Source organism: Struthio camelus, chromosome 12 (genome assembly GCF_040807025.1).
Source record: "Struthio camelus isolate bStrCam1 chromosome 12, bStrCam1.hap1, whole genome shotgun sequence".
NCBI lineage: Eukaryota > Metazoa > Chordata > Aves > Struthioniformes > Struthionidae > Struthio > Struthio camelus.
The window spans coordinates 2,065,934-2,132,658 of record NC_090953.1 but is presented as its reverse complement, the minus strand read 5'-3'; the positions used below and the strand labels follow the sequence as shown (position 1 = coordinate 2,132,658).

At 60.0% G+C, this 66,725-nt stretch overlaps 1 protein-coding gene across 9 annotated transcripts; it reads left to right on the top strand.

Annotated features, from left to right (window-relative positions):
* The first annotated feature begins 16,443 nt into the window (after positions 1-16,443).
* Positions 16,444-58,264, top strand: CORO2B (coronin 2B). 9 transcript variants are annotated; one of them, XM_068958512.1, is made up of 13 exons: positions 17,071-17,274; positions 30,107-30,173; positions 36,600-36,800; positions 46,215-46,331; positions 50,076-50,225; positions 50,632-50,796; positions 51,374-51,490; positions 51,864-51,968; positions 52,335-52,431; positions 55,560-55,672; positions 56,381-56,471; positions 56,588-56,727; positions 56,989-57,160. In XM_068958512.1, the coding sequence occupies exons 2-13, from the start codon at positions 30,123-30,125 to the stop codon at positions 57,118-57,120; spliced, it is 1,479 nt and encodes a 492-aa protein (XP_068814613.1). In that variant the 5' UTR covers positions 17,071-17,274; positions 30,107-30,122; the 3' UTR covers positions 57,121-57,160. The 9 variants fall into 9 exon arrangements, with proteins under 9 accessions (XP_068814608.1, XP_068814614.1, XP_068814613.1 ...); XM_068958508.1 differs by lacking the exon at positions 17,071-17,274 and adding an exon at positions 21,354-21,527; XM_068958511.1 differs by lacking the exon at positions 17,071-17,274 and adding an exon at positions 28,659-28,795.
* Positions 58,265-66,725: the final 8,461 nt, after the last annotated feature.

Genomic DNA, 66,725 nt, shown 5'->3' with positions numbered 1-66,725 from the left:
GTTGGATTTTTAAGCAAAGGGTAGACAAAATAAGGTGCTTTCTTTGTTAATGAGATCTGAGCTTTTGCTGCAAATCTGAATGCCAGCACATTCTCAGTTTTTTTTTTCTCTTTCTTGCTTTTTTTGGAAAAAAAGCTGAAGTCATTTAAAAAAAACCCAATTCTTCACAGAAAATGCTGACCCTACCTTTTGCCATCCCTGCCCGCCCACTTGGCTCCTTCCATGAGATAGCCGAGACGTCCCTTGGCCGCGTTTCCTGGCCGGCGCTGCCACGCAGCATTGTCTGCAGACCAGGAAATGCCAGCAGAAGCCATCCAATTAAACGAACCAAGAAAAATGGAAAAAGGAAAATGTGAAAGAGTTTAATGCTGCAGCCATCAGACTGCTTTCGCAAAAAAACCAGTCTGAACGTCTAAACAAATGACTCTCCGATGCTGGAGATGCACATGAAAAATATTTCCGGCTAAGGAACTTATTACCTCAACAAGCAGGTGGTTTCTCTTCCTTCCGGCAATCCATAAAACTACCCCAGAAACATCCCAATGACAGGATTACTTTAAAGCCACGCTAACGTCAATCCGAGTCGGAGCTACTCGCCGCTGCTTTTGGCCGGGAATTCACTGGAATTTTAGCTCCCCCGCTTGCTTAAAAGCATATAACAAGTGTGCTATGTGTTTTCTCTTCCTCTGCGTGGATTTTGACACTCTTCACGGCATCTGTTGCCAAACGGGATGGGGGAAGGCGGGCTGCAGCCGCCACGCGGCCCCTCGCAGGGAGGCCGGTTGCCCCCAGCCGCGGGAACGGCCGCTGCGCCCCGCTCCCTGCTTGTGCCTGGGGCAAGCTCCCGGGCTCCTGCTTTCCCTGGCTTCCCTCGCCATTATTTTTAGTATTATCGTCTTTTTCAAGTAGTTTGCTCCTCGGGAGAGGGTCCCGGGCTTCGGGACGCGGCGGGGTCCGCCGAGCGATGCCCGCTTGCGCGGGGCGGCCCCGGGGCCGGCTCCCGGCACGGCCGCGGCCAGGGGCGGTGTTTAAGTGACTGCGTTTCAGCAAGCCGAGATGACTCAACGTCACAGAAACGCGGGGCTGCAGAGGAAGGATGCAGCATCAGCAAGAAGCCTGCCCCGGCTTGTAACAGCAAAAAGATGTTCTGCTGCCCGAATGAGCCCAAAGGGCAAATCGGGGAGCGGAGAAAGCTCGCGGCCGGGCGCAGCAGGGCACCGCCGCCGGGTGCCTTCATGGGAGAGACCCGCACCGAAGGCGAAGCTCTAGTGAATGAATGCCTCCACAAGCTAAATAAATCTGTTGGGAAACAGGTTTGCAGATCTGTCTTTTTGTGGACAAGTAGATTTTTTTTTTTATCCGCCATCTGCGTGCCATATTTGTATCGGAGTCAAGAATGCAGTATCTGCTAACGGCACCTCTTCCAATATCAGGGAGCGCTTTTGATCAAAAAGGTTATAAGCCGAATATGCAGCCGAATAGCGCACGTGGCCAGTGCCCTGCCGTCCCTAGGGGGTACGGGGCACCGCGTTCCCATCTGAAAGTGGGCTTGGTTTTCAGCTCGAAAGAGGATGTTACATAATTTAACAGCACCTTCAGCAAATCTCATTTTCCAGGGGATTTAAACCAAAAAGAATCAGTACCCACATCCTTTTCTGCAAGTGCTCTTGGCCTGAAGTCACACGTACTGTTTTTGGTATGTCCCAGCTTTCTCTGCCTTTGATTTCAGCTTCTTCTTAGTGAAAAGCTGCATTTTTAAAGCTCTGGACATCTTTTGGTGGTTACAGATTTTAAAAGGTTCAAAACGTTTTCTAAACCTGGGCTTTTAATTGCTTCCGCTTTGTTTGCATTTAAAACTAGTCTCTTTGGCGTGATGGCCTGACGCACGCCAACAGGAACCTGCTCTGGCTGCAAGTAAGCACAGTTTCCAGAGTACCCCCTTACTTTCTTTTTAGTTAAGCATGTAATAAGGAAAGATAAAGTTCAATTCCACAAGCACTATCTATACATATTATATATATGTATAAACAAATAAAAGAGAGAGATTCTCCTTTCTCTTGCAGCCAGGGCGCAGTCCATCCCCTGCTCCGCCACGGCGCGTGCGCTTCCCCTCGCACTCCTGAGCTGGCAGCAGCATCCCTGTCCTTGACTCGTTGAGACTCTTAAGTTTAGCACTTTAGCAAAACAAATACAATTCTGCAAACCGTAATTAGAAGAATATGTCATTTTGCAGACTTTTTCCTCCAGGCCAGACCACTGGGAAAAACATGTGTTTCATTAGACGCAGCAGCTCGCGCAGGTGGTCAGCTCAGGGTGAGCCAGCCCACTGGCAACCTTCTCCGTTTATCACGTGCAGGCAGGAGGAAGCGTCAAATGATGTCGTGAAACCTCTGGACGTTGCACTCCCGGTGCTCTGAAAAGAGAGGTAGGACTTGTGCAACCCTCCAAGGTGCTTTTTTCCAGCATCATCAGATTTCTCAGCAGTGTTACAAACACTGCAGAGAAACCGTAGGAAACCAGTGCATCTGGGTGGAAGCTGAGTCTCAGCCCACCTGGGTGGAGGTTCCTCGTGCTCTCCCCACCCACAGGCTGTTTGCACACCCTGGCCCGGCTCTCTGAAAAGCCAGCATGCTGATGGGCTTATGTTCCTCTGCTCACGTCCCCAAAACGTGCCTCACGATGGTCGCCAGTTGCCACCAGTCACCCAGCCCTGACCCACTTCACCGTAGCATAAATCCGCTGCTGATGCCCAAGAGCCCCAGGTCCAGCATTATTCTAGATTCTCCAGTCCAGAAATCCTGTTATAACCATCACTAAAAGACCTCTCAAGTGTAAAAAAAAAAATCACTGCATCGACATTTTTTCCACCCATACTCTATCATGTTCAAAAAAAAAAAAAAACCCTATTGCATGTATTCCAGTCTCTATTACTCTTAAGAATGAAGTATGGTTAATACATTCACGAAAGCAAAGCCATTCCTTTCGCTTGGTATCATAGCCCACGTAGCACTCCCTAGTCACACCTGAAAACCATTCAGGGGAACTCCAAATTATCATGCTGCTGCTGCTGCACTAGCCTAGCTCTGTTATTAAAATCAAACCAGAGCAGGTACATGGGTTTCTCCTCGGCAGCCTCTCCCAGGCCCCCGCTTCGTCTGGGCACTTTTGGAGGAGAGGAGGCTTTTACAGCCCTTCTCGCTGCATGCCCTGAAGGGAAGCTGCAGGCGCTGGAAGCATTCAGCGCAGCGCAGGCTGCGCCCTGCAACTCCTGCGGCGCCGGGAGGACCGAGCCGACTGAGGCTGGGGGTTCACCGGCATTTAGACTCACATCCTTGTGCCGGGACCCTCTCTAACAAGCTCATCATGACACATCAGCTCCTCAGGAGCCTCCTAGGAGGTGACAACCCCATGGACCATCAGCACTGCCAGCCCCAGAGTAGTGGGGGAGTCACCAGATTCCCCCCTACTTCCTGCCCCAAATTTTTCACTTTTGTCATTTAAACTCCTGCTGCTCTCCTCTTCCCACAGAGGTGGAAATTCAACAGGTTCATGCACCCAATAATCCTATTAAATCTCCCAAATACATGCACAGAACAATGTGCAATACGTAGAAGATGAGCTCTGGCCCCCTTGCCGTCCGCACACAGCTCTCCCAAGCTGCCTCCTCGTCCGCCTCGCTCACAGGAGGGGAAACCAGCCACCGGGCAGAGCCACCAGCTGCACCGGACCCCCCGGAGCAGGGCCACAGGACCAGCCTGCCCCACCAGGGCACAGCAGCCTGGAAAAGCCACTCGGCCTTTGAAACAGAGGCTGCTCGTTAGCACTTCCAGCCTAACAAGCCCATTTATCTTTTAACTCCCCCCTCCCCAACGAGGGACACCAGTGCCTTGTGGCCCCGGTGTTCCCAGTGGCCAGGAGCAGCTCTGGACCTGCTGGATAATCGCCCAGGCTGGTGCGAGCAGTCTGGTGTGGGCGTCCGCTGAACTCGCAGACAGGCTCTTTCCCACCGGTAGTGACCAAGGAAGGTGATGGAAATAAGCAGGGAGGGAGAATAATGGATAAAATTGGGTACCAAGGGGCAGGGAGAGCGCTTTGCTCAGCTGCGTTCGGCAGAGCGGTGCCTCGCGCAGGGACCGGCTTCCAGCGGGAGCCGTCGCACGGGAGGGGGAGCTCCAAATCCTGCCCCAAAAACACGTTTCCAATAGGATCCTGTTGAAACCTGCCAGAAAATCAGCCGGGGTCTGCACGTTTTGGGAACTGTGCGAAACATGTAGCGTGTGCGGGTGGGTTATGAGCGCTGCCGGCGCGCGCCCGAGAGAAGGTCAGCCGGCCTCTTAAAAGCGGCGAGGAAAGGCGAGAGCCGATGCACTTGCTTTCCATACGTCGTGCACAAAGGGAGATCTGCCCTCGCCTCCCCGGCTCAGCTTTTGCATCTGCTGCTCATCCCCGGCAGGCACAGCAGAGCGTGAGCCGGACCCATGCACCCGCGGGCCCCGGGCGCTGAGCAGCGAGCTCGGCACGGCCCTTCTGGGGCATTTAAATACATCACTTAGAAAATGAGCACATCTGCTAGCAACGATGCTCAGAAACGGGGGGCTGTGAGACGTGCTCCAGCCAGTGTGCCCAAAGCACGGCCGAAACCCTGCACCTGCCCAGGGCCAGTGCTTGCGCAGAGCGGCTTTTGGGGTCTGTTCGGGTAAACTGAGGCCCAGCAGGGTGCAGAGGGCCGAGAGCTCCCCGGCGGCCTCCCGGCGGAGCTAGTCCCTGGCCCGGTGAGCACCAGGCCCAAAACGCGTCTCAGCTCCCGCGGAGCTGGTGAAGCTGCTGGAAATTCGCCTGGCCACCGCAGCTCTTGGTTCACGCTTTGTGGCTTTCCTAGTCGGAGCTTTGTTTGCTTTTATTTGTTTTGCCCAAAAATGTTTGCAAAAAGCTCTGGAAAAGTAAATGGTCCTGTAGCTGCTGGGTCGGGTCCAGCGCGGCACGAGCCGAGGTCGGCGCTCGCTGCCGCAGGGCTTCACTGCCAGCGCCCTGCCTGGCACGAGCCGCACAGCGGCGTGTCCAGACGTCCTGTCCCGTCCCGTCCTGCCCTGTGTCCCATCCTGTCCTGCCCTGTGTCCCGTTCCATCCCATCCCATCCCATCCTATCCTGTCCCCTCCTGCCCTGTGTCTTGTCCAATCCCGTCCCATCCCATCCCATCCCATCCCATCCCATCCTGTCCCCTCCTGCCCTGTGTCTCGTCCAATCCCATCCCATCCCATCCCGTCCTGTCCTGTGTCCCATCCCGTCCCATCCCCTCCTGCTCTGTGTCCCATCCCATCTCGTCCCATCCCCTCCTGATTTGTGTCCCATCCTGTCCCATCCTGTCCCCTCCTGTCCTGAGTCCCATCCTATCCCATCCTGCCCCCTCCTGCCTTGTGTCCCATCCCATCCCATCCCATCCCATCCCCTCCTGCCCTGTGTCCCATCCCATCCCGTCCCCTCTGCTGGCAGTAGCTCACCCCACCGGCCCTGGCAGGGCAGAGCGCCCTGGGCACTGCCTGGTTGCAAATTGCTACCATGGATGGAGAGAACGTGTCCAACGTCCGAAACTTGTTTTCATTTCTAACTATGTACTCCAGACCAGACTTTTACCCCCACAAATGCGAGAGGCTGTCAAAAGCAAAAGAATTATTCCTCCCCTCCACCTTTTTGTCCTGGAAGTTAGGAAAAAAAGTCATTTGGCCGCTCACTTCCGTCTTTGCTCTTCCCCTTAACGGGTTTCCTTCTTCCAGCCTCCCAAACTCTCTCTGCTTTGGGCAACATGTCATGCAGCAGCAAAAGCAAAATGCATTAGGCAAGTGGGGAAAGACATGAAAGGAGGGAGTTTACTGCCTTTAAATAGCAACGTTCAAACCAAAAAAAATACTCGAGTTAATAACCCAATGGCAAATTTTCATCGTTTGCAAAACTGTGGAAAGGTGCTTCACAAACCAGCTCCCCCAGCAGCTTTGGCGGTTTTGGGGCTGGCGGCTGCAGGGAGCCCCGGCGGGCCGGGCGCTGCCCGGCTCCTTGCGCCCCACACCTCGGGGGCTGCCCCATCGCGGGGCGGCGCGGCGGCGGGACGGCCCCGAGTGGGGCGCGGGGGGCTGTTCCTGCGGGGACAGAGCCGCAGCAGCCCCCGCTCGGGCCAGCGCTCCGGCGCCGGCGCTGTGCTGAGCCGTTCGGGCACTAGAGGGCAAGCTCGGCCCCCGAAACGCTGCCCTGCACCCCGGCCTCGGCCCCGAAACGCTGCGCTCCACCCCGGCCTCGGCCCCCGCAGGATGCGGTGCTGCACCCCGGCCTCGGCCCCCGCAGGATGCGGTGCTGCACCCCGGCCTCGGCCCCCAAAACACTGTGCTGCACCCCGGCCTCGGCCCCCACAGGATGTGGTGCTGCACCTCGGCCTCGGCCCCCGAAACGCTGCCCTGCACCCCGGCCTTGGCCCCCGCAGGATGCGGTGCTGCACCCCAGCCTCGGCCCCCAAAACACTGTGCTGCACCCCGGCCTCGGCCCCCGCAGGATGTGGTGCTGCACCCCAGCCTCGGCCCCCAAAACACTGCACTGCACCCCGGCCTCGGCCCCCGCAGGATGCGGTGCTGCACCCCGGCCTCGGCCCCCAAAACACTGTGCTGCACCCCGGCCTCGGCCCCCACAGGATGCGGTGCTGCACCCCAGCCTCGGCCCCCAAAACACTGCACTGCACCCCGGCCTCGGCCCCCACAGGATGTGGTGCTGCACCCTGGCCTCAGCCCCCGCAGGATGTGGTGCTGAACCTCGGCCTTGGCCCCCAAAACACTGCACTGCACCCTGGCCTCGGCCCCCACAGGATGTGGTGCTGCACCCCGGCCTCGGCCCCCGAAACGCTGCACTGCACCCCGGCCTCGGCCCCCGAAACGCTGCGCTCCACCCCGGCCTCGGCTCCCACAGGATGTGGTGCTGCACCCCGGCCTCGGCCCCCGAAACGATCCCTGCACCCCGGCCTCGGCCCCCGCAGGATGCGGTGCTGCACCCCGGCCTTGTCCCCCGCAGGATGCGGTGCTGCACCCCGGCCTTGGCCCCCGAAACGCTGCCCTGCACCCTGGCCTCGGCCCCCAAAACATTGCGCTGCACCCCAGCCTCGGCCCCTGCAGGATGCGGTGCTGCACCCCGGCCTCGGCCCCCGAAACGCTGCCCTGCACCCTGGCCTCGGCCCCCGCAGGATGTGGTGCTGCACCCCGGCCTCGGCCCCCGAAACGCTGCCCTGCACCCTGACCTCAGCCCCCGAAATGTTGCGCTGCACCTCGGCCTCGGCCCCCGAAACGATGCCCTGCACCCTGGCCTCAGCCCCCGCAGGGTGCGGTGCTGCATCCCAGGCTCAGTGCCCCCCCGTCGCCGCCCAAAGCGCTGCCCTGCGCCCTGGGCTCGGCCCCCCAAAAATGCAGCTGTGGCCCCCCCCTTCCCCAGGCTTCGCCCCTCCAAACGCTGCACTGCGCCCTGACTCAGGCGCTCGGTCACGGCGCGGACTCGGCTGCGCGGGGCTGCGGGGCTGCAGGAAGATGTGGCGCAGAAGCGCCTCGGAGCAGCGCCCGCGCTGCGCTCGACCGTCCCTCCTCCGGGTGCGGGGATCATCCTGCAGCGCTTTCCCCGCTGCCACCGGGGCCGATCTGCCCTGCGGAAGTGCCCCTGCACTTCTGCACCCACCTTCAGGAGCCGGGCACAGGCTGCAGGGGGGCAGCTCCGCTCCCCCACGAAAGGCTTGAGGCCGTGCTGATGGGCTGCAGGCAGCCCACCGGCTGGCGCTGAAATCCCCGCACCCTGCACGGCTCCGGCCGCAGCGGCCACCCGGGATCCTGCATACGCTGCCGAGCTCTGCACGGAGGGGAAAAGACTGGCAGCGGGCTGGGAAGCCGAAGGCTGATGCTCAGCATCTCCGGGGTGTCGGATGTTCCCGGGACAGGGCTGGGTGCCGACACGGACTCGACCTGCCAAGCGTCCCCGGCTCCGAGCGCTGCCGTCCGGGAGAGGCCTCCCCTGCGAGCCCCGTTTGCCCTGCCCGGAGGGGGCTGCGTGGGCGACGCGGGGCTCGCGGAGGGCAGGAGGTGCTTTGCAGCCCTGCCGAACCCACCGCAGAGGTGGCTGCAGAGGTGTCGCTGCCCGGCGAGCCCTGCAGGACCTCTCCCCACGGACGTTCCCGCTCATCCCGCTGCTCCGCCAGCCCCTTTTCCCAGCTCCCCGGGGTCTCTCCCGCCCGGGGAGCGGATCCCGTTTGGAGCGACGTGACCAGCACGAGGATCCTTGGCAGGTCGCCCGCGGGGTGAGCGGGAGCGACTCGGGGGAAGAGGACGGGACCTGGGACGCTCTGGATGGCTGACGAGGAAACGACGGCTGATTTCTTGCGGTGCCAAACCCTACGGCTGCCTCGAGCCCGCGGAGATTTGGGGTGCCCGACCTGCGAGGGGACAGCGAGCGAGCGGGCCAGGCGTTTCAGGTTTCCTTTCAAAATGCACGCCGGGTGCAACTGCCAAACACACTCACCACACAAGAGAGGCGAGCTATGGAAAACCCTTCTCGAATGGCCCGGGCTGCCTTCCCGCAGGCCAGGACTCCTGCCAGGGCTCTCTTCTTAAAATGGAGTCCTATTTCCACGTCCTCCGGGCTGCAAGGAAAGCTCCAAGCCCTGCCACTCTCCGATCTGCCACTGTATCCTCCGCGTTTCCAACTTCAATGTAGGCTTTTCCCCAGCAGGAGATGTGGCTCAGCGCAGCCTTAAATCTGGACTCTATTTAAATATAAATCAATATCAGGCATTTGACTGTCGGAGCAGTCTCGGTTCTGCCAAGAAGAAGCAGGGAGAGATGAGCGTTAGCAAACGAGCTCCCCTTGGCGCTCAGTTGGGGTCACCAGCGGGAGACTTTGCACTGCAGCCGCCCGTCGTTTCTGCACGACGTCCCCGGCGGCGAGGGACGGCGTCTGGCAGCAGCGCGGCGACGCCGGCGGCTCGGACCCGCGCGGCGTTGAAGGTCCGAGCGCGGCAGCTGGGCGCTGCTGCCGGGAGGGCAACCGCGGCGGCGGGTCCGTGGGAGACCCCCAGCACTGGCAGCCGCGGGCCCCTCTTGCAGGCTGCAAGCTGCTGTGGCCCTGCATATACATCTTTCCTCGTGCTGCAGCGCGGAGACCCTGCCTTCGCTCCCGGGCAAGCCTTTTGTCGGAAATTTGGCAGGGGAGCGGAGCTGATGGCGAACCGATATGCCAGAGGCTCGGTGCACGGAGCAGCCTCTGAGCCGGGCCAGCCATTCAGCGTTTGCCAGCGCAAATTCGCCTGCTCCCGGGCAGCCCGGACGCACAAAGGGGCCAATGTCGCTGCGCCGCGCTGCACGCGGGGAGGAAATGTGCCGCGGGCGTGCGCGGAGCCGGGGCCGCGGCGGAGGGATGTAGGGTGCCAGCGGCGGCTCTGCCGAACGCGCACGGCCCCAGCCCGGAGGCGTTTTGTGCTCGGAGCAGAGTGCGGGAGCGGGAAGGGCAGGGCGGTATCCCGGGAATCGCGAGCGGAGCCTGCGAGCAGCAGCGCCTCACCCCGCAGCACCGGGCTCGGGGCCGGCACCCGAGGGGGTCTCGTGGCTGCACGCCTCATTGCGCCCAGGCGGTTAGCGAGGCTGAATTGGAGAAACTGGCTTTCCCAAAAACTTCCCCCACCTCCTGCGGACGGGCTGGGGAGGCTGGCGGCACAGGGCCGGGTGGGCGGTGCAACGGGAGGCTGCATCTGCCCCTGTCCGCGGCCAGCGCTCTCGACACAAATAGCAATTCTGCACGGGAGACGCTGCAAACACGCCCCTGCTCTGCCTGCCAGAGAGGTCACCAGGAGCACCGCGCGTTCCCTTGCTGGGACAGGAGCCACAGCGCGCCCAGCGCATCAGGAGACAACAAGCGCTTTCAAAAGGCTTCTTATTTCAAAATAACTTCAAAGTCTGTTGTGCTGCCAGCCACAAACAGCTGGGTTAGTGCAGAGAGCCTGCCCCCCCCCCCCCCCCGAAAGCCCAGGGGAAACCGCGGTAGCCTCCGGGTGTTTTCCACCCTAGTTAGCCCAGATCCACGAATCAAAGCAGCTAGGGGTGTGCCGAAATGCAGGAGGTTCCCGCGGTCCCAGCGCCGAGCCCCCGCAGGTGCCGCCGGCTGCGGCCCGGAGCGATGCGCTCTGCCACGGCCCGGAAAAACAATCGCGAGGTGGAGATCGGCTCAGTGTTTTTGGAGAAATCTGTCTTCCTAAAAGGCTGGTCAAGTGTTGCCACCAAGAAGTCAGTTTTTCTTTGCTCAGTAATTTGCTCCTGAAGAAGCTGAGTTCAAAGTGCTCCTCTGGCTGCAAAAGCCAGTTAAATATCTGAAGAACTGCAGTTTTCTCTGGGTCGATCGGCTGCGGGTGCTGGTGGAAGTCCTCCCTTCACATCCTCTTCTGGTTCCTCCACGTTCAGCTGCTCATTCCCATTGAGCGGAAAAGATAAAGGACCAGTGAATTTTGCAAAATTTGGCTGCTTTGCAATGAACATCTCAGCCACAGGCGATTTCAGACCCGCATCCAGGCAGTGACCCAGACGGCAGGCAGCACTTAGGCGTGTGCTTAACTTCAAGCACATCCTTATTTCTGCAGCAGGCGGGAGCTCGAGCACGAGTTTAATTGCTTTCCTGTGGCTGAGGACTCGAGCTCCCAGCTGCACGGAGTGACCGTCCTCTCCTCCCTGCACTGCCAAGCCTCGGCGCGCTGGGAAGTCCAAATATCCTGTGCTGCATCTATCTATAGTATCCTGCGCGCTAACGCCAGCGAGCGCTGCATCCATCCGAAAGGATGCTGCCTTGCACACGCCTGCTGCAAGCAGCATTTCGCCTCCCGGAAGCAAACCGGTCCCAGACCTGAGCAGCTTTCCAGGCGGATGCCCGCGTGCATCGCGAGGGTGGAGGGAGGCGCGCGGCAGGTCTCAGGGGTCTCCGGAGGGCACCGGGGCCGCGGCGGCACAGGGACGCCTTCCCATCGGATGCTGCGGCCTTGGGACCTTTGCTTCACGCTGGGTCTCTGCAGCGACGCTGTTGTTCCCTCCGCCGCCTGCCGCAGAGCGTTTCCCATCGTCACCTGCTGTCGCATTAGCGGCTCCGGCGGAGCCGGCTACGAGCAGACGCCGTGGAAACAAGAAGCCGCCGGAAGGGCAGGATGCGACTCGCTCGCTGCCTCCTCCTTGGCTGCCCTTACCTGCAGGAATCGCTTTCCCCGCTCGAAGGAGAAGAGGGCTCCCGACGGCCAGCCGGTCGAGGACGCCGGCATCCTCCCGCTATCCCTGAGCTCCGCGGGCATCCCCGTCCGCCGCCGGCAAGGGCAGCGCTGCGGGGCGGGAAGGGGACGGGAGAGCGCCGGCAGTGGCCAGCCTGGGCCCGGGAAGCCCCGGATGCTCCGGCGGGAGCTCCTGCCGCGCCGGGGACCTCTGCTACCATTCACGAGGGCCCTGGAGCGAGCGGTGCAGCACTGGGGTGGCACCGAGCTCCCGCCGGTCCACCCACCGTGCTTTTTGGCGTGATTTTTGCCCCGGGGCGAGCGGAGGTGTCTCCGGTTCCCTCTGCGTGCTGCAGCCCGTTCCCTTCCCGCTCGTGCGCCACGTTCGGCTCCTGCTCGAAACGAGTCGAAACAGCTCCAAGTTCCCCTGCTCGTTCCCTGAGCAAAACGGGATCCCGTCCAGTGCTAATGCGAAGCAGATGACTGCAGCGGAGGGGAAGAGCGCTGAGCGTCGGCAATAGAGAGATGTTTGTTCTTGCTAACAGTGCTTTTAAATGGAAACATCTTGCTTGCAGGCAGAAGGGCTTGGGCTGTCAGTGCGATCCAAGCACTGAGTCCTACCAAGTGTTGTTATTCCAGATGAACTTTCATCAGAGCAGATAAAAGCCCGTCTCTGGACTTCCCTATAAATTATCTGGTATGAAATACAAACATTAACTTCAGTATAAGTCACAGCTGCAGCAAGTCAGGGGATAATGCAGAAAAATCTGTCATGCACAGACTGAATGTACTATCTATACAATATTTACTTCAGTGTAATTTTAGCCAGTGCAAACAGTGAATTCAGTTTTGGCCGCTTTACTGCCCGGGTTTAGTGACGGGAGCGCCTCTAAGAACCGTAATTGGTTTTCAGCAGGGCAAGGAACCAACTCAGTGGATCTTTGCTTCACAGTCAAATAATCAGCTGTTCGCTAGCACGGGACCATACGTTCCTCCTTTCAGGGGCACAAGCGTTGCTGAGAAAGAGCACGGACTGGAAAACACGAACACTTGTTCCCGTCGGCAGCCAGCGCTGCCTAGCGAGGAAGAGCGTCCCGCCAGGGCAGGGGCGTTCGCCGCCGAGTGAACCAAGACCACCACCTCCACGGTGCCGGCGGTTGCCTGCTGATGCCGAAGAGCCCGGCCGGGCGCCCAGCGCCGAGCGTTTCGGCGTCCCGCCCGGGCGGACCTCTCGTGGGAGTTTTGGGGCTGACCTGGATCCCCGGAGCGAGCTGCACCATCGGCGTGCAGCGAGCGACTCATCCAGCTCCGTCCGCGATCCATCTCGTAGCGAGGGCTCTCTGGTGACGCGGTAACTCTGTGCCACAGCGCCGCTTCGTTACCCTTCTCCTGCGTCCGCCAGCTCAGACTGGTGCAATCGAGATGTTGCTTTCCAAGAGTTTCACCAAATGAGGGGCTAAATTCGTCGCTGGTGTAACGGGGCCAACCTCAGAGCTAGCCCCAGCCTGAGTCTGGCCCAAGCAAGCCGGATATCGAGCAATGGGTTGATGACTTACGGCTTTGGGGACGTTCCTCTCAGAAGCTGCCGCTGAGCAAGGTGACGCATTGCGCCAAGAGGGTCGCGTGTCTGCGGCGGGTCACAGCCACCACCCGCCACGCCGCTACTGTGCTCCCGGCACCAGCGTGGCAGGCAGGCAGGCTCCCATTTTCCTAATGACTTGGTTTAATTGCTCGCATTCAGCAAGGCCGCATCTCCCTTCCCCCTGCTCAGCAGCGACAGTCAATTAACCACAGAGATAACGAGAGAGATGGGCTGCAATGGACGGCGGGGAGGGCTGAGATGCAGAAGTGCTCCAGCCGCAGCCGCAATGCGGTCGGGCTCCAGCTGCCGGCGATGCTGCGAGACAGGAGCGGGGAGACGGGAGGGCAGCACCCCCCAAGCTGCTTCCGAAACGACTTTTGTTAATTACCGTTAAGGGCTCTGCAGAGCTGCAGGTGGCTGAGCCGAGCTGGGGACAGGGCGAGCAGGAGCCCTGCACTTCCTGCAATCTGGACCAGCACCTCTGCGCCCAGCTGTCCGAAGTTGCCGTGCAGACGACGCCGGGGCTGCTCCAAAACCCCAGGGCAAGCAAAGCCCCTTAACCACAATTGCAGGAAGGAGGCCCCAGAGCCCGGCATCCTGCCCGCCGCCCCACGAAGTGGCTGTCCGTGCTCTCCGGAGGAGCACGCGGCTCCCGGGGCAGCTGCAGGACGCGGCACGCTGCCAGACGGCGAGAGCTCCCGCGCAGCCCCGTGCGCGCGGCACACCGGGATCCCAGGGCCTTCGGGGTGGTCGCAGCCTGTTTTGCAATTATATCAGTCTTAGGAGGCATCAGCACAAAGCAAAGCTGATAGCGCTCGGTGCCACGAGGGCACCACGGCGGGAAACCTCTCCCGGAGAGGAGCAGGGCGAAGGCGCCGGCCGGGGGAAGCAGGGCCCGCAGACAGCCGTGAGAGGGAGCCCCAGCCAACGCAAATCTCCGCAGCTCTCCGAAAAGCCCGAGCCACCCGCAGCGGGAAGAGCTTGCCCAGGGAGCCGCCGGGTCACTGCAGGTTCCCGCTGATCTCGCCTGTCGGTGCGTTTCCTGGTGCGGACGTGGAGGATGTGCGCCTGCGGACGTGCCGGCTGCCGCAGCCGGCGCCGCTGCTCGCGGTTGCGGCTGCCGGAGGAGGCCGGAGCGGCACGCCGCGCCATGCCAGCGGGAAAGCGAAGCCGTTTGCCCATGCCGAGCGTCTCCCCTTCCGCAGAGCCCGCGGCCGGCGTGCCCGCGGTGCTGCAGCCCGCGGCGCGGAGGGACGGCAGCGCCGTGGCGCTGGGAGGCGAGTGGAGTGCTGAGATTGCAGCTCGCCGCCGCCAGGGCCGACTCTGCCTCCCTCCCCAGCCCCTGCGAGCTGCAGTCTCAGTCCGGGGCTTGAATAAAGACCCAGCAAATCTTCAAAGCAAAACCCAAGTAACAAAGCCCCTGCAGTCTATCACTGCCTTAATTTCCATCCAACATACAACACAATCCTTCCTGGTCTGCCAAAGGCCTTGCAATTTGGGTTTGGGCTCTGATTTGGAGCTGCACCAGCGAGGCAAGGAGCCCGTGCTACTTTCCTGAAACTGCTGTGCGGCAAAGCTAAGGGAGGGTTTTCTTCTCTGCTGCGTGCCGGCCCCCGCGAGGCCTCAGCGCTGCGCCCCGTGCGCTCGCCGACGCCGCCTTGCGCTGCCCCCGGCACCCGCGCGCTGCAGCCCGCCGCGGCCGCCGTCCGCCCCGGCAGGCTCCCTGCGCCCCGCGAGTTCGTCGCCACGGCGGTTCTCCCCCGGCTGCAAAATCTCGCCTCTCCCCGGGCCGGGCTCTGCCCTCGGCGGAGCCTTTCGGGAGAGCGCGGCTTTTCAGAAGCCTTTTCCGCCTTGCCCGACCTTGGCCGCCCGCCCCGGCTCACCACGCCAAGTGGCAAAAGCGCCGGGTCACTTCAATCAGTTAATTGGTGCTAATTAACTCCAGCAGCTCCGGCCGCACGCCCGAGAAGTGCCGCGGCGAGGAGCGCTCCGGGCGCCGTCGGTGCCACGCTGCCGGCGCCGGGGGCCGAGCGGAAGCAGGCGAGACCGGACGCGGGGCTCGGCACACCCCGGGCACGGGGACCCGGGGGCCTGGCAGGTTCGGTCACTGATTTTAAGCTCTTGCCCCATTCCGGCCCCAGGACCTGCCTCCGCAGATGCCTCCAGGAGCTTTCCACTGTTCCGTCAATAAAGAACATCCCGGTTCCTCCAAAACGGTGCAAGAGGCTGTTTTCCCCTCGTTTGGTGCCTTAGGGCCTCTGTGCCCTCTGCCTGGCTCGGTTCACAAGTGCTTTCTAGTTTTAAGCGTATCCTCCATCCACAGCCAGCCTTCCCCTCCGTTCACCGGCTTGCAGGGAAAAATGGGGTATTTGCTGAAAAGAGGTCATTCCTAGGCGCTTCGGGAATTAGGGGTGGCTTGTTCTGCTGGCTAATGTAATTAACTCTACATTAAAGGCATTAACCTCCCTCACCAGTTCAAATCCAGCTCACAGAACATATTTCACCTTTGAAAACCGAGCTGCTTTTTAGAAGAGAGCCAGAGGACAGCCATCTTTACAACGCGCTCGGTATGCACTTGTTATCAGATCCACTAATATTTTATGGAAAGGCTCGGCCTGAGAATAAAACCCAGTAATCTTTCATCAGACTCCTGGCTGCATAATCTCCTTATAAAAAGGAAATCCTCTGTTTATTGGCAGAGTGCTTTTCTTTAAGGGGAATGGGAAATGCTTTTTTTTTTTTTTTTGGCCTCAAGTATTTTTAATGCAGCAGCATAATTTTGTGTAAGGTCTAATGGCTGGATAATTCTGGGATGAGTTTGAATCGTGCCGTCTTCACCCGTGTATACCCAAGAGACAATGACTTGAAACGCTTCTTCCAAATTTTGCCTCTCTTAGCCTGAATGATGGGGAGCTTTAAAAAAGGGACAAAAAGCTGTTATTTCACAGCTGGTGCAAAACTCTTGCCAGCCAAGGCAGGCTAGGGCTCTGTGCCGCAGAGGGCACGGGCCGCAGCCTCCCTTTTTGGGTTTTTCTGTCCGATTCGACTGCGACATGCAGAATTAGGTGTGCTTTCTCTGAGGCTCGATGCTGCCCAAGTCACGGGCTGTCGCGCAGGAGCGCGGTGGCCATCACGCGTGCCCGTGCAGCCGAGCCGTCACTTCTCCGCTCCCCGGATTCTTCTAACATTAAAAAATTTTCACAGGCTAAAGTAGGAACAAAAAAAAAAAAAAAGAATCACGTATTAGATGCAATAAGACGTTTTGCAAAATTTTTTAAAATAGTGGCTAAGCTAAAAATTCTGAACAATTTTCACCGAATTGGAATAAAACCTGCAGGTACTGGAAGAAGTGCTAGCGCAGCCGCTCTTCTCACTAACGCGCGGAAGTTGCTGCAGTCCCGACCTTCACATGGGAGCGGGGCAGAAGAAAATGGAAAAGCAACTTATTTCCCCCGGCGTGGGCGGCGCTGCAGGGGGTAGGTTTATTGGGGCGCAGCCTGTGAACCATCTAGCGCTGAGGAACCAGCATTTATTTGTATTCCTGCGGGCAGAAGGGAACAATTGCGCTTCCAGCCTGCAAACCCTGGAACTCACTGGTCGCTACGAGGCCCGGGAGATCGGGGGCAAAGAGCGGCGTGCGGGGGATGCGCTGCCAGCACGGAGGGCAGCCCCTTGCTGCTTTGCTCCGGATGAGCCTGAATCCGACCCACGCAGCAAAAACCCACCCGCGGCGCAGAGCGCTGCTCCGACCAAGGGGGAAGGAGCTGCGGCATCAGCGCTTAGCGGGAGACATGGCTGCCTGGCGGCGGCTCAGCCCGTCTCGCCGAGGGCTCTCTCCTTCCATGCACGTCTTTGTAAGTGCTCAGCGCGGGCGCAGCCCGGAGCGAGGGGCAGGAGCCGGCGCGCTGCCGCCGCCGGCAGCGGGCTGGGATGCGCAGCAGGTGCCTGCCGGCCTCCGGCCGCCCGAAAGAGGAAGTTTGGCTTTCAAAGAGTTAAAAAATAAGATAAAAATTAAAAAAAAAAAAAAGCAAAAAAAAAAAAAACCCCAAACCAGCCTTTTTGCTCCTTGGAGCCGATTAGCAATTATTTCCTCGTCGCCTGCCCTACGCTGCGGCCTGGCGCCCCCGGCCGCCGCTGCCCCCGGCCCCCCCGGCCCGGCCCCGCCGCCGCCGCCCCGCCGGGCCCGGCTTAGCCCGCTGGCGCGGCCGAGGAGGCGGGCTGCTCCCCGCTCTTCCTGCAGCCACTGACGCCGATTCCTCTGCGGGGAGAAGCCGCCGCGGCTGCGCTCGCCCCGAGCCCTTCCCCGCCGTCTGGGGGGGGTCGGGAGGGGGGGGCTGTGCCTTTTTTTTTCCCCCCCCCCCCCCCCCCCCCCGCTTCCAGTTCCTGCTTTCTGGAGAGCTCGCTCACTTCTCCCCGAGTTTCTGCATGACTGTCACCAAGGTAAGGACCTGCCTGTCTCGCCCGCGCCCCCGGGACGTGCCACGAGCTGTCGGGGGCTCAGCCGCGCTGCGGCCCCGCTGCCCGCCCGGCGGGGCTGCTGCGGGGAGGGGGGGACGCCGGCCGGCCCCCTGCGCCCCCCCCCCCTCCACCTACCCCGGCAGCTTCTCGCATCTCCGAGTTGCTCCGTGCCCAGCTCCCGGCTCTGCTGCATTTTTAACCCTTTGGAGCAGCGGCGCGGGAGGGCCGGCAGCCAGGGCCCCCCCTGGCCCGGCGCCGGCAGCCAGAGCCCGCTAAGCCGCTTGGCCCGGCAGCTGCTGCCCGGTGTCCGCAGGTGGCGGCGGGCAAGGGGGGCCCGGACCCCCGCTTCCCCCTGCAAGCGATGCCGCCCGCACGGCGGGAGCGGCCGCGGCTCCCAAATCCTGCCGTTTCGCCCGCTGCCGGGGCTCTCCCGGACCCTAAAGCGGAGGCTGTGCTTTCGCAGGTGGCTGTCAGTGCTGCGCAGGGGACGGTGCTGCTCCCCGGAGACCGCTGCCCGTCCCCGCTTCCCGCGGCTCGGGGTGCCGGCGAGCCGAGCTCCGCAATCCCCCCTCGGCCCCGTCCTGCAGCGGGACAGGCCGGAGCGAAGCCGCCGGGGCGGCCCCGGAGCGGGCCCTGTCCGGGGGGGCCTGGGTCGCGCCGAGTTGGTTTCAGTGCTGCGGCTGCGTCCGGGGCGAAGGGGCTGCCTCGCAGGGCAGCAGCGGGACGCGGGCCCCGGAGCTGCCCAAGCTGGACCGATTTGGCCCAAACTCACCCGCTCGCCCCGTGTGCCCGGTTGGCGGCTGTGCAGGCGAGCTGACGAGCAAAGGTTTATACGTTGGGGCGAAGCAGCGATGTCCCCCGCTAGCGATCCCCTTGCAGAGCGGCAGGCCGCCTCGCGTGGGGCTGGTGCAGCCCCGGGGCTACGCTGGGTGGCTGGATGCATCCTGGCACGCTGCGATCGCCTCCGCAAGGGGCCAGAGAGCAGGTTTGCTTTCCCAGCAAACACAGGGCAAGAGCTCGGTTCCAGCAAGCCCAGTCCTGCGTGCAGCGAGGGTGCAGCAAACGGCCCGCCTAGCAGCCGGCGGACGAAGGGACTTGGCTTTCCCGGAGCTGGTCCGATATTAGAGGCCAAGCAAAGCCCTCGCCCATCGTTGCACGTGCACGACGCAGGTTCGGGGAGCCTGGCGCTGAATTAATCAGCGTGCGGCATCCAAGCACCCCGAGGGCAGCCGCCTGCGCGCACGTAGCAAACGGGAACGAAAACATCGTGGTTCTTCGCTGCGCCCAGAGACAAAAGGTGTTTGGGGAGGGAAGCCCCGGCGGTCACGGTGCAGCCGCCGTGCTCTGCTCGCCGCCTCTCGTGCCGGATGTCACCGACCTCCCGGTTCAGAGGTGGCACGGCACTGACACAAGCCTTGCACAGCCCGAGCGCTGGAGATGTTGCAGCTCCGGCCCGAGGAGCAGGAAGCCGAGCTCCAGGGCCGGGTTTGCTGGTGAAGAGGGTGCTGGGGATGAAGCGCTTCCCCCTAGCTTGCTCCTTAGCGAATAACTTGCGTATGGTCTGGTTTGGTCTTTTTGCTGAGCAGCCGCCAGCTTTTGCGTTTGCTGTTGTCTGTTTCTGGTGCACCTTGTGCTGCGTCGTGCTGTTGTGAAGCCTCTGCTGGCTGGACAAACGCATCAGTGCTTGTGCCTGAAAAAAGAGTGTTTCCAGCTCTTCTGGAGGTGGAGAGGGATTGAAGGAGTGACCCGGAACGTTAATCATGCTAAAAACCTGCAAACTTATTGATATTAAAGTGTCAGGTTTAACCCAGGCCGATTAATTTGTAGTGCTTGCTTACAGATTTTTTTTTCAGTGCAGATTTATTCAGTGTTAAATTGAGAAAGGCCTTGAGGTTGCAAGGAAAACATGCTTTGTAGTAAGATGAAGGACTCCTCTGTTTATTTTCAAGAAAATATATGTATATGATATATAAACTAAAAGGATCTATACCATGTGCACAGAGTATGCAATCATTAAAGCTCCGCAAAGCTCCAGTACCCCTTATTATATGCTATTTCCTGCAACATGGACTATCTTAACGCAAGCGAAAGGCAGCCCAAGCGCAGGGCCCTGAACCTGCTGTTGCGTCTGTGCCAGGATCCTGCCAGGCAAACCGAGACGCGGCCCTCGGCGCCGGGGTGGCTGACCCGCTCTGGCTAGGTGGTAGCGGTGCTCTCCTGCGGCAGGGTAAATGAGAGGGTTTCGGTGCGTTGCTCCACCGGCAAGGGGCAAGTCCTGGAGGACTTTGGGGTCCGTCACAGCCCATCCCAGGGCAGCTGTGGGGCCACTTTCAAGGTGTGCAAAGTTCAGCAGCAAGGGGTAGGGTCTGCAAACCTTGCAAGTCTTCCGGAACAACCTTTGTCTTTTGATGAAAACGGACTTGAAAATCGGGCTTAGAGCTATTTTAATGTGAGCCCGAAGCGTGGGCAGGCTGTCGGGCAGGTCGATCGGCAGGAAAGGCTCCTGCGTGGTGCCCGCGTGGGGAGGCAGCACGGGGGCAGAGACGTGCGCTGTCAATACGCAACACGAGCCGGTTTCATCGGCACCCGAGCCACCCGCGCCTCCCACGGCAGGGAAGCCAAATGAACGCAGCACGTCCCGACACCTCCTCCTTTTGGGGGAGTTTTCTACCGGGGAGGGAAGAGTTTAGTCAGGCTATAAATAGGATGGAGAAGAACGGATTGAAATGCAAGAAGAGCCCACGACTCACATTGAGGGATCTGCCCAACACCATGAAACTTCTCCTGGGGCTGGAAGCCGACCATCTCCTCTCTGTGTGGTCCTTCCACATCTCCGAAGGAGAAATCCCAGCAGAAGGAGCTCACGGGTCCCACCAAGAGCAACCTCAACTCACCTGCAAGCTCTGCCCTGGGGAGTCTTTCTCCAGGCTCTGCAATGAGGGTCAATGAAGGTGATGTCCTGCAGCTGGGAAGGTGCTGTGCAAGGGGGCAATTCACTCCTGGTGTAGCCCAGCCGGTCCCGTGGCATGGCCCGCAGCTGCTCTGTGGAGAGGAGGACTTTCATCTGGACAACCTGGCATCTCCATGCCGTGCTCATGCCAGAGCATGTTAAGATGTTTACTATTTCCTCCGCTTTGCAAAAGCAGTTGGAAATGAATCTTACTTTTCTTTCTGCTGGGCCGCAGAAACCGTCGCAGCTTTGCATTCGAGCCGGAGCAGCCCGCAGCCCTGCGAGCGGTGCCCGTGCTCCAGCTCCTGCTGCGCCTTGCCTCGCTCACGGGGGATGTACGCAGGGTGGGACAGGACCTCCTGGGTCGCCGGGGCTCATCTGCTGCTACCGAATCAAAGAGGAATCGATTAGGCGCAAGCGAGCGCGACTGGGTGGTGTCCGCTGTGTGCAAACGGGGGAAAAAGTCCAAATCCATTCTGTATGGTGGGGCTTGAAAAGGGTCTATGTTACAAAGCTAAGCGGATCGGCTCACGAAAACTGTACACACAAAGTACTTCTTCCTCGGAGGCAAAGCATGTGTCAGCAGCTATTTCCAGAGACCTTTTCCACCCCAAAGACATGCCTGTATTGAAGAGGGCAGAGGTGGCAGCCCGCGCGGTGGGCAGGCCGGTCACCCTGGCACTGATATTGGGCCGAAACGTCCAACGCCTGGGACCAGACACGCTTAGCCGAAAACTGCAGAAGGGAACTACGGCAGCTGCGCTGAGCAGGGCTGCGGGAAGCGGCCTTCGTCGGACTTGTGTGCTGCTTCGTCCGAAGCTGCCTGCTTGCCTGATGAAGCCAGGAGCAGCGATCAAACGCGCTACCGCTCCCATTTTGATTAAGTAGCGAAACGGCTCTAGAAACCCGAAGCTGGTTGTTCCACGAGCTGAGGCTGCCTGACAGGCGGAGGCCTCGCTGCCGATGGGAATTGCTCAGTGGCTGTGGCTTTCGGGGCTGCGGAGAGGCGTTCTTTGCCCTGCATTACTTTCTGTTTCTTATCAGCGAGCAGGAAGAGCACAAAGCCAGGCCTGATGGTTGGCAGATGATGCAAGGCTTGGGGGAGTGAAAAGCAAAGAGGGGGGCTAAGTCACGGATGTGAGTCACATGAAGGATAACACAAGCTTGGGGAAAGTGGCCAAACAGAGAGACTTAACCTCTGGTTGCAAATCGCGCGTGCAGCCGCCCGTATGGGATTGCAGACTCGGCTGGTTTCCCCCAAACCGCGAAGAGGAGCAAGTGGGAGGTGAGGAAGCGTGGGCCTGTGACGAGCGGGCTCGGTGCGAGCTCTCCGTGTCCGTTGGCGATCAAAAAGCTAATGGGATCTTTGGGGAGGTAAAAATGGGAACGCTCCGCCTGATCAGGAGGGTTTGATTTCCTTCGCGCTGGGTACCGAGGATGCAGCGCCGGGGAAATGGCTCATCTGGGGGCGAAAGGCTCAAGCAGGAGGGAAGGCTTAAAAACGCCCAGAGCCTGCGGCGTTGCAGTATCAGCAGCGTGAGACTGCGGATGTTCAAAGCCCGGGGGACGGTCGCGTGCGAGGGAAAGCTCGGGGTTATTTGTCTCCCGCAGACGGGCACGAGCACCAGGGCTGGCTCCCCAGGGCGCTCCTGGCTCCCACCGGGCCGCCGGAGACCTGGGGGTAATGGACCATGAGAACCACTCCCTGGGAGATGCTTAATTTGGGGAATACAGTTTTAAAATTCCTGGAGTTTTTTCTAAAAGCTGCAGTTCAGAAGAGGATGTGATTTGGGGAAGTCCTGTGGCTGGCATTAGGCTGAACGGTTTCCTCTGACTTTTTTATCTATTAATTGGTATTAGTCATGGAGCTATGCCGTCGAGATAGCGGCTCATCCTCTTAATTCAGTGGCCTGATGAAGGCAAAGCAAAAACCCAGGGAGGAAATTGCATCTATGGTCTGCTGTGGTCAGACCTGGTAAATAAATGACGCAGAGGAGTGCGTGATGCAGACGTGGGCAGAGGAGTTACTGCAGAAGCCCTTGGTGGGGAGGGGGCAGTTACAACGCGGATAATTCGGGCAGCGGCAGCTGGAAGCAACTTTTACAGCGAGTTGTGTTGTCCTTTGCACCCTCGGTAAGGGCAGATTTAAAGTGTCTGGGGCAAACGTTGATCCCATGGAAAAGTTGATACTGTTTCAATCAGTGCAAAGCTTGATTGAAGGTACCAGACCGTGTTATCACGCAAAATGGCTTTACAAAAAATATAAGTCAAGCTCAGCTTGACTTCATTTCTGAAGAAATTGCTACATTTGATGAAGTCTTCTCTATGCGTTTCCCTAAAAAATGAATTTGGTGAAGTACTATGCATGCTCTGATGACTGGAAAACAGCTCCAGATAATATTACTAAAACTCGTGTTAAAGGGATTGGGCGCAGGCGAACCAACACATCTAGAAAATAGATGAATGGCAATTATCGTCGCATGGTGCATTGCCAATGGGGTTCAGAGCCACCGGCCCCTTTTATCCCACGTGCCCAGCCACGGTCTGGGTTCAGAAGCACGACCGATAAAAACCGGCTGAAGCAAGAATTGACAAAGCGGTAAATAATGATGGGAAGGGGGTGATGAGATGGGGATTGCATCTGGTGGATGGAGCATCCTTGTGCAACAGGGCTCTGCACCGGGCTGGGAGCAGAGCCGGGCGCCTGGGAACGAGGGACGGCGCCGGACCAGGAGCGGGTGCTGCCGACGAGCACCCCCGGCACAGCACCGCCGTTACCCCTTTTCTCCAAGGCTGTTATTTGCAGGGTGTCCGCCCTTGGTGGCTCTTGGGCCCGGAGCGGGGTGCTAGCGATGCCCGAGCCCTGCTCCGGGCAGGCTTGGCAGCGCGGGCGCCCGAGACGAGAGCTGAAGCTCCCGAGCCGCTCTCTTGTCCATCGGAGCTCCCAAATTCCTGGGGCTCGCTGCTGTTTGGGCAGACTTTGTTCCCAAATAAGTAATTGTTCGAGCCGGATTCAGGCCGTCGGTCTGAGGCAGGTGTTTCTGCGCTGGTGAGTCTTTCGGACGAGCCTTTTTGCAGCGCGCGGTCTGCCGCGATCATCTAAATGGAGGCGTTGCAACAACTGGAAGGGGTAATAAGATCGCTTTAGTTACCAGCTGTATGAAGAGGAAAACAAGGCTGTCCATATTGAATGGCTAATAAAGTGCAAAACAAGTCCTGCTTTCTTAAACAGTGCCAATGTTCGCTCCTCCCCAGCTCTGGTGGGATTGCTGGGGCCGGGAACAGGCACAGCGGGCTGCTTTGAGTCTAAACATGGAAGCTCCCCATTTCAAAAAGTATTACTCTCATCAAAGGCAACTTATCTGGCCTGTGGTTTTTTAGAGGGTTTTAGTTCTGATTCAGTGCAGCATTAGTCTGGTGCTTCAATACTGGCCACTCGCAGCTCGTAGGCTCGCTGGGTGCTGTAATTCATACTGTGCAAAATGCAGTGCCGGGTCACTTTTCCCCCCTGCCCCCCCCCCCTTTCTTCGTTTCATGGAAATTTTATCAAATGATGAATTGTTCAATTCATTACCCAGCTAGCAGACAGCTCGAAGACGTCGGATTCTGGATTCCTATCTCCCGAGTCAGTGCGTAATTGCCGAAATCTGGCAACAGGCAAAATCTACGTGACGGAGCCAGCTGCTCGAGTCCCCCACGGATCTGTGAATCGCATCTTTCACTGGCTGGAAGCGGCCCAGCCGAGAGCTGGGCTCCGTAAATCCGCCGCTCCTTTGTTCGCCGCCAGGCTCCTTGCAGAGCGACCCCGCGGCAGCTCCCCGCCGAGGCAAACGGGGCCGCAGGGCCTCCAGCGCCGCCGGGGCCGCGGGAGCGGGCGGCCCGGGAAGGCGCTGCCGGTCCGGGGCGAGCCTGGGGAAAGCCGGCGCTGGCACGTCGGGCGACTCCTCCGCCGGGTTTAGCGAGAAATTGGGCTCAACCCCGGAGACCCGAGCCCGGCCGACGGCGGGCGTGCGGGTTTCGGATGCGGCGCGGCGGAAAATCCCGCGCCGGGGCGGCCGAGCGGCCTCGACGGCTCCCGCCGGGCGACAGCCGCTTTCTTCCGGAGATGCCGGCGACCTGCTGCGTGCGTCCCTCGGCCAAGCTGTCGGGCCGTATGGAGAACCCCTCGCCCACCTCCTGCTCCGAAGGGCCGATAACTGCACCGCTGCAGCCAAAAAAGCCCCGCGGAGCAGCCGGCCGGGCGCGCGGCCAGCGCAGCCGCTGCCTCTCGGGGACTTTCTCACCGGCAACGTCCCGCGGTGGCGGCGGGCCTATGCCGCCGCTGCTTTTTGGGAAGGGGCAGGACCCAAAGGGCAGGTTCCCGGGGCCGGATGGGGCCTGGGGCTGGCGCCGGCGCGATGCGCAGACGGGGGTCACACGCCGGCCGTGCCCTCCCCTCCGGACGGGCCGGGTCGGGGTGGCCCGAGCACATCTGGCCCGGCCTGGCTTCGCGCTGCTGCAAAGCTCCTTGCTGCCAGCGCGCACAATGGTTGCTATAAATTCCCCGGGGAATAATAGCGGCTCTGTGAGCGCGGCGGGAGCCTCGCCGCGTGCCGGCTCGGGAGCGCGCGGGCCCTGCCGTGACAGGCGCCGCAGCCAGGAGCGCCGCGGCCCCCCGGGGCGCTCGCCCCGCCGGGATGCTCGCCCGGCCGCGCCGGGCGCCTGGGGCCAACGAGGGCTTGTTCGGCCCGAGCTGTGAAATCCCGGTCGCCCGTTTGCGGAGCGGCGCGGTGCCGGCGGTTCGGGGCCGTCTGCTGCCGCTTCACCCCGCCGTCTCCCTTTGGCGGCTTAAAACACGCTGCGCCTGTCGCCTGCTCTCGCGGGGCTCCCCGAACCCCCCGAGCGGCGGCGCCGAGGGGGCCCAAAGCGCCCGCGAATTCCCGGTCGCAGCAAGGCGTGGGGAGTTAGCTGCGCGCGGGTGCGCTGGCGCCGGCGTGCGGCGCCGGCACCCGGGGGCACGACGGCACCCGCCTCTCTCGCCGCGTGCTGCTCCCCGGACTCGGCCGCCGCGCGTTCCCCTGCCGCGGCGTCTTGCGGGAACCGCCTGGCTTGCACGAGGTTGAGCAGAAGGAGCCAAAGCTCGTTCCTCCTCCGGGACGGCGGATGGACGGCGGCGTTTTGCAAGCGCGAGGTGGCCCGGACGGCTGCGGCGGAGGCCACCGCTGCCGCCGCAACACGCGTCTCCCTTTCTTGCGGGGGCGAGGAGCGCGCACGCTTCTTTTTGATTAAGATGGGCGTTTTGCAGCTGTGTGGCAGCCGCATCGCTGGTCTCGCAGCAGCTGCCGCGCGGGCAGAAGCCGCCCCGCCGCCCGCTTTTACTTGCAGTTTTTACTTGCAGCTGCTGTGATTCCCCCCCCCCCCCAAACCGCTTCTCCAGCAAACAACTTTGTCGAAGGGGCCGATTCGCGTTCCCGCCGCTCGGCCGGTTTGCACCAGGCGTCGACATCTGTAGAAACGCTGAGTCCTGTTGAATACGTGGCCGGAGCGCTAAAAGCACGCGAACATTGCCGCTGTGAGCGCAGGCGAGTCCGCGCGGCCCGGGCGACGCTGGCGGAGGCTCCTGCTCGGTCCCCGGCGGGTTTATAGCTCCGGGGCAGGGTGCTGCAAAACCCTGGCGGAGGGAGCAGCTGCCACAACTGCACCAAGCGCAGAGACACCTGTTTTTATGGCGTTACGTGCTGAAATGCAAGCAGAAGGAAACGAGGGGAAAGGCAAGAGTCAAGGCTCTGGCAGGCGCAGTAGAGAGGAAGGGACGCGAAGGACGAGCGCGGCCGCGGGAGCCGGGCTGGGGAGGACGACCCGCGGGAACGCGCCGCCCAGCACCGCGGGAACGCGGCCCCAGGGGCCTGGGCGCTTCGGGCGTCCCTTGCCCCGGGAAGGCGCCGGGGCGCTGAGGCCGTTCGCCCCGTCCCGGCGCCTTTGCGGCTGGCGGGGAGCAGTTTGTCCCCTGCTGCGGCTCTGCGCGGGTGACCTTCCCCTTGGTGCTCCGCGTCGCCGGCACGTCCCAGCGCTGGCCGGGGAGCGGACTTCTGAGGCTTGAAACATTCTGTTTTTCTTCTTGATGGAGGTTTTTTTTTTTTCTTCTTCCTCTCTTTTGGAAACAGTTTTGCCCCCAGCTGGGACAAACTTCCAAAAAAGCCGTGCGATGCTGTAGGCTGTGCAGGACCACAGCCGTGAGCCCTGGCGACGGGGAGGGCTCTCGGCGCGGGGCGCGCAGCTTGCTCCGACGCAGCCCCATCCGCCCCGCAGCCCGGGCACCCGCCGGCACCGCCACCTCTCCCGGGAGCGTGTCGGGGCCGTCCTGCCGGGAGCTTTGGGCAGAAAACACCAGCGATGGAGACGTGTCTGACCGATGCACTATTAATATTTTAGAGAGCGGAGGGAGAACTCTATTTACCGGTACAAATGGTTTCAAATAAGCTTCGGTGATTCATGTCCCATAGAAACCTCGGTCTTAGTAAGGATTTTTTCAGGCTGCCACAAAAGTCAGGAAGCATTAATGCTCCCAGAAGTCCTTTTTGCCCATTTTTTTTACCCTCAGCTGGCCCAAGCCCACGGCCGGGGTCTCCCCGAGCGGCTTCTCACCTACGGGGGCTGGCAGAGCCCCTTCTCCCACCTTCCCCCAGCCATTTAAAGCCTGCGCGCGTGTGGGCTTTTCACCTCTCTGTACTTAAAAAAGCAGGTGAGCTTAGGAGGGGCTGCAGCTCCGGCCTCCTCCCATCGGCGCCTTCCTCTTGCTTGCTAGGGAGCCCCGCTTATTATTCCTACAACTGCTGGATCCAGGCTGGAGAACGCTGCTGTAATCAAGTCTCCTGCCTCAGTCGCCTTGCCGATGTGCGTCACGGTTTGCGGATGCTGATAGGCGCGAACGTTCACGGAGCGGTGCCTGCTTCTGTTACCCGCTCGTCTAAATGCAGGAAAAGAGACTTTTTCCCCCTCCGCGTTTCCTGCGAACCTCTCAAGCTGAGAACAAGCGTGCAATGTTTTTGCCCCAAAGGAAACGTTATTCCAAGAAGCTGCAGGCGCTGCGCGAGGAGGGCAAAATCCCGTGGTGGGTGCCAAGGAGCCCGGGCAGCCCCGGGCCCCTGGAGAGCCTGGCCGTACGGCCGCTCTCCGTCGCCTCTGTGCTTCTGCTGGCTCCGGGGGTGGGATGGGGGCGGGAAGCAGAGTGGGAGGAAAACTGTGCTTGTTTACCTACTTTATGGACAAGCATGAGACTTGCATTTTTTCGCAGCCGGTGGGCCTGGGAGATCCGCAGGGGTTTGTTTTCCTGCCCCCAGAAGGAGTCCTGGGAGGAAAACAGGCCAAAACGGGTCCCCCGCGCTCACGGAAAGCGCCGCAGCGGCGCGCGGAGCCGGAGCAACGCGGGCGGCCGAGGAGCGGTCCCGGGGCCGGGAGCGCGGTGGCATCCCCGCCGCCGGCCCCGCGCCGCCTCCATCCGGAGCCTCGTCCCCGCCGCCTGGGAAGGGGACCGGCTCTTCCCGCGCAGCCGGCGCTCGCTGGAAAGAGGAAATTATTGAAAAGTTAAACTCAGGGGAAATCCCAGGCACTTCCTTCCCGGCTGGACAAAACTCAAACTGGCAAATATCTTTTCGGAAATGTTCCTCTGTCTCATATCCCTTTGTGCAGACCGTGTTAACGGGATTAATACTTGTAGCACGAGTCCAATGCTCTTTACAAGCCGGATAAACACGAAGCTCTCGTTGCCTCTCTTCCCTCGTCTCTACGCTAAGGACGAGTGACTTGCCCGCGTCCCCGGGCCGGCTGGCATCGCCCCACCGGCAATAGCGTCGTAAATCCAAAAATAGCGTCGTTCTCCGGCCCCGCTCACGCGGTCTTTGTGGACCCTTTCTTGCAGCGCCTGCCTCGCGCCGGGGCGAATCCAGCGGCTGTCGCGCCTGCGTCCGGTTTTGGTGGCGTGACCGTGGCCACCGGGTTTCAGAGCATCCCGAAACGCGGCTCCCGCAGCTGACCTCCACCGCCAGGGCTCAGGTGGGGACCGGCCCCTGGCACGCCGAGCCAGCTGGAGGAGCATCTCAGCTGAGAACGGGGCAACTCAGCACAGTCGCCTCCGGCGGAGGGTATCTTCCCCCCACCCAGGGAAGGATGCGCGGTCCCTGGGCGGCGGTGGGGACCGCGGTCCCTTACGCCGCGGTCACCCAGGCGGCAGCATCCGGCCGTGGGAAGCGCGGGCAGCATCCCGCCGCGGCGGACGTCCTACAAACCCGGCCGTCTCCATCGGCCAAGCCTGCTGTGCAGGGACGCGGCTTTCTTTATTTTCTTTTCACGGCGCGGTGTGCCTGGGTCCCGCGGTACGGGGAGGCCGAGCGCTTTGCAGCCGGGAGCCCCCGGAGGCGGGGGAGCCGAGGGAGGAGCCTCCTCTCCGGAGAAGGCCTCCATCCTCCGCAAGGCAAATGAAAGGATGCTGCTTGCCAGCTGCCGCTGCCGCTGCAAAGGAGGCTTTTCTGGAGGAGGAAATTGTGGCAGACGGTAGAGCAAACGCGGGAGGGAAAGGTAAGTGCAAATTGGCTTCTGCCTCACCCAGGGCCGTTGCTTCGCTGCAGCTTTCTCCTTCAGACAACCTTGCCGGGGGGATGAGCTCCCAGCGCCGCCAGACGCCCGGGAGCTGCTGCTTCCCTGTGGCTCCGCCAGCTCCCCGGTGTCCCCCGACGCTGGACGCCGAAAGCAGCCCGCTGGCTGCACCGCGCCGCTCCCGCCGCTGGGCCGTCAGCCAGGCGCACGCGCAGGGGGAGCCGCTCTTCCCGCTGTCGCCTCCTTTCCCCGTTTCTTTCATTTTTGGTTGCTTTTCGTCTGCCACTTGGTAACGTTTTTCTCACCTCTGAGGAGGCAAGGGGAGGCTGCCAGGAGCGCTGCCGCTTGCTGTGGGGTTTGGGGTCTCCGAAGCGGTGCCAAGAGCTGCTCCAGGGGCTCTCCCTGCCTCTTCCGGGCTCCAAGGACGGGCCGCGTGCAACGAGCTGCTGGGGATGGGGAAAACGGGGCTCGTCCTCGCCGGTGCGGAAACGCGTCGGCCAGTCGTGGCTCCGGCGCTGCGTGCCTGCAGCAGACGGTGCAACCAGGCAGCTTGCGCCAGCGCTCGGCTCGCCGCGAGGCCGGCGAGGGGCTCCCGGGGCGGGGGGGGGGGCCTGTCGCAGGGCCGTTCGCAACCCACCCTGCAAAAACCATGCGGTTGCTTATCACCCTTCAGCTGATAGCGGGGGGGGGGGGGTGGTGAAAGCCCTATCAGCACCAGGAATTACCCTTCTCCCGAGGAGGAGAGTCCTTCCCCCCTTCCGAACCCCACCTTCTCCTTGCCCTCCGCCAAGGGAAGTTACTCTTAACGCACTTCTTCCCCTCTAACTTCCCCAGGCAGGCGGCACGTGCTTTTGCAGCTCTGCCGGCCGTCGCCGAGGTGCTGATGCGCGCGGGCGTCCCCTCGCCGGCAGGGGATGCTGCGCCCGGGGGCTTGCTCTTCGCCCCTTCCCCGTCTGCGCTCATCAGCGGCACGAGCACGCCGGGCGCGCGGCGGGGGTGGCGAGGGGACGCGCTCGCTAAGCTGCCTCAATCCGGGCGCGCTGTAATTGTACTAAAAAGCCGCCGTTGCGGCGGCTGCCCGTCAGCAGGGCGGACGTGGGAGCGACCGCTGGCTGCCGGCAGGGCTCGGGCAGCTGGCCGCGGCCCCGGGCGCGACGGAGGGCCCAGCTAACGCCGAAGGCGCCCGCCAGCGATGCCGCGGGCCGGCGGCAGGACGGGTCGGCGTGCGTTGGCTTTTCCGAGCTTTTCCCCGGGGCGGTGCATTGAATGCTTTTGCTTTCCCTCTCTGCACAGAGCTGTTGTCGAGTCAATGAGGGACCTGCGCAAGTGTAGCGCGGCGGGAAGCACGCCCAGCAGCCTGGTGAGTGTCCCGCGCGGGGGCCGCGGCCCGCAGAGACGCGGGCGCAGCAGCCGAGGCTGACGGCCGTGGCGGCGCGGCCGCCGTCGGGCTGCTCTAAAGGGCCCTTCGCGCAGCGGAGGAACTGCCGAAATCGCGCGGGGGGACTCGGCGTTTTCCCAGCCCTCCTGCTTTGACGGGCAAGTTAGGGCTGCGAACGCAAGCGCTGCGCCCCGGCCCCGAATCGCGGCGTTCCCCCCGCCTGGCAGGGGCTCACTGGCGTCGGCCCACCCCGAGCCTGTTGCTCTGGGTGGCGGGATTGTTATTAAAATGAGGAACGGGATGTGCCTCCACGTTAAATCTCGCTGAGCCTCGTTAGCGTGAAAGCCATTAATGTGAACAAAAGCCGTTTTCAAGGTTGAATTGAGAAGCATCAGAGCATTAGCGTGCTGAAGAGATTAAAATCAGCACTTGTTTGGCTCTAATCTCCTGAGCATGGAACAATAAGCATTTGATGACTAATTTTGGCCCGTCTGGGTATCTTCTCAAAATATAGCTGTTGGATTTCAAGCGTTTCCTTGGGGAAGGGCTTGCAGCAGCCGAGGTCCGGCGCTAGGCGCTCTGCTGGCGTGCAAGCCGTGCACGGCCCGGCCGGGGCGCCCGAACGCGACGGACCCCACCGGAGCCCTGCTGCCGAGAAACCCGTGCAGAAATCGGGCACAGACGTTTTTCTGGGAAAAACAGGCAGTCGGTGATGCTGGCGCGTCGAACCCGTGGGCGAGGAGCGGGGAGGCAGGAGGGTTTCTTTCCCCGGGGCTATGTGGCCGGAAGCATCCGGCGTGCTGGGAGAGCCCCAGCAGCCGGCAGGGACCACACGTGTGCCGGCGACAAGTTCTCGCTGCGGCAGGAGCCTCCAAGCCGCAGCCTTTTGCTCAAGCAAAGCGCTGCGGGATGGCGCGGGGCTCGGGGGCGGCGCGGGTCCGTCCCGCGGCGACAGCTCCGGCGGTGCCGGCTCCGCTCGCCCGCAGCCTTTGCCCTCTCGCATGCATCTCGTACGAGCCGCGTTGGTGTTTTTGCCCCCGGCCGTGCCCCACATGGGAGCCGTGATGCGCGTCCCCGGGGCAGGGGGAGGCGGGACGTGGCAGCGCTGCATTTCCGAGAAACAAAGCGGCGTCTTTGTTTCGGAGCTGCCAAGAGCAGGCTGTTATCTGCTGCCTGTTGCAGACGAAGCAGCAGCACTTTTTTTGCCCGGCGATGTTTCCATTTTGCCGGAATGGCCGATCGATCCTGCAAATGTCAAACTGGAGCCCCGCCGACCTTCCGGATGGAAAATAATCCCCCCCCGCGCATCCCGCGCCGTCGACGCTTTAGCTCTGCCTCGGGGAGCGGGGAGGAAGAGCAGCCCCGTGCGAACCCTGCGGGGCCGGAACCGCTGCGCCGGCAGCCCGGGCGGAGGGAGAGCTCCCCGTTTGCCGGGGAGGGCGGCCCCGCGCCGCTCGCGCCGGGACGGCGACGCCAGCGAGGGGGGAAAAACCCCGGCTTGGGAAAGACGCGGTCTGCTGGATCCCTGCCCAGATCCCCCCGCCTCCCCCAGCCCGAAAGCCCCAGGTTTGCTAGGTGGAAAGCGGTGCTCGGTTTTCCTGGCTGCGGCGGTGCCGGCGGAGCAGCTGCAAGGCGGGAGCCACCTCTCCGAAAGCTCTCGCGCCCCAGGCAGGTTAAAAGCTGCTATTTATAGGATCTATCGCTACCGAAGGGAGCGCAGCCCGCTTTCCTGCGTAGCCGCACGTTGCGGCCTCGCGGGCTCTTCTTTCTGCAAGCTCGCTCTCCCAACGGCTGTTGCCAAGGCTGCCGAGCCTTGCAAAGACGCATTCAAAAATAAACACATTGAGAGGAGAGCTGCGTCCCGCTGCTGCCGGGGAGGGAAAGGCAGGAGCTGCCAGGCCGTCAGGAAGGAGTCCAAGCGGGGGGCCGGGCTCGCGGCGCGGTCCCTTTCGCTGGGCGAGCCCGCGAGGTCCCTTCGGACGAAGCAGCGGAAAGGGGGCCGAAGTCCCAGAGGTTTCCGTCTTGCCCCGTCCCGGGGCTGCGCCCCTCGAGCGCCGCAGCAGCGCAAAGCTCGCAGCGGGCCTCGAAACGCTGGCGCGGAGCCGGGGCAATTTCGCGGCCGCGTGTCGCGCGAGGTCGAACGCTGATGCTGGACGGCGTGCTTGGGGACGTGATTTATTGTTGTCGCCTCACTTCAGCGTTTCACAGCGCTCCCGTTTTTCGTTTAAGGCCTGCTCGACTGAAAACGGAGGAGGAGTTTTGTAATGAAACTGGAGTGCAGGAATAATGCAGCAAGAGAACGAATCTCGGAAACGGTGGCACATCAGCCCGGTTCTCGGAGACGGATGAAAACGATCCCAGTAAATCAATAGTGTTTTTTTAAATATCTCTGAGCGAGCGAGGTGATGGAAGAATAAAATCCCCGGTGGGGAAACGGCCAAGCCGGCGGGCTCACCGGCGTCCCTTAATTGTACCCCATCCCGAGCGCAAGGCTTTTTCAGCCCTGCGGGATGCCTGGCTGCCCCCTTCCACGGGGCGAAAGCGCCGCCGCGGGCTAACGAAGGCTGCAGGGCGGCAAGCGCCGCGCCGGGCTAACGAAGGCTGCAGGGCGGCGCGGCCCGGGCCGGCCACGTTGCGTGGGATTTTCGCACGTCGCGGTTGGGGGAAGCAGGGTAATTGCACATTTTCCTTTTTTTCTCTGTTTGGAGCTGAGGGAAGTATATTTGGGGGGGGGGGGAATCATTGGCAGCGAAGACAATAGGCTCCAAATAAAAACGAGTCTGTGAAAAGCTGGGGTCAGAGCCCAGCACGCCATTTTTGAGGGAGGGGGAAAAGGAAAAGAATTTGCAAAAAGCCGAGACTTCGGTTGTTCCCTGTGTGTCGCTGCTTGAGCAGGGGGTTGGACTCGATGGTCTCCAGGGGTCCCTTCCTTCCTCAGCCCGCTGTGATCCCGTGAAATGATGCTTGTTTCCCCCTTGGCCGAAGCGCACGTTAAACAAAAGGGTTTAAATTCAGGTTGGAGAAGGCAAGCGGGATGTTTCCGTTTCAGTTTTGGGGAAAGCGGGACGCAGATGCGTCGGTCTCCACGCACAAAAAAACCTGTGCAAAGGAGGACGCGACCAGCGCGTGGACGGGCGGGTTTGACGGCGTTTCCTCGGCCCCGTCCTCGCGCCGTCTCAGAATCACAGAATCACAGAATCACAGAATCGTTTAGGTTGGAAGGGACCTCTGGAGATCATCTCGTCCAACCTCCCTGCTCAAGCAGGGTCACCTAGAGCATATTGCCCAGGATCACATCCAGACGGGTTTTGAATATCTCCAGCGAAGGAGACTCCACCACCCCTCTGGGCAACCTGTTCCAATGCTCTGTCACCCTCACAGTGAAGAAGTTTTTTCTCAGGTTCAGATGGAACTTCCTGTGGTTCAGTTTCTGCCCATTGCCTCTTGTCCTGTTGCTGGGCACCACGGAGAAGAGGCTGGCCTCATCCTCTTGACACTCCCCCTTCAGATACTTGTACACGTTGATGAGATCCCCTCTCAATCTTCTCTTCTCCAGGCTGAACAGGCCCAGCTCTTGCAGTCTTTCTTCATAGGAGAGATGCTCCAGCCCTCTAATCATCTTGGTAGCCCTCCGCTGGACTCTCTCCAGGAGTGCCATGTCTCTCTTGTACTGGGGAGCCCAGAACTGGACACAGTACTCCAGGTGAGGCCTCACCAGGGCTGAATAGAGGGGCAGGATCACCTCCCTCGACCTGCTGGCAACACTCTGCCTAATGCACCCTAGGATCCCATTGGCCTTCTTGGCCACAAGGGCACACTGCTGGCTCATGTTTAACTTGTTGTCCACCAGCACTCCCAGGTCCTTCTCGGCAGAGCTACTTTCCAACAGGTCAGTCCCCAGCCTGTACTGGTGCATGGGATTATTCCTGCCTAGGTGCAGGACCTTGCACTTGCCTTTGTTGAACTTCATGAGGTTCCTCTCCGCCCACCTCTCCAGCCTGTCCAGATCCCTCTGAATGGCAGCACAGTCTTCTGGTGTGTCAGCCACTCCCCCCAGTTTAGTATCATCAGCAAACTTGCTGAGGGTGCACTCTGTCCCTTCCTCCAGGTCATTGATGAATATATTGAACAAGACTGGGCCCAGGACTGACCCCTGGGGGACACCACTAGCCACAGGCCTCCAACTTGACTCTGCGCCATTCACCACAACCCTCTGAGCTCGGCCATCCAGCCAGTTCTCAAGCCACCTCACCGTCCACTCATCTAGCCCACACTTCCTGAGCTTACCTAGGAGGATGTGATGGGAGACAGTGTCAAAAGCCTTGCTGAAGTCCAGAAAGACAACATCCACTGCTCTGCCCTCATCTACCCAGCCAGTCATTCTGTCATAGAAGGCTATCAGATTGGTCAAGCATGATTTCCCTTTGGTGAATCCATGCTGACTACTCCTGATCACCTTCTTGTCCTCCAGATGCTTAGTGATGACCTCCAGGATGAGCTGTTCCATCACCTTTCCCGGGATGGAGGTGAGGCTGACAGGCCTGTAGTTTCCTGGCTCCTCCTTCTTGCCCTTTTTGAAGACTGGCGTGACATTGGCTTTCTTCCAGTCCTCAGGCACCTCTCCTGATCTCCAGGACCTTTCCAAGATGATGGAGAGAGGCCTAGCGATAACATCCGCCAGCTCCCTCAGCACTCGTGGGTGCATCCCATCGGGGCCCATGGATTTGTGGATGTCAAGTTTGGACAAAAGATCTCTAACCCGATCCTCCTCAACCAAGGGAGAGTCTTCCTTTCTCCAGCCTTCCTCTCTTGTCTCCAAGGTCTGGAATTCCTCAGGACTGGCCTTAGCAGTGAAGACAGAAGCAAAGAAGGCATTCAATAACTCTGCCTTCTCTGTATCCTTTGTCACCAGGGCACCCGCCCCTTTCAGCAGCGGGCCCACGTTTTCCCTAGTCTTCCTTTTGCTATTGATGTATTTGAAGAAGGCCTTCTTGTTGTCCTTGACATCCCTTGCCAGATTTAATTCCAACTGGGCCTTAGCCTTCCTTGTCGCATCCCTGCACGCTCTGACAACGTCCCTGTATTCCTCCCAAGTGGCCTGTCCCCTTTTCCACATTCTGTACACTTCCTTCTTCTGCTGGAGTTTGGCCAGGAGTTCCTTGCTCATCCATGCAGGTCTCCTGCCCGCTTTGCTGAACTTCTTCCTCAGAGGGATGCACTGATCCTGAGCCTGGAGGAAGTGACGCTTGAATATTAACCAGCTCTCTTGGACCCCTCTTCCTTCTAGGGCCCTACCCCAGGAGATTCCCTTAAGTAGGTCCCCGAAGAGGCCAAAGTCAGCTCAGTCTCAGTCTCCTTCGCTTGCAGGCGCCTTCGGGGAAGGGGAAGGGGCCGCGACGTGCAGCGAGGCAGAGCCTTTCCATCCCCCACCTCTTCTTCGAGCGTCTTCGCTCGCCGGGCCAGGAAACAGGATGTTTGTCCAGCGGAAAAGCTCGGTGCCTCCGCTCCGAGCCCCCAAACCCTGGGGGAGCGAAGCGTTCAGAAGCGCATCCCGCCGAATGCAGCAGCGGCGGAGGGGGCTGCGCGGCAGCGCGGCCGGGCGACACCGTTTCCCGCTGCTTCCCGGGCGTTTCCTGGCTGCCTGCGCCCCGGCCCCGGGCAAGCGGCTTTTGAAAAAAAAATAAATAAATAAAAAAGCAGTAGGGCTGAGATGCTGCAAGCGAGCAGCCGGGCAAGCGTCCCGCCGGGACGCGAGGGGCCGGGGCAGCGGGGCCGCGCCAGCCCCCGCGCGGACACCGAATGCAATAACCGTTTGCTGCCCGCTGCCTGTCTGAGTGCTCTTAGCCTGCCCTGGTGCATGCTTTTACGTGGTTCGGATTATTCGGATTAATCCATTTCCAAGTCATTGCATTAAAAGCCTCATTCCAGTTGTCGTGCGTACGTAAAATAGCAGTGCTGTATGTTCTAGATAAGCGCTTCCTTTTGAAAAGGATTTCAGCTTGCGTTTTGCGACAGTCCAGAGCCTTGCAATGCCTCTGCCGAGCTGTGCCTTGCACCAGGGACGTCTCACGTTTTCTCAAGGGCGTCGTATTTGCACATCCGTGCTGCGCCTACGCTGCCCTGCCTAGTCAGGCAAGAGCCGTCCTGGAGCACGGCTCAACCTGGCCGAGAGGAAAGGGGGATCGTGCTAAAACCAGCCGGAAAGCTCGAGGCTGAAACGTTGCAAATAGCGCACGGCATTAGAGGTGCAATGGTGCAGCCGCGCTCGGCACGGCCGGGCTGCTGCCGGGGAACCGGTGCCCGGCGCCGCCCGAGGGTCCCGCCGAGGTCACCCTGAAGGGTGTCGCAGCCGCCCCTCCGGGTCGCGGTGCCCGGGCGGCTCGTGACGGGGCTCTTTCTCCTCGGCAGATGTCATGGCGCCCGCAGTACCGCAGCTCCAAGTTCCGCAACGTCTACGGCAAGGTGGCCAACCGGGAGCACTGCTTTGACGGGATCCCCATCACCAAGAACGTGCACGACAACCACTTCTGCGCCGTCAACGCCCGCTTCCTCGCCATCGTCACGGAGAGCGCCGGCGGCGGCTCCTTCCTCGTCATCCCGCTGGAGCAGGTAGGGCCTTTGGTCCCCCCCCCCCGACCCCGGCGCCTCCGAGGCGCCCGCCGCCCCCGGGCCCGCGCTGCAAGGCTTTCTCGTGGGGAAGGGACGATTTGCAGCTGGCTTAATGGATCGTCTTTTTTTGGGGGGGGGGGGGAACCCCAAAAAGAGCGATGCTCTCAGTGGCTGTTTGCTCCGGCGCCCGGGCTCGGCGCTGACCGCCGCCTGAGCGGCGCTGGCTGGGAAACCTGGCTGCTTCTCAGCAAGCAGCGGGTCCCTTTCGGCGTTACTGGAGCTCGTCTCGCCCACGCGTCCTCGACCCTTGCGTTTAGCGCCGCGAAGAGCTCGAGAGCGAGAGCCGAGCTGCGGCCGGGGCGGAGGGTCCGGCTCGGGGCTCGCAGCTGCAGCTCTCGAAGCCCCTTGCGCGAGAGCCGCGCCGCGCACGTTTCCGCCCTGGTGTCGCCCCACGGGGAGCACGCGTGCCCTCTGCCCCGTAGCGCTGGGCTTTCGCCTCCCCGTTTCCCGAAATGCCGCTCGTGGCGTTGCGGTTTCAGCCCTTTGCATGCGTTCCCAAGTAAACCTGTGCCTCTCCCGGTGCTGCAGTTTTAAACTGCTGGACACTCAGCCGCTGCTGCAGCCCACGCGGCTTTCATGCCCCTTCCCAATTTTTCTTTCATTTCTTGAGCAGAATCCACTACAGATGGAAGAAACTGTAATCAGTGTTTTAATTGCAATGCACAGCTTGACTCTTATTAATATGCTAAAAACAAGGAGCTTTAGCTAAGCGTCGAGCGCGCTCCTGTCCCCGTCGCTGTTCCCCCCACGCCGCGGTTCCCGGGGTCTCGGCCCTCGGCAGTGATTGAGCCCGTCCGTACGCCGAGGATCCCGCAAGGATCCTCTTGGGCAGAAATCCCCCGGAAGACTGAGCGCGGAGACACGATCGCCGAAGACATCGCGGTCAGAGCAGACCTTGGCAACCCGTGTCAAGTGGCTACACGCTCCTTTGTACAATTTAATGATTTCTTTCTTTCTTCTTTTTTTTTTTAAATAGGAACTGATTAGCTCATTAAGAGTAAACTAATTTTCTTTGGAAATCAGCAGCCATCTAATTAATTGGCATCCATATTTAGCTGAACATAATTAAGGTAACCTAGATACTGCCGATCTGCCCAGGATTTGATTTGCTGCCATCTTTCCCTTTTTTTTTTTTTTTAGATCTCTGCCCTCTGTTCCCATCAGAAAGCTTCCTCAGAAAACCCCTCTGCTTTATGCTTAAAGCCACAGTGCATTTGCCTACTCGGGGCCATATGTCCCTACGCCGAATTCAGAAACGTTAGCTCCTTCCTACAAACGTGCCAGCACCGCGGCAGGATGCGGCCGAGCAGCGAGACAGCCCCAAGGCCGGCCGCGTCCGGGCTGCTGCGGCGCGAGCAGCGCCCTTGCACCGCGTCGGGCTCGCGAAGGCTGCCCGCTCCTTCCGGGGAGGAGCCCTTTTCTCTAATTTAGAAAGAAATCCCACATCTCAAGATATCCGGCACTGTTTTTTTAAAAAAAAAAAAAAAAACTCACTAGCTGGTTGCTTTCTAGAGCCGTTATATGAAATATTGCTTTTATTCGTTTGCTGGTTTGCAGCGTGGTGTAAACCTTTTCCCCGGCGTGCGCACGGGTCGGTTCGCTTTTTTACAAAACAGCCCCCTGCTTTTCGCCTCTCCCCAGCCGCGGCCGAGCTGGCAGCGCACGTCCCGGCAGCAGTGCCCAGACCTCGGCACGTTTTCACCTTTTTGATAGGAAAGAGGGAATTTTTTTAAAAAATAAGCCCGCGCACGGGGCTGCAGCTCCGCGCGCGGAGAAGGCGCGAGGCGCCCGATGCTCCCGCGGCCGCCCGGCTGCTCCGCTGCCCCGATGCAGCTGGGACGGGCTCCGCCAGGGCCCCGCTCGCTTCCAGCTGGGCTGCGTTTCGCTAGCGCTATGTGCAGCGGCTCCGAGGGGGGCTCAGGCCCCTGCGTGGGCGGTTCGTGCAGCCTGCTGGGCTATGGGCAGGCTGCGGCAGGCCCTGCCAGGCTGCTTGGGACGGGCTGCGTGGGAGACACGTGGCCGGCATCGCTCCCCCCGGCATGGGAGGGTTTTGTTTCCCTGGGGATAAAGGTAGTTTATTTTATGCTGCTGGAGGATGCTGCCTGACTGCGTGTGACGTGAGCAGAGAGCACAGAGGGAGCATCTTTGTTTACACGCGGGAAGCCAAAATCTGAAATTATGCTTGTGCCGGTGCTGCTTTTCATCGCTGCGCTCAGGTCGGGCTTGCACGCGGGTGGCAGCGGCTGGTGCTTGCACGGCCGGTGCTGGGGCGGGACCTGCGAGGAGCCTGGACGGTGCTGCCGGGGCCCGGGACCGACGTCCCCGTCACGCTCGCCCAGGGCCAGCACAAGGGCACGTAGCTTGGTAGCGCAGAGGAGCGACTGCCGCATCGTGCTGAGCGGTGCCACCGTTCCTCTCGCAAGCGTCGGGCTCGTGTTTCCTGGCTGCTGGCCAGCTGTGCTTCAGTGAGAGGGGAGAAGGTCTTCCCAAAGCGCCGGGGGAGCAAGAGCAGCCCCCCCCTTGGGACTAGGGAGGCTCTCGTGCTATTCAGTGTGCGTTGTTGAAGTATTTCCTTCTGGAGCCTCAGGACAGAGCTGTCGCTCGCTTTGCTTTTCTTCAATGAGAATTGTTAGTCCTCTTGGGTGAGGAGACGACCTGAAGAACATAAACCTGCACAGCTCAAAGCTACAGGTACAGCTGAAAGACTTAAGGAGGGGGGTGGAAATAATTACTGGGGGAAGCAGCAATCGGTGTCTCTAAACTCAGGTTTTGGGAACCTTAACAAATGTTCAGACAGTCCCCAAATGCTTGCTGGCCGGAGGCTCTCCCTTTGCTAGCCCCGAGGGTGCAGGTGCCTGCTGGGAGGCGCGTGGTCCCCACGGGGTGGGCGCTGGGGAGCTGCGGGGCCCGGGGGAGAGGGCGAGAGCAGCTGCTCCTCTCCCAGCCCAGCTGGGTGTGAGCGCGTTGCTGTCTGATGGCCAGGACCCCCCTGTCCTGGCGGTGTCTCCTTGGCTTGCGTGCTCGTGGCGTGAAGAGTGCATTGTCTCTGGAAGCCCATGTGCACCCATGCCTCCGCAGGACACCCAAGCACCCCATCTGGCCTGGCTGCAGAGAGCGGGCAAGCTCCTCACATGGTCAGGGTGCCTCCACAGGACACCCGAGTGCCCCATCTGGCCTGGCTGCAGAGAGCGGGCAAGCTCATCACATGGTTAAGGTGCCTCCAATGGACACCCAAGTGCCCCATCTACCCTGGCTCGGCGCAACTGCAGAGAGTGGGCAAGCTCATCACATGGTTAAGGTGCCTCTATAGGACACCCGAGTGCCCTGCCTGCCCTGGCTTGGCCCGGCTGCAGAGAACAGGCAAGCTCATCACACAGCTGGTGCCCCCGCGCTCTGAAGAGGTGCCTGGGGTGCTCTGCGCGCTGGGGCCCCCCGCAGCAGCCCTTTGCCCCTTGCGGGCAGGGCGCCCAGCGGGCTCCCAGGAGGTTTCCGTCTCCCATGCGGAGCAGGAACCGATTCTCGGGTCCTCTGGGCACTCCCACCTTTAGACCCAAGACGCAGGAGACCTCTCCTGCTCTCTCTCGCCTGTCTGTTTTCTGTATCAGCTTTTAGGCTGAAGGACACGTCTCCTCCAACCTAGAGATGGCCCGAAAAAAAAAAAAAAAGGCCTGAGGCTTACAGAAAACATCGATGTTTCAGCGTTTCCTCTCGCCCCGCACGCGGTCTCCTGCCCCTGCCAAGGAGGAGCTGCTGTAGGAAGCCCGGTTCTGGCCCCAGCTCCTGCCTAAGCGCCTGCCTCGGACACCTGCAGCCGTAAGGTTGCCCTGAGAGGGGGTGGCAGATCGGGGGGGGAGTGGCATCCCGGACTGCTTTTGCTCCTCTCGGAGCACCCCTAGACCTGGAGCTTGTCAGGGAGAAGCCTTTGAGACGGGCGATAGCGTCGCTCCGGGGGAAACCGAGGCACGTTACGGGCCTGTGATCGTGCTGGCGGCACGAAGCGGGGGCCGAGGCAGGATCGGGGAGCCGGGAGCCGGCCCCCGCGCGTGGGAGCAGACCCCGGTCCGGAGCGAGCAAGAACATACACAGGGCTAAGGGAAAATCTTGCACGGCCGTGCATCCCCCTGCGGCGTGCTCTGCTCGTATCGGTTTCCGCTGGCCGTTCAGAGAAGAAATATGATGCGTTAGCAGGTGCCGCAGGAGGGTTCGCCGGGCGCGCTGGCATCCCGCGCTCCCGCTGCGCTTGGATTTCCAGGAGGTGTTAACGGGCTCGGAGGGGCGGCACTTCTCGCTTGGGGCAGTGTTATCCGGCAGACGCGGGTGCCTGAAGAGCCGTCTCGCTCAAAAAGGTGCAGGAACATACCCTGATGGTTTGTTTGTTTTTTTTTTCCTTTTAACTTTTTCTGGAAAGCTTGGCTCATTTTCCTCGTCGCTCGTTCACGAGTGAACTAACGAAGCTCGGCCGCGGATTCGCGCGACCCGGCTGCCCTCCCTGGCTCGCGTAACTGCCCGAGGCTGGCTGGGTTTGTATCCCCTCCCTTTCGCTTCAGTTTCAGTGGGTTCCCCCGCTACCCAAAATAACCTTTGTTTAACCTGAAATAAGCCAGGAATCTACCGTGGCTCAGTGAAACGTTTCCTCCTTTCTCATTCTCCAGTAGCGGAGACCTTTAAATACGTTTTCTGCTGTCATTTACTCTCCTAATCTCAGCCGCTAGAGACTTGCATGCGCTCCAGGATTTCTTAGGAAACCCTATAAATCTCCTCTGGCTCAGGCAGAACTTCCTTGATCCCCCTGTAAAAGCCAGTAAGAGATTAAGGCGAATTGGTGGGGAAGGGAGGCCTCGGCTGGCTGTTTGGGCGGGTGGGATTTGCCCTGATCCGGAGGATTTTTCATCCCACGGGCAGGTTTTGACAGCGTCGATGCCGTTTGTGAAGTTTTCTGTGCGGTTGGCTTGAGCGCAGAGAGCTGCATAGAGCTTCTCGCCGTATCTGTAGCTCACGAGAGCTTGGAAAAGTTCTGGTTTTGTGTTTCAAGGGAAGTTGATGAAAAGCAAAAAAACAAAAAACAAAAAACAACAAAAAAACCCAAAGATCTATGTGTTAAAATGATGCTGCTTAGCAGATCTCAAGCCACAAAGCTTCCCTTGAGCCCGATGCTGGCAAAGAGGGCCACCAGGGCGGAGGCGGAGGTGGGAGTAGCTCAAACTCCTGCCCCCAGCGAAGCCCCGAGGGCTCGGACCGCCCAAAGGGATGCCTCGGAGGAACGGGGCCCCATCGTGGTGCCGCCCAGCCCCTTCCCAAGGCACAGGTGCCTTCTCAGTCTTCAAGCAGCAAAACGACTACATCAAAAATTCCCTGTCCTTGCCCCCACAACCTTGTCCCCGGGGCCATAATACAGAATTTCTCACTTTACGATGCATCTGCCGACTTGCCCAGAGGCTGCTGGAAGAGGGCTCGGCCACCCAAAGCTACTGCGAGAAGCGCTCCTTCCGGCGTGTGGGAGGGCAAGCGCCGAAGCTCCCGCAGCCGGGAGGCAAGCCTCTTCCTTAGCGGCGCGGTCCTTTACTTTGCGAAGGAAATTACTCAGCTGGTTGTTTAAAACTGAAGTGATTGCAGATTAGCTTGTGCAGTGGAAAGGTTTGTCCTCTTGGAGTTTAACAGCTGCTGCATAAATTTCTACTCCGGACAGTATGTTAATAATGTCATGCTAATGCAAATATGAACATAGGAAAGCTAGATTATCTGTGCTGTTTGGGCAAGCGGTGTCTGCTATTGTACTTCATGTAATAACCCGTAAAGCTGTGCTTTGCATGCCGTTAATTCACAGTGAGAGGGCAGGGAGGAGGGTGGCTGTGGTCCCGCTGGGTGCCGCAGGATGCGGAGCGGGCTCCGCTCGCTAACGAAGCGAGGGGGCTCCTGTGCTTGGACCTGCTGTCTCCTGCCTTCGCCGTCCCTCTCCCAAACCCCGTCTGCGGGTCCCCGGGGCCGTACCCCAGCCAGGCTCACCTGCAGGATGACGTCCAAGGCACGCTGTCCTCTCCAGAGCAACCCTCTCTCCTGCCTGGGGAAGCAGGGGAATTTGTTTCCATGCGATAAGTTGAAGAACATGAAAAATTTGATTTTTTTTTTTTTAATATAATTTTTTCCTGGCATGACTTTTGCAGCGACTCAATGAAGGGACTAGGCTGATGCGGGGCAGGACTGTCCTGCCCTGGGTGCTGCACAGGTCTCGCCCGGCCCCGAGCGTCTGTCAGAGGGCAAACGGTGCCTCCTGGAGCCCCGACCCGCGAGGGCATCTCGGCCCGGGGCCAAGAGGAGGGAAATGCTGAAACGGCCAGACAGGCACCGTGGCAAGGTGCAGAAAAATAAATACTGGTCTCAGGCCTTTGGATGTTCTTTTAGTCGAAAGCAACGCTTTCCAGAACTCTCTTCTTTTCCTTTGGAAAACTTCATTTAGTTGAAAACCAGCTTTTCAATCAAAGCCATTTTCCAAGGGGCAGCGTTGCACCAAACTCAGTGGTGGAACAGGAGGGCTGTTCCCAGCTTCAATTTCTCTTCTTCCACTTTTTTTAAATGAAGGGCTTGTCTTTGCTATCGACATCCCTTGAGTTATTGCTGTTAGCACTTGGCCAGTCAAGCTCCTCCTCGGGCCTCGCTTTTCCATGCCCTGGGGCTCTGAGGTCCCCGGATCGAGATCTCGGGGATGTCCTGGGGGCTGTTGCCTCACTGGATCCATTGCACAGATGCGGTGTGATGGGCAGGAGATGGAGAGAGCCAGTTCTTGAGGGAGGGTCTTTGTCATGGGGTAAAAAGGAAAATCCAAAATACGCCGGTGATGCGTGCTATCATTCTGGTGGGATGCTCCAGTGTTTGCAGCCGTGCTTAGCTGTAGGTAAAGACAAATATCCTGGAGGGCTGGAGGGGGCATGTGTGGCTGCTGCCCGGACAGAGGGGACCCTCCTGGCCATGGCACGGCCCAAAGCCCCCGGCGGCTTGGCAGAGCCACGGCAAAAACCTCAAAAAGATCCGTTTGGCTTTGAAACCTTAAACTAGTTTATAATAATAAACCTAGGCTTGGGGAGTTAACCAGGAAAAGGTCCTCTCGGTTATCTGATGCTCTGCCCAAAATGTTCGGTGCATCAATCGCCGCTGCTGAACTCGGGCAAAGCTACCGGATGGCCAATAGTAAATACAGGTATTTGCTCAAAAAAAAAAGTATTAGCAGAAGGAGGAGGCAATTAAAGGTCGAGGTTTGATGTGTAGGTTCCTTTCTGAGGCACGCCGTTGCTGATGGGCCGGGTTATAAAGATTTTGACTCTCTGAGCGGGCCGAACCGATGCCTTTGGTAGCGGTGGGCGCGTGCGCGCGGCCGCTCCATCCCGCTCGTCCGTCAAACCCGGCCTGACGCCGCCGAAATTGCCCCCGATGGAGGTTAAAATCACACTGGCAGATATCAATCACTGCGGTGAAAAGGAGCCGGGTGCCATATGGGCAGGGAATTCGCCTAACGCGCCCTAATTAGAGAGCGGCTCGCAAGCGAGGAATCAGTCTAGCGTTAAGCACTCATCATCGGCCGCTAAAGGGGCTGTAATCCTGCGCCTGTCAGCGCCGGGGAATTAATGAATGTTTATAAGAGACTTCATTGAAGGGCAGAGGGGAACGATTGCAAACGACCCTATTACCCGGCCGGTGATGTAGCTCAATGTGCCAATTTGTTCACACACCGGCGGTAATGATAGCAGGCACCCATTTGTTTTTTTCCTTTACCTTGATAACTGCGATGACCCACATAACTAATTCCCCTGTGTTTTAAGGCCAGCCTTGTTCACATCTTAGGTACGTGCCGCGTCCGGAGGATGACTTGGAACGATTTTATCCGTCTGGGTGGGAACTGGCTTTTCACTGAACAAATAAACTACGTGAATATTTTAGAAAGGGCGCTGGCAGGGCTGGACGGCAAAGCTAAGAAAACCCAAACCTTAAAGTGCCCGGCCGGCTCCCTGGACGCGGGGAGTTCTGCTGTCTCGGTCCCTGCGTAGCGTGCATCGCTGCCGCAGCTGAGCAATTAGGAGTACATTAGCCTGATGTATGGCTATTAAATGTACGGATACCTTGAGCTGCTGCTCCGAGTTAAGTTTTTACTTAGTAAGTGGTAAATTTGGAGATTGTGCATCTCTGCTTAGTGTTGTATGTGCTGTTCAAACGCTCGTTTTTATACCTTCTGAATAATAACGATACTGCACCGCCGGGTTTTGCAGCCAGGTCACTTGCCAAGCGCGGTCGTTCGGCTGCGGTCCGTCTCTGCGCACGTTTCGCCAGTGCCTCCGGCGACGGTTTTCTGTGCCAGCGTGACGCGAGTGACCTCTGGGCCTCCAAAAGCGGCGATTTTGGTTGATCGAAACCGGGCTGGCAGAACTGGCCGGGCCGCAGGGGCTCGGGGCCGGCTCACGTCGGCTGCGGGTGGCAGAAGTAGCGCGTTTGCCTATCCGCGTGTCTCTGTTTGCATTCAATGAAGCCAGGAGCTAAATACTTTAAAAGGTCAGTGCTGGAAGTGCTATGAAATATTTAGCGGCCGTGTCGTGCGCTGACCTAGTTTGCGTGCGCCGGGGAGAGCTCGCCGCCCGCTCCCGGCGGCCGCGGCGCCGCTTCGGGGCTGCAGAAGGAGGGAGCGGGGGGGAACGAGCTGCCGCGAGGTGCCCGGCCCGCGGCGGCCCGTTTGCACCCTGAGAGCAGGTTTCTCCCCCCACCCCGGAGGGGGAAGCACAACGGCCGGCTGCGCCGCGTGCCGTGGTCCGCCGGGCAGCTCTGCGCGGCGTTGCTCTACCAGCGCTGCAGGAACCGACCGGCCCCCGAACCTTGCAAAAAGCTTCGTTCTCTGGAGAGAAAAAGGTCGCATTAAATATATGGTGGAGCTGCTATGTTATCATTATCATTATTGATCTATAGTTTTCTTGTTCCCCAAGACCTTAAAGGTTCATTCTATGGAGCATATATATGCACACACACACATATATGTATATATTGCATATGTACATATATATGCATATATGTATATGTATATATTGCACCCTCATACAGAGGTTTCTTACTGAAACGTCGTCCTCCCCGAGGAGCAGCAGTCGGGAGCTCGAGGGCAGCAGCCACATGGGGGGAAGTTTGCAGAAGCCTCTTTCCGTCTGTGATTTAGCTGCAGCGAACATCTGGGACCGCTCAGGACGGTGAAAACCGCCCTGGGTTGGCGGCGCGGGCCGGGTGCTGAGCCCTCCCTCCGCGGCGCCCGCAGCAGCCCTTCGGCCTCGGGAAGGCCAGCTGGGCCGCCCATCCTACTGATTTCTCTTTTCTCGTTGTTAATTGCAGACCGGTCGGATTGAGCCGAACTACCCCAAAGTGTGCGGTCACCAGGGCAACGTGCTCGACATCAAGTGGAATCCCTTCATCGAAAACATCATCGCTTCGTGCTCCGAAGACACCTCCGTGAGTGGAAACGGTCCGAGCCGACCGTCTCGGCTCGAGCCGGCCGCCCGCCGGCCGTGCCGGGAGCGGGTCGCTCCGGCGTCTCCCGTCCGCGGGTTTCTCCCTTCCCTCGCGCCTTGCTCCTCCGGGCTCGCGGGTCGCCGTATGGACCCGTCCGGAGGCTGCGGGGCTGCCCTGCAGCCTGGGCAGTAATGGACCAGGGCAGCCGTATTCAGCTGATGTTTGCCTCCTCCTCCTCTTCGTCCGTGGGACACGAGCAAAGGCTGTATCGTAAAGAAAGCAAGGAAAAAAAAGAAAAAGCCTTTACGCAAGGGAGGAGATAGAAACCGTAGCCCGCTCTGCTCAGCAAAAGCAAGGGCTTGTGGCGACCCGGTTTTTAAGCAGTTACGGATCTGCCTCACTCGCTCTCGCCGTTTCACTGCATGGTATCACCTAATGTCTCATCCTCTTCAGCATAGTGGCATGTTTTATTAGCTGAAAGCTTGTCAAGGAAGCTTCTGAAGGGAAAAAATTCAGACTGTGGCCATGAATCATGGTGAGCTGTCCTCCGCTTTAAATTGCAACCCGCTCCGTGAGGCTGTTGGAGGTGCTGGGAGAGAGGGAGGGAACGGGGACGGCTTCCCAAGCCACCACTGATGAGCCTGGGAAGTTAACTGCCCCGCAGGCTGCCTGGTGCACCCAGGTCTCTTCTCCCTTTCATCTCCAGAGTCGTGGAAGTGCTGGTGGGAAGAGACTCCTGGAGGTCTCTGCTCCAGCCTCCCCCTACAGCCGGAGCATCACCAGCCCGAGATGAGCATGGTCTTGTCTAGCTGAGTCTTGAAACCTCCAGGGACGGAGGTCCCCCACCTCGCTGGGGACCTGTGCAGGGCTGCGCTGCTCTCTAGTGACGAAGGGTTTCCTAAGGTCCAGCCTGAGCCTCCAGGCCGCAGCCCGTGGCCGTTGCCCATCACGCTAGCGTCAGGCAGTGCTGGGAGGAGTTTGGCTCCGTCTCCCTTGCAACCTCCTTCACATGCTGCATGCCGCGATTAGATCCCTCTTTTTTTAGCCTCCTCTTCGTCAGGCTAAACCAGCCCAGCTCTCTCGGCCCCTTCTTGGAGGTTGACTCCGTCGTGGTAGCCCTTGGCTTGATCTCTTCCAGTTTCTCCCCGTCTCCCTTGGACTGGGGTCCCAAAGCTGGAGATGCTATTCCAGGTAGAAGGGGGAACGGCTTTGCCCAGGTCGCCGGCCGTGCTCCTCCTAACGGAGGTGGGTTGCCTCTGCAATGAGCGCGTGCGGTTGGCTCGGATTCACCGTATCGTCTCCCAGCGCCATGCGCTGGGTTTTGCTCGTTGCCGTCCGGACTTTGAGCACCATGTGCCTTAGAGCGAGTCCTCACTGGTTGCTCTCGGAGCCGCAGGAAGCAGCTGCGGGGACGGCGCGCTCCCGCTCGGCTGCACGGCCGCAGCGCGGCGGGCACATCGCTGGCGTAGAATCGCAGCGTTCGAGCTCGAGGCTGTAACCTTTAAAGCAGAGGGAAGAAGTCCAGGTCCTCCTTGAGTCCAGGCTGCAGAAAACGGGGTGTTTCTGCGTGATGTAGCCAAGAATTTGTCACCTGCGTGTAACCCTGGGCTGCTGCGAGGAACCGCCGATGAGGAGCCGAGAACCAGATCTGCAGCCTGGAGCAGTTGGGACGTTTAGGTCCTTCCTTGAGCGTGCCCTGCACGGAGAGGGCACTGCTTGCAGTCGTGTCCCCAGGGCATCGTTACGGGTTGATCTTCTAGGTGGTGGGGAGGATTTTGCAGCTCGGCGGTATCTCATGTTAACGGCCGCGGTTAGCGGCGGTCTCGCTGGGGAGCGGTCTCGGGCGAGCGCGGTTTGGAGCCCGGGTTGTAATTGCTGCCTCGCTGCCGAGCCCGTAGCCAGCCGTACCCGTCGGCGGCCTCGTCTCGCGCCCGACATCTTGACGCCCGGGCAGGCGGCGCTACGCGGGATTTGGCAGGACGGTGCGTTTCTGCAGGACGTGTTTCTCTGCCGAAACAGAGCGTATTTCCATGCAAACTTCATCAGGAAGGGCTTGGAGGTTTGGGATGGCAGAGGAAGCCTGCTCTGCCTGGGGGCATCGGGAGGAGGGCAGAGACCCCGGGAGCGCCCAGGCCCAACCGCGGGTGCTGCCGTTTCAGCTGGGTTCTCCAAGAGAACTTTCCCAAAAGCCTCGTCTCCATCCCCGGAGGGGACAGAGCTGAAGTCTCTGAAACGCCCTGCTTCGCTTCGGCTTAGCGCCCGCTGTGCCAGCCTAACTGCCTGACAAGCGCTGTCAGTACCGCGTTTGGTTCCCATACGCCCGTTTTCAGGGCACAGTGACCGCGGTCACTTTTAGGGCCGCCTTTCTAGCCGAAGGCAAGAGGTGCCACCAGCCCGAAGGGACCCGCGGGCGTTTCGCCAGGCGGCCGCCCCGAGCGCTGCCCCGTGCCTCGCCCAAGACCCGCGGCCGAGTTGCGTCCCGGTGGCAGGTGACTTGCACTCTCTGCAAGTTTGCTGATGATAACGACCTGGGGGGAGTGGCTGACACACCAGAGGGCTGTGCTGCCATGCAGAGGGACCTGGGCAGGCTGGAGAGCTGGGCGGAGAGGAACCTCCTGAAGCTCCACAAAGGCAAGTGCAAGGTCCTGCACCTCGGGAGGAATAACCCCATGCAGCAGGACAGGCTGGGGGCTGACCTGCTGGAGAGCAGCTCTGCAGAGAAGGACCTGGGAGGCCTGGTGGACAACAAGCTGACCATGAGGCAGCAATGTGCCCTGGTGGCCAAGAAGGCCAATGGCATCCTGGGGTGCATTAGGCAGTGTTGCCAGCAGGTCGAGGGAGGGGATCCTGCCCCTCTCCTCAGCCCTGGGGAGGCCTCACCTGGAGTGCTGTGGTCAATTCTGGCCTCCCCAATACAAGAGAGACATGGAGCTCCTGGAGACAGTACAGCGGAGGGCTACCAAGACTATTAGGGGACTGAATCACCTCTCCTATGAGGAAAGGCTGCGAGAGCTGGGTCTGTTCAGCCTGGAGAAGAGAAGATTGAGAGTAGATCTCATCAATGTGTACAAGTATCTGAAGGGAGGGTGTCAAGAGGACGGGGCCAGACTCTTCTCCATGGTGCCCAGTGACAGGACGAGAGGCAACGGGCAGAAACTGAACCACAGGAAGGTCCATCTGAACCTGAGGAAAACCTTTCCTGCGAGGGTGACAGAGCACTGGGACAGGTTGCCCAGAGAGGTGGTGGAGTCTCCTTCTCTGGAGATATTCAAAACCCGTCTGGACGCGATCCTGGGTCATGTGCTCTAGGTGACCCTGCTTGAGCAGGGGGGTTGGACTAGATGATCTCCAGAGGTCCCTTCCAACCTCAACCCTTCTGTGATTCTGTGACAGCTCCTGCTGCGGTGGCGAGAGCCGGCCGGGCCGGCGGGCGCTTCGGCGCAGGCGGGTCCCTGGCGTGCCGAGCTCGCCCCAGCCAGGCACGGCCGGAGGTTTGGTAACACCCGTGTCATAACCTGCCGGTTTCGCAATGGCGGTGGGGGGTGAGGGGGGACTTGGACGCCCTTCGGGCCGGGTTGCGTGCTCCTTGCCAAAACCGGTTTGGAGAGTCGTCCTGCCTGACTCGGCTTGGGCCGCGGGCAGGGACCGGCCCCTTCGGTTCCCGCGCGTTGTTGCCAGCCGGAGGGACCGGCTCGCCCTCGCCGGAGCCCGGCCGGCGTCCCAGCCGCGCGTCCCCCCGCCCAGGTCCGGATATGGGAGATCCCCGAGGGAGGCCTGAAGCGGAACATGACGGAGGCGGTGCTGGAGCTGTACGGGCACAGCCGGCGCGTGGGCCTCGTCGAGTGGCACCCCACCACCAACAACATCCTCTTCAGCGCCGGCTACGACTATAAGGTGAGCCACCGCCGCCGGGGTCAACCTCACGCCGGGGCTTTTCCGGGGGGTTTCCCGGCGCTCCGCCACCGCGTTGGCCGTTATTGCACCGGGTTTCCCTGCTCCCGGGGTTTGATGCTCGGCTAACGGCTCTTTGAGCCCAGCTTTCCCCCTCCGGTTGGGAATTTGGGGGGCGACGGGTTACGGAGCTCATCCCCGTTCCCGGCGGGAAGGGCCGGGTGGTACCGACCGCTAGCGATGGAGCAGCCGGATTAGCGGAGCAGGGTGGCAGGGCCACCACGGTCCGTCCCCGCTCTGGGCCCGCCGGCGGCTCGGGGGGGCTTTGCTTCGTCCTGGTCGAATTTCGGTAGTTTTGCACAAGGGCCCCCCCGGGGACGTCCTCACCCCCCCACCCACCCACCGGCAGGTGCTCATCTGGAACCTGGACATCGGGGAGCCGGTGAAGATGATCGACTGCCACGCGGACGTCATCCTCTGCATGTCCTTCAACGCCGACGGCAGCCTGCTGGCCACCACCTGCAAGGACAAGCGGCTCCGCGTGGTCGAGCCGCGCTCCGGCCGCGTCCTGCAGGTGAAGGGCCGGCCAGGCAGGGTTTGGGGCTCCGCGGGGGCAGTCGGCAGCAGCCGCGTCCCTCCCCGCGAGCCCGGCCCCCACGCCACCGGCCAGCTGCCTTTAGAAGTCAGATCCCCGGGGAAGGGGGGACCCTCGCGAAACACGTCGAAACGTTGGCCGGGGGCTGTTGATGGTCAGGGAGCGGCGTTTGTGCCTGCGCCGGGATCTGCAGAGCCGAGGTGATGGGGAGGAGCGAGCCTTAGCCTGGGTGGAAGCTTTGAGTCTTTTATTAAGTAAAGCTACGTGGGAAACAACAGGAATTAGCGGGGGGGAAACGCCGAAAGCTCCCGGAAGAGCCGGAGTTCAGAGGGAGACGGTGATTTCGGAGAACTTCGGGACGATCTGTGCTGTATTTTTGCAAAAGGAGCTGCCCGCTCCACGCTCCGGCCACGGCAAGGCGGCTCCTCGGCGCCGGTCGTTGCCCGGCCGAGAGGCGGCGTTGCGCCGTCCGGAGCAGGGAGCAGCGTTGGAGGGGCCGGCAGCCGGCTCGGCCGGGGCGGGAGGCGGGTGACGGCGAGCGCGGGCTGTCTTGCAGGAGGCCAGCTGCAAGAACCACCGCGTGAACCGCGTGGTCTTCCTGGGGAGCACCAAGCGGCTGCTGACGACGGGCGTCTCGCGCTGGAACACGCGGCAGATCGCCCTCTGGGACCAGGTCGGCGCCGGGGGACGGGGGACGGGGGGGGACACACGCGGGGAGCTCGGCTGAGCCGCGGCGGCGGGTTCGGCGCCGAGCGGGAGCGCTGAGCCCGCTGCCTGCCCCCCTTGGGGCGTTTCGGGAAAAGCGGCATGCGGTAGGAGGTGGCGGGGGAAGCGGCGGCGTGCGGGGGGGCCGGGGCCGCTCGGCGGTGCCTACCTTGCCCCCTTCCCCTGGGATGCCGCCCGGCAAAACAAAACCCAGACCCCCAGCCCCTAAAGCAGCCGTTCCCGGGGTTTCTCCTGCCTTTGGCGGCGGCGCGATGCCCGTCCCGGCGCCGCGGCACGCTCCCCGCCTTGCCCTCCCGCCAACCGCTTTTGCCGTTGCGCAGGAAGATCTGTCCATGCCCCTCATAGAGGAGGAGATCGACGGGCTCTCGGGCCTCCTCTTCCCCTTCTACGACGCGGACACGCACATGCTGTACTTGGCCGGCAAGGTGGGTCGGCGCTGGGGCCGGGGCCGCCGAGCGGCGCGCTTCGCGTCGGGCTGCTCTCGCCGCCGCCGCCTCTTCTGCCGCAGCAGCGCGAAGCGTCGGCCCGGGGCGAGCGCGGCGGGGGGAGCGGCAGAAGTTGGTCGTCCTCGTTTTAGGGCAGGGTTGCGTTAGCTAGCGCGGGGCCGGGGCAGGTCCGGCCCGCGGCGGCGCCGACTCGGGTGGCTTCAACGCCAGGTGCCGCGGCCCCCCCGTGCCTCCCTGCGGTCCGCGCCAGCGCGCGGGCAGGGCATCGCCCCGAGAGGCGGGAGGGCGGCCGGGGGCCGATGCTGGCCCGGCCGCGGCCCTCACCCCGCTCCCTGCCCGCCGCAGGGAGACGGCAACATCCGCTACTACGAGATCGGCTCCGAAAAGCCCTACCTGAGCTACCTGATGGAGTTTCGCTCGCCGGCCCCGCAGAAAGGCCTGGGTAAGGAGCCCGGCGGGGCGCCCCGTTCCTGCAGTTTTGGCCCTCAGTCCCGAGCGACCCCGGGTGCTGCAGTTTTGGCCCCCAGACCTGTCCCGAGCGACCCCGGGTGCTGCAGTTTTGGCGCCCAGACCTGTCCCGAGCGACCCCGGGTGCTGCAGTTTTGGCCCCCAGACCTGTCCTGAGCGACCCCGGGTGCTGCAGTTTTGGCCCCCAGACCTGTCCCGAGCGACCCCGGGTGCTGCAGTTTTGGCCCTCAGTCCCGAGCGACCCCGGGTGCTGCAGTTTTGGCGCCCAGACCTGTCCCGAGCGACCCCGGGTGCTGCAGTTTTGGCCCCCAGACCTGTCCCGAGCGACCCCGGTTGCTGCAGTTTTGGCCCTCAGTCCTGAGCGACCCCGGGTGCTGCAGTTTTGGCCCCCAGACCTGTCCCGAGCGACCCCGGGTGCTGCAGTTTTGGCGCCCAGACCTGTCCCGAGCGACCCCGGGTGCTGCAGTTTTGGCGCCCAGACCTGTCCCGAGCGACCCCGGGTGCTGCAGTTTTGGCGCCCAGACCTGTCCCGAGCGACCCCGGGTGCTGCAGTTTTGGCCCCCAGGCCTGTCCCGAGCGACCCCGGGTGCTGCAGTTTTGGCCCCCAGACCTGTCCCGAGCGACCCCGGGTGCTGCAGTTTTGGCGCCCAGACCTGTCCCGAGCGACCCCGGGTGCTGCAGTTTTGGCGCCCAGACCTGTCCCGAGCGACCCCGGGTGCTGCAGTTTTGGCCCCCAGACCTGTCCCGAGCGACCCCGGGTGCTGCAGTTTTGGCGCCCAGACCTGCCCCCAGCGACCCCGGGTGCTGCAGTTTTGGCGCCCAGACCTGTCCCGAGCGACCCCGGGTGCTGCAGTTTTGGCCCCCAGACCTGTCCCGAGCGACCCCGGGTGCTGCAGTTTTGGCCCCCAGACCTGTCCCGAGCGACCCCGGGTGCTGCAGTTTTGGCGCCCAGACCTGTCCCGAGCGACCCCGGGTGCTGCAGTTTTGGCCCCCAGGCCTGTCCCGAGCGACCCCGGGTGCTGCAGTTTTGGCGCCCAGACCTGTCCCGAGCGACCCCGGGTGCTGCAGTTTTGGCCCCCAGACCTGTCCCGAGCGACCCCGGGTGCTGCAGTTTTGGCCCCCAGGCCTGTCCCGAGCGACCCCGGGTGCTGCAGTTTTGGCGCCCAGACCTGTCCCGAGCGACCCCGGGTGCTGCAGTTTTGGCCCCCAGACCTGTCCCGAGCGACCCCGGGTGCTGCAGTTTTGGCGCCCAGACCTGTCCCGAGCGACCCCGGGTGCTGCAGTTTTGGCGCCCAGACCTGTCCCGAGCGACCCCGGGTGCTGCAGTTTTGGCCCCCAGACCTGTCCCGAGCGACCCCGGGTGCTGCAGTTTTGGCCCCCAGACCTGTCCCGAGCGACCCCGGGTGCTGCAGTTTTGGCCCCCAGGCCTGTCCCGAGCGACCCCGGGTGCTGCAGTTTTGGCGCCCAGACCTGTCCCGAGCGACCCCGGGTGCTGCAGTTTTGGCGCCCAGACCTGTCCCGAGCGACCCCGGGTGCTGCAGTTTTGGCCCCCAGACCTGTCCCGAGCGACCCCGGGTGCTGCAGTTTTGGCGCCCAGACCTGTCCCGAGCGACCCCGGGTGCTGCAGTTTTGGCGCCCAGACCTGTCCCGAGCGACCCCGGGTGCTGCAGTTTTGGCCCCCAGACCTGTCCCGAGCGACCCCGGGTGCTGCAGTTTTGGCGCCCAGACCTGTCCCGAGCGACCCCGGGTGCTGCAGTTTTGGCCCCCAGACCTGTCCCGAGCGACCCCGGGTGCTGCAGTTTTGGCGCCCAGACCTGTCCCGAGCGACCCCGGGTGCTGCAGTTTTGGCGCCCAGACCTGTCCCGAGCGACCCCGGGTGCTGCAGTTTTGGCCCCCAGGCCTGTCCCGAGCGACCCCGGGTGCTGCAGTTTTGGCCCCTAGGCCTGTCCCCAGCGACCCCGGGTGCTGCAGTTTTGGCCCCCAGACCTGTCCCGAGCGACCCCGGGTGCTGCAGTTTTGGCCCCTAGGCCTGTCCCGAGCGACCCCGGGTGCTGCAGTTTTGGCCCCCAGACCTGTCCCGAGCGACCCCGGGTGCTGCAGTTTTGGCCCCTAGGCCTGTCCCGAGCGACCCCGGGTGCTGCAGTTTTGGCGCCCAGACCTGTCCCGAGCGACCCCGGGTGCTGCAGTTTTGGCCCCCAGACCTGTCCCGAGCGACCCCGGGTGCTGCAGTTTTGGCCCCCAGACCTGTCCCGAGTGACCCCGGGTGCTGCAGTTTTGGCCCCCAGACCTGTCCCGAGCGACCCCGGGTGCTGCAGTTTTGGCGCCCAGACCTGTCCCGAGCGACCCCGGGTGCTGCAGTTTTGGCGCCCAGACCTGTCCCGAGCGACCCCGGGTGCTGCAGTTTTGGCCCCCAGACCTGTCCCGAGCGACCCCGGGTGCTGCAGTTTTGGCCCCCAGACCTGTCCCGAGCGACCCCGGGTGCTGCAGTTTTGGCCCCCAGACCTGTCCCGAGCGACCCCGGGTGCTGCAGTTTTGGCGCCCAGACCTGTCCCGAGCGACCCCGGGTGCTGCAGTTTTGGCCCCTAGGCCTGTCCCCAGCGACCCCGGGTGCTGCAGTTTTGGCCCCCAGACCTGTCCCGAGCGACCCCGGGTGCTGCAGTTTTGGCCCCTAGGCCTGTCCCGAGCGACCCCGGGTGCTGCAGTTTTGGCCCCCAGACCTGTCCCGAGCGACCCCGGGTGCTGCAGTTTTGGCCCCCAGACCTGTCCCGAGCGACCCCGGGTGCTGCAGTTTTGGCCCCTAGGCCTGTCCCCAGCGACCCCGGGTGCTGCAGTTTTGGCCCCCAGACCTGTCCCGAGCGACCCCGGGTGCTACAGTTTTTCCTGCCTTTTGCTCCATTCTGCAAGCGCCCCGTCCTGGCCCCCGTCCCCCCCTCTGGGGCCCCGTCCCGTGCCCAGGTGCCAACGGCGCCACGAATCGGGTGGCATCCGGGTCTCGCCGCGGGGACGAGGGCGCTGGCGGCGGCGGGGCGAGGGATGGGCCCCCCGCGCCGGGGGTGCAGCGAGGGCGCCCGCGGCCCCGCTCACACCGCCCCTCCGCCGCAGGGGTGATGCCGAAGCACGGGCTGGACGTGTCGGCCTGCGAGGTCTTCCGCTTCTACAAGCTCGTCACCCTCAAGGGCCTCATCGAGCCCATCTCCATGATCGTGCCGCGGCGGGTGAGTGCTGCGCGCGCGGGGACGGGGCCAGGGACACCCGCGGGGTCCCCAGCCGGCCGGGCTGCGGGTCCGGGGCGGGAGATTCATTATCCTGATGCTCATGATTTTTTTACCCTGGGCTTCTGGAAACGTTGGATTTCTGCATTGCTGCTGCTGCTGTTGCTTTGTGCAAAATTCGCTCGAGCGGCGCAGCAGAGGGCTCGTCTCGCGCGGCATCGCGGCTGCTAAAAATTGTGCCCCCGGGGCCGGAGCAGCGCGGGGCGTTTGCAGCCGGAGCAGGAGCTGCGGGGCGGCGGGGGCTGCAGGACGCGGAGCCCCCCCCCCCGGACGCCTGCTGCGGCAGCCGGGGCGAAGCCGATGGCTTTTGGGAGACTTGCCGGTGCGGTTTGCGGGCCGGGGGCATACCGTGAATTTTTGCTGCCTGCGGCTCGAGCGCGGCCCGGCTGGGACGGACGCGGACCCCTGAGCGCCGTGCGCAGCTCGGTGCGGCTGCCGGGTGACCCGCTGCCCGAGCGTGCGTTTAGCAGGCACGGCCAGGACTCTTCCCTTCCCGTTTGCGCTAACGGTGAAAGCGCGGCTCGTCGTTTTTGCCGGGTGCCCGCTGCTTTTGCCGGGTGCTGCGGCCGCGCTGCCAAAGCGGCGAGCGCGCGGCCGCTTCCGGCCAGCACGTTGGCGGAGACGCTTGCTCTTCTTCCCCCGTGCCTTTAGTCAGAAACGTACCAGGAGGACATTTACCCCATGACGCCGGGCACGGAGCCGGCGCTGACGCCGGACGAGTGGCTGAGCGGGATGAACAGAGGTACGGTGGGGCGGCGGCGCGGGGCCGGCGGGCTGCGCGCGCCCCCCGGGACGGACGGACGGACGGTGGGACGGGGCCGCGCGCTGAGCCCCTGCCCGCTCCCTCCGCCCCCCCAGATCCCATCCTGATGTCGCTGAAGGAGGGCTACAAGAAGACCTCCAGAATTGTCTTCAAGGCGCCGGCGCGCGAGAAGAAGAGCGTGGTGGTGAACGGCATCGACCTGCTGGAGAACGTGCCGCCGCGGACGGAGAACGAGGTGAGCGTTCCCCCCACCCCAAAAAAAAGAGCGGCGCTGAGCTCCTAAACCTTCCTATTGAAACGCTTCCCCGTGGAGACGGTCGGCGCTCGGTCCGGGAGGGAGGACGGCGGCTGGAGCCGAGCTGGCGGCTGGGGCGCGGGCGACGTCCCCGGCCTGGAGGGTGGAAATCGGCCGGGCGCGAGCGGCCGGCCCTGGCGGCCAGCTGGGGCCCGGCAAGCGCCAGCGCCGTCCCCGCAGCTCTGTCTCCTTTCTCCCAAGCTGCTCCGCATGTTCTTCCGGCAGCAGGACGAGATCCGGCGGTTGAAGGACGAGCTCTCGCAGAAAGACATACGCATCCGGCAGCTACAGTTGGAGTTAAAAAACTTACGTAACAGCCCGAAGAATAATTAACTTCCCGGGACGTTTTATAAATAAACTTTCTTTGTTTATACTCGCTCTTTAATTTTATTGTACCCACTTATGCAGAATATGAGCCAGAAGTCAAGTGACCTGCCAAGAGCCCGCACGCTAACTGGAAATAACGTCCTCGTAGTCTTGCCTAGCACTAAAAAAGGCCGCTCCGCTATACCCGAGAGCTACTGCATGAAAGGAAGCTGGGGTGGGATTTGCACCCTGGCGTTTTTCTTGGAGCGAGTAGAAGAGCAACGCGTCCGCTGCACGGCACTAACCCCTCGGGCGCAGCTTCGGTTCAACCCCGACAAGGGAAAAACCCGCTGCGTCCTTGAGCGAGTAGAGATGGTTTGTCGCTATTAACGTTTTTCCTATGCAAAACGTGACCGCAGACGCCCCTGGGTACCAAACTGGAAGTGGATTCGCTCGACTAGCACGTTCCCAGAAAGGGCTTATTACATTTTGCAAGCGCTCCGGCCGAGAAAGCAGACAGCACCGCAGATTAATTCGGGTCACGAGTTAATCCTCCGGGCCGCGGCGCGGGCGACGCACCGGGCCGGCGCTCGCCCTCCCCGGCCGGCCACCGCGACAGCATCTCGGGCTCTGCTTTGGGGCTGACACCCGTGGCGGGGAGATGCTGGCGGAGGGGCGCGCGCAGGCGTATCGTCTTTCTTTTAATAAATAAATAGGAAGACCCTAGGTTTCCTAAACGGAGAGGGATTTTTTTTTGCTCCTGCCGAGAGGGACTTTGCCTCCTCCTTTCCTCCGGGAAGGCGGCAGTGGGGCCGGCGCGGCGAGAGCCTCCCCGCGGGGCGCTAAGCCGCGCGGCAAGCAGCCGAGCGCAGCGCGTGCGTACGATCACGTTCCTGTGAATTGGGCCTATCGCACAGGGAAAGACACCAAATACTGCTAGTTTGCCTATATATATATTTATATATATATATATATATGTGCGTGTGTGTATATTTTCACGTAAATCAAGCTGTTAAGCTGCCTAGCACTATCGGTGCAACGGTTTCTCCTCCCCGTCGATTTACCTTGTGCCTAGCGCCTACCGCTCTCCCGTCCTTACGTTCGATGTGCTGTCACCGGCTCTTATTTATGCTACCACAAAATAGTGATGAAATAAAATGTTTTCAAGGTACCAGCCCTTGTGAGTGGCCTTTTTTAAATTTATTTATTTATTTATTTATTTATTTTAAAGATGGGAACCAACAAAAAGCCATGGGTGATGCCACCACCGAGAGCTGCTGACCTGCTTTGGGAGGGTCCGGTGGATGCCGTGTGCCGGCTGCGGGGCCAAGGGCTGCTGCATCCACGGCCCCATGCGGGGAAGGGTTTGCTCCAGCCCTGGGGGGGGGTCAGGCCTCCCCTTTCTGGCAGCTGAGGGATGTTTTCTGCAATTAGTGCCCTGGGGCTCCTGCAAATGAGGAGGCTGGAGGCAGCTGTGCTGGGCTTGGTGCTTTGCACCAGGTGGTAGTGAAAGCTGGGGCTGCACCAGGGAGGTGCTGGAGGAGGTTCTTCAGTGGGGTGGTTGCATGCAATGTGGCTGAGGATGCCAGCACCAGCCCCAAGTTTAGAGGTGGCTTTGCAGGTAAAACATATCTCCTTTGCCTTAGTCCCTGTTTGCATCAGTGCTGGCTTAATGGTGAAGGTGCTGGGCTGGAAGGAGGTGCTGCAGTTTGGTTTCATTTGTTTTCTGCTGTTATAATTTGGTAGCAGGGCTGGAGCTGCTTGGTTTTGTGGTTGCTCATGTTGTTTCTCATTGCTGCCCATGGGTTTTTGGGTGCCACCCTGGCAGTGTTAGCAGAACCAAGCTCTTGGGGAAAATGGCTTTTGTTTAAAACAATGCTTAGAAAAAGGGGCCTGGGGCTGCCAAGGAAAAGGAGGGGGATTTCTGTTGGTTTGGGCAGGCACCAGGGTGGTGCCCCAGGAGCATGAGAGCAGGATGGAGTAATGCTGCTGCCTTTCCCTGAGCAGCTCTGGGTGGTTGGTTGTGTCCCTGCTTGGTGATGTTATACCATGAAGCTGGATTTTTGGAAGGAGAAACCACTAGTTAAGCAAGTCTCAGGTGCTTTATGACTGCTGTAAGCTCTGTCTGTTCCCAGATGTCTGCTACGTACCCTAATTCAGAACAGGAACATCATCGTCCTGTTTGCACTTATGGCCTTATTTGAATGCGGTGCGTTGGGATTTATTTGGTTAAATTGTCTCTCATAAGTGAAGAGTGAAGGTTTCTCCAAAGCCCCTTGATTTGCTGTGCAATGAGCCCAATTGCAGCTGCTGGCAGTGATGATAATTGAGAGGATTAGCATATCCGTGAGTGTCCATGCAGGTACCGTGATGCTCGGTGAGGCCATGGTGGCCAGTGCAGGGGCACCTCCCAGCACAGCGGTGGTGCCCCTGGGGCTGCCCTTCCCACGGGGCTCGAACCCCCTGCGTGGCCTTCTCTGAGGAAATACCTGCCTTGGGGCTGCTGGAGGCACCTGGTCCCAGCCAGACCTCCAGAGCAAGTGGCATTTCTGCTGTTTCCAGGGCAAACCCTCTGCCAGGATGTCGCTCGCTGCTTTTATTCCAGGGCCTCGTTCACGCTTTTTCTTCTGACCTCCCTTCTCTCAGCAGCAGCTCACGCTTTCCCTGACGTTCCCTCTCGTACCATCTGGGTGCTGTTCCAAGCAGAAAGGCCCGTTTTGGGGCACTAAATAAATCCCGTTCTAGTCCTGAATTCCCGGTGCCTTTGCCGGCCGCCCCAGTCTGGACTGCGCGCTGCAGCGTCCTCGCAGACGGGGCTGTCGGGCGGGTTTCGATGCTCCTGTGATGCCTGGGTGCCCCGTGGCAGCAAAGCCAGCTCTCCCACGGGCCCTGGCTGAGCTTTATCCAGCCTCGACTGCTTGCAAACCTTTAATTAACCTGCAAGGCTTTGCAAGCTGCCCTGCTGCGACTCCAGGCTGAGGTCCTGCCCTCCCCGCGCCGATGCCAGCAGCGATCGCCTCTCGGCCGCCGCTGGCACCTTCGGTGGCAACCTTCAACTATGTTCACAGGCCGATTTCTCGGTGCCGCGTAGCTTTTCCTTTTTGTGTTTCTCCTCTGTATTGACACTATCGTTCTGTGCTCGTCCAGATCAACCTGACCCGCTTTCTGCTTCCTAGGGGTTTTGTTTCATGTTTGAGGCTGATGGAGAGTCTATGTCTTGGCCTCCTCTTAGGCTTCCTATCTTTAGGATTATTGTTAATCTTCTGTGTTTTCCAACATCTTGCGAGTGCCTACTTGAAAAGACTTATGATGATTAAGAACCCCTTAATTTACAGATGAAGATATAACAAGGGCTGCTCTCTGAAATCTAAAAATAAGCAAATTCAGACAGGAAGACGTTATATTTTTTTAAATTAATTAGGAATTTCCCATCAGGACAATTTACTGAGGATTAGGGCAGTCCCTCCGTTGTCCAACACCTTTAAATCGGGCTGTTTTGCCCTTGCAGAACTCAGTCCTACTCGATTCAGGAGCTCCAGCTATGCATTCGGGTGTGCGCCTTTGGCATCTTGACTCTTTCTTAGCAAAACACTATTTTTAAGAATGGGACATAGTTGCTTTTCGACCCAAAGTGACATCCCAGCACACAACTGGGGATCTCATCAACGTGTACAAGTCATCACAAGGGGATCTCATCAACGTGTACAAGTATCTGAAGGGGGAGTGTCAAGAGGATGAGGCCAGCCTCTTCTCCGTGGTGCCCAGCAACAGGACAAGAGGCAATGGGCAGAAACTGAACCACAGGAAGGTCCATCTGAACCTGAGAAAAAACTTCTTCACTGTGAGGGTGACAGAGCATTGGAACAGGTTGCCCAGAGAGGTGGTGGAGTCTCCTTCGCTGGAGATATTCAAAAGCCGTCTGGATGTGATCCTGGGCAATATGCTCTAGAGGACCCTGCTTGAGCAGGGAGGTTGGACTAGATGATCTCCAGAGGTCCCTTCCAACCTAAACGATTCTATGATTCTATGAACTCTTCCAGCCTTTCCTGGGAGGGAACTTGCAGAAGCTGAAAGGGGAATTTGGTGCTTGAGCGCAGCCAGATGTGGTCGTGCCAGAAGTTCAGCAGCATCCGTAAGGCCACGGGGTTGGAGCGGCTCTGTGTCAAAACACCCGGTCGCCTTCTCTGTTGCCCAGGAGCACTGAGCTTCTGAACGTAGTTGAAAAATCACAGTAACGTTGGTCGTTCCGGCGAAGCTGGTTTACGAAGACCTTTGACGTGAGGGCAGGCGGCTCTCTCTCGAGGGAGGCTGCTCAGGTTGCCGTGCCTGGCTGGCACGACCTCTGCTAATGCCCACGGACACTTTGCACTTGCAAAACGCTTGTGCAGAGAAGGTGGCAAGGGAAAAATAAAAACTCCAAACAGAAAGTGTTAATGCCCTGCCAAAAGGTCTTTATCAGTTTTATTGGCTCCTGTGTAGAAGGAACAAAACCAACAGTGTCAACAAACAGCTGATACCGGAAAAGTGACACAGGGACTTTATCTAGACCAAACACTCTATGGGGAAAGTGAGAACTGCCAAGCTAAATAAAATAGTAATTTGGAGGAACACTTAGAAAGAGTTAATAGGAGAAGCAGGGAGGGAAAAACATTTCTCAAGCTTTCTAGTTAAAAGGGGACTGATACCTACAGCTCCTGAGCTGTGTACGCTATCATCCTTGAGGTTTCTGATGCTAACCCATGTCCTGGGCTGTCAAAGGAGAAAGTTCTCACCATCCTGTTTTAAAACAATTTACACCAGTATGATGGCGGTGGGGTTAACGTTGCCCAATGCATGAAAGGAAACAGCAGCTGAATGCTTGTCCTTCTTGGGTGACTGGTGCAACGATTCATGCAGGCGCTATTGCTGCAGAGGCTCACCTTGGGGAACGGCAAGGGCCGCAGCTACAGCAGCGCGGGGTTACGCAGCGCGATTGCTTCACCTGCGGCCACGGGGGAAGTGTTTGGCCCTGGGCTGCTGTTTCAGGGTGGAGGAGAGCTGTGTTTCCAGCTGCGTTTTGGGAGGGGCTGCGTTTTGGACGGGCTGGCTGGGTTGCAGCCGGGGTTGCTCTGCGCTGCCCTGGTGGGCTGTCCCCTGTGGGTGCAGACCAAAGGATGGGTTTTGCACCTGAGTCTCTCATCACCTTATTTCTTTGCCTGCTGTGTTGCAATACCTACTTAAAAACACCAAAGTGCCCCTAGTCTCTTTGGTGACCTTGAAAGCATCCCTGGTTCTTCTCTCAAACCTACTTGGTGTCCTCCTTCAGGGAGCTGTAGGCAGTGCAATACCTTCTTCCAATTTCCTAGTTGCCTGCTTGCCCTTGCTAGAGCAGAGGGCTTGGTCATGGTCCGGAGGGGCGAGAGGGCTGGAGGTGAGCCCCGAAGAGCAGCTGGTGGGAGAACTGTGACTTCTTGTCCCTGCCGCGGTCTGGTCCGTTCCTGCAGAGCGTGAGGGAGCTGCGCACAGGCCTCGGCACCGGCACAGCACGAGACCCGCCCTGGCGCCTTCCCTCCGCTGTCGCCCAGGCGCCGGGCAAGCCGAGCTGCTCTGCTGCTTCGTGCCGCTCCACTGCGCCCGTCTGAGCTGTTTCTGCTTCACGCTCTGCCTCGAAACGTCTCGCTGCACTGCGACATCCCCCTTGGGCCTCCTGAAACTCGCAGCTGGTGCTGGTGTTTGGTGGGGTTTTTTTTTCCCCCAAGGCTGGTTTGCTCCAGAGAGCAACGAATGACAAGTCCCCGGGGCAGCGTTAGGGACAGGAGAGGGTAAGCCTGCAATGAGAAGGTAGTATCCAAAGAGCAGTGCAGTCCCACCTGCCAAATTGCTGCCTCCTTCCAGCTAGCAGACACCAGGCAGCAGCCACGCGGCTGCAGTGGTGCTCCCTTCGCTGCCCGCCAAACGCAAGCTCAGAGGTCTTCCTCAGATGCTGAAACAGCTACTGCCAGCCCAGATTTCTGACCAGTCTGCAAGCTTGCTGCTGATCTGGGTATAGTGGCACGTCGAAATCAATACATAAAGCAGTTGTGACCTCTAGAAAGCTGAGACAGGAATCTGCCCAGCAGGATGGGTTCTCCATGCAGCTGGCCTGTTAATGAAGCGAGTCCCTGTTTTTAATAACCCTGCAGTATGATTCTTCCCTTAGTTTTGTGGACTGAACGTCCTCAGCCATCTTTTCCCCAGGCTTGACTTTCTCACCAGTCCTAGGTCTTCAGCCACTGCAGAGTTCTAAGTTTCAGCATGATTCATTCTTCCTGAGACATATGATATCTTTAAAGAAAGACAACTGTAAGCGATTCTTGGTCGAGGTAGCTAAGGCCAAAATCAGTGTTGTCCTGCAGAGAAATAGGAAGAGAGTTTAATACTTCCTATCTAAATCATCACAACGTAGGATAAGGCTATAGAGCATTGCTGCGCTAGGAGTCCGCTTTCAACAACGATTGTCGGTTGTTGCATCTGGCTACGAACCTGTGGCTTTGTCTCTTTGTAGGTACCCAAATCTCACTTCAAAATGATCCAGAACACAAAATACGGTCAAGCAAGTCACTGACCTTATCTGGGGCACGAGGATGAAGGAATAGCTTTCCATGTCTATCACAAAGGCCCAAGTTTTAAGGAAGCATCATTTAAAATAGCAGTGGGGGACTTGCAGCAGAGTCCGGACAGAGCCTTCGCTTCGCACAGCCTGCAGTCGCTCTCTTTTTGCATAATTGGATAACGTTGACAATTACTTGGGCTCGGAAAGCCTTCCTGACCTTCACCAAAGTCTTGTGCCCATGCTCTGGCGTCCATGAATAGTTCAGGTACAAGAAAGCATCATCAAATCAGCTAAGGAGAAGCCTTGCTCGAGCACACCAGAAACATGGACAACCAGGCCATTATGTTATCAAGACCCCACAGCGACTGCTGTCCCCATGTGCTCAGCTCAGCGCTAATGTTGCTGAGGAAGCTCACGTTGTTCCCGACTTGCATGTGCTCATTGTCGTGCTCCGCGCAGGGCAGAGCAGCACGGTTGGGACGGTTGGTTTGCTAAGAGGGATGTAAACAGGGTTGGAAAGCAGCTCCCGGCACTGCTCCAGAGGCACTCTGCTGGTGGCCAAGCTGCGTGGCCAGGAGGTGGGTTAAGGCACCCAGGTGCTGAAGAACCGTGTTTCATTAGCACAGCAGCTCCGGGACCGTGTGGGCAATACCAGTGCGGCTTTGTGAGGGGCTTGTTTTTAGAGAGAGCTTGCATACAGGAAGGTGTCCGAGAGGGAGGGTAGAATGTTTTTTCCAGGTTATTTTCCACTCCTGCTAGCGCAGACACCAGCTTTTAAACTGCAGAGCTGTTTGCAACACTTGCTTTAGGAAAAGCCCTAGGAAGGCTGGCACGGTCACCGCAGAGGTGGTGAGCACCCCGGGCAGCAGCCGGCAGCGAGGAACTAGCCGTCCCCTCGGCAGAGCCAGCTACAGCACCGCCACCAGTGAGGCGGACGAGGGAGCTGGCTGGAAGAGGAGCGCTGGAGGGGCCACCACCACTGAAATAAGACTGCTCAGGGTGGTGACTGGGACATCATCTTGGATAGCTTGATTCTCCTGAGGCATTTAGGGTCAAATTTGCTCTCCCGGCAGCAAATCATGGGCAAAACAGAAAGGGCCTGTGCTGCATTTCAAACCACAGGTAAAAGCAGAGGTCGTCTTCCAACACAGTGTTTGCTGTGAGTACTGGTTTTTGCCCGCAAATGCAGAAGTGGGCAATTTAGGCCTATTTCATACTCAAATTTCCTATCATTTTCACAGCCCCAGCAGTACTTTCTAGGCAGTTTGCGGACAGTTTCAGCTAGCAAGACAAAGAAAACACCCCAGGAACAGATTCCTTAGAGTGTCTGAAAGAGGAAGCTGAGGGAGGCCACCACCTCGCCATGAAGGAGAGGTGCTCCCCCAGCCATCTCGCCTCTTCCAGGGAAAGCGTATACTTACGTTGCACATCAAGTATGAATGTGCAAAAGGAATAGTTTCGGCAGTCTGGTGAAAGAGCAGGCTCCAACTCCACACTCCTTGTCTGGGCAGGATTAGGGCCCTTCAGTTAAGGTGTGGCTAAAAGGCAACTTACAGCAGAAAGAGCTAAGTGACCCAAAACCTTAGCCTTTGAAGGAAGTGAGCTCTCGCACTGTGCATTTCTGACAGCAGACACGCAAGGCTCAAGCTTCTCCTGAATGGTTATGAAATACTGTTTCCTGTTTTTTCCAAAAGAGGCTGCAAGTTAAGCTGTTAAATACCTTCAGCCAGCATTCATGTCTATGCAAATACACCTGGGAAAACAAGCCTGTTGTTGGCTCGCTGCGTGACAAGGCTGTGCTCTAAGACATAACTATGAAATTGTCCACGTTGGGCAAAACTGGTTGTGTTTCAGCAACCTAAGCCACTTAGTCATGTTCTCTTAACCCCCTCCCCCAGCACACTCGCACTTGGTCAAAACCCTGCTGTTTAGTGAGAAAGGAGCAGAAAGGCTGGCATCTAATATTCTCTCAGGAACATGAGTGTTTCCGTAGTGCTAAACAGGGAGCAGGACTTCACAGGGACATTAGTAAATACTAGGTATGGGTAAGTAAGGGTCTTACTGCTGCAGTTTTCTGAGAAACATAATTAATTCCAAAGTAAGCTTTGAAACAATTAGCAGTTCAAAAAGAGTCACTTAAATGACAGCTGGGCCATTCACTGCTTACAAAGGGTGAAGAACTTAAGGGTTTCAGAGGCTTTTCAAGAGACCAGAAAAACTGCTTTGCAAGCCAGCAGTGCCTCCAGAGCCCACAGGTGACAGAGGTTAGAGCAGCTGTCACCACTGTATTGCCATGAGCCTGGGATCACAGCCCTTTCTGCATGCAAAGGGGCTGATCGTGGCAGGGTGCAGTCATTTGCTAAGCCTCTGGGAACTGGGGTGGCTCAGCTTGCAGAAAAGGTCAGGTCCTGCTGCTGAAGAGTCCCTTTAATGGCTCAAGCGAAAAGCTGTTTTTTTGGAAACCAGTTAAAAACTAAGCTTCCCAGTACAAAGCCAAATTGAAGTCATACATAGAGATGTTCAATGTGGCACAAAGGCTCTATCTATCTGTGTTACAGCTCCTGAGCTCCTGGGTCTGCCCCAGTGTCAATGCAAGCTTGTGATTATTTGCCTCCCAGGAGCCTGGCCTGGCCCTGCCTGGCCGGTCCATGGTTTTTGGCTTCACAGCAGCAGACCCCAGCTGGGGAGGGGGCACCAGTTTGCCAGCTGTACTACTACTACTCGTTCAAAAAAAACACACACACATACACTACTCCATCCTACACAAATGCTCGACAGTAATGCAGCTCTCTGCCACGGAAGAGGCTTTTAATATTATTATTTTTAGAGATCCAGTGAATTCCACAGCTTCTCCTTGTCTTGTACGGCCCATAAAAGGTATTGTAAGCATATGGCATAAGCTACCTGCTCTGCTAGTCACCTGTCACGCAGAGCCTGTTCGCAACAGGAAAACTTAGGAGAAACTTAGCTTTGGACTGTCAGTATGTAACAGCAAGAAGCCTTTGTCTCTGTTAATCACAAGGGAACTAGCGCAGCAGAGTTCCTACCTGTATTAACCTAA

What these genes read in the sequence shown, in the direction of transcription:
- CORO2B (XM_068958507.1), top strand. Translation starts at nt 16,479, where the DNA reads ATGCGCTGCCAGCACGGAGGGCAGCCCCTTGCTGCTTTGCTCCGGATG. An exon ending in CTCCTTCCATGCACGTCTTT is followed by an intron (nt 16,689 to 36,599) that starts GTAAGTGCTCAG and finishes TCTCCTCGGCAG; the next exon opens with ATGTCATGGCGCCCGCAGTA. An exon ending in GGCCCCGCAGAAAGGCCTGG is followed by an intron (nt 52,432 to 55,559) that starts GTAAGGAGCCCG and finishes CCTCCGCCGCAG; the next exon opens with GGGTGATGCCGAAGCACGGG.